This window comes from Hibiscus syriacus, unplaced genomic scaffold (genome assembly GCF_006381635.1).
Source record: "Hibiscus syriacus cultivar Baekdansim isolate YM2019G1 unplaced genomic scaffold, ASM638163v2 tig00112698_pilon, whole genome shotgun sequence".
In the NCBI taxonomy this organism is placed as follows: Eukaryota; Viridiplantae; Streptophyta; class Magnoliopsida; order Malvales; family Malvaceae; genus Hibiscus; species Hibiscus syriacus.
Genome location: NW_024063386.1, coordinates 37321 through 103450, shown reverse-complemented (window position 1 = coordinate 103450; position 66130 = coordinate 37321). Strand labels below are relative to the sequence as shown.

The following is a 66130-nucleotide window of genomic DNA, read 5'->3' as shown; positions in this document are numbered from 1 at the left end:
AATAGGAATTAATACACATGTCATGGGGAAGGATATATATCTCCAGAAACTATTGCGGAGGGTTTAGGTGTACGAATACAGGGGATTCAGATGAAATGGTGTAGATTGGTCTACAATTAAATGGGTTGCTAGAAATCCCAATTCACCTCGATGTAGAGTCGAGAGTGTTTTACAAAATGCTCACCATGGTATATCCGCCTAGGGGGGAAAACATTAAACGCTTCGAGACAGCGATTATTGGTGGATAGCAAAGTATAAATCCAAAACGGCTCCAAACATTGCAAAACTCATATTTAATACAATTGTATATATGGTCACAAAGGGAGCAACAATTTCAACTACACTACCATATGGATGTGTCATCACCCATCTGTTGAAGAAAAGGAAGTTGATTTTTCGCATGACGCCCCTGTTCGATTAACCCGCAAGATTGACATGGTATTTATTAAAAAATGGGATATGATTTTGTTGAAAAACTCGGTTGGAAGCGTGTCAAGGAGGTCGGATTAGATCAAGAGATGGAGGAAATGGACCCGTTGGCATGAAGAAGAGCAACCAAGTGGAGACGCAATGATGGAATAAGCTCCAGTTGCAGAGGATGTTACAATTAAGACCGTGATGGAATACATTGTCAATTTTCGGGAGCATATTGATTCCCTTGTGAGTGGAATGCGATCCGATATTTCATCATTGCAACATGAAGTCTCCATGTTGCGTAACGAATTACGTCAACGACATCAAACGAGTTAGGTAATTTATTATCTATGTTTCTTAACATTTACACGTTCTGAACTTTATTTTATTTTCTTTTAACAGATGTGGACAACCAAGCGGTCAATGAAGATGAAGATGAAGCTGACGATGAAGATGACGATGATGATGACGATGAAGCTGACGATGAAGATGATGACGAGAATGATGATGATGATCCAAACAAGTATATCGTGTCTGCAACGCCGCCTTCAAGAAAACTTTTAATTTTTGATCTCAATGGTGTCATTGCCTACATCCCAAGACTGCCTGCAGGTTTTATTCTATTATTTTGTATCCATTATTTTAACATATAAGCGTAGAACTTTAATCTCATTTTCTTCATGTTGTATGTTGTCCTTAGAAGAGGATTATTTGAATTTATGCAATTTTGTGTCGACAATTTTGTTGTTGCCTTTGGTCTTCAAAGATGAGGTTAGAACATGTTGAAGCAATTGAATTACTGTAGTCAAATCGTTAATATACATTTGAATGTTAACATTCAACTTGATTACAATCTCAGGCATAACGTCGACAGTGTACTTGAGAAACTACCTGTATTTTTTCGAGCATTTTCTATTCGTGTGGGTAAGATGAATGTCATTACAGTTTGCTGACTTTTCGTTGTCTATGATTCCTACATATTTATGTTCGACTGTTTGTGAACAGGATCAAAAAAAATGCAAAACATACGATTCTGTTACCTACTGTAAAGATCTCAATAATGTTTGGAACGCGTGTCCAGATTTTAACGAGCTAAATACACTTTTGGTTGATGATTCAGTGGAAAAAATGATTTATAATCCTGTAAGTTGCATTTATGTAATATGTTTTTCCAGTTGAACAGGTGTTCAGACATTGATTATTTTAACAACTTATGTGTTTATATAGAAATACAATACATATGTCCACATACCTTTGACGCTGCTTCCCATTCGAACGACAATGCTCTAGGTATGCACAAATTTTTCATGCTTATGCGAATTTAGTTTATGTTAGTAAAATTGCACCTCATTAGTTTGATCATTGAAATTATTTATGTATGTCCTCAGAAAAAGGCGGAAATATACGAGAGTATTTGGAAAATTTGTTGAAGGCCTCTAATGTCCGGACTTCGTTAGAAATAACCCTTTTCATCGGATTAATTTTGTTTGTCGGTACATTATTTGAACATTCTTGTGTTTATATTTTGGTGTGATTATATTGTGTGTATATTTCATTATTATTCCATATTTGCTTCTATGTGTACATACATTTGAGGATTGTTGAAATATCAATACTAATGTATTTTACATCTGCTTGCAAAAGTATCGAAACATATGACTATAGCATTGTTTTCGATGATATCCACAACAAAATGTCGATTTAAAAAAGTGTCGATTGAAAAATGTAAGATAAATTTTGTAATATAACCGTATAAATATACCGATTTACTTATAAAAATAGGTAAATATAAGGCTACTATTACATAACTTACATATTATTAAATTAAAAACATAAACATATATATTACATATTTATTATTATCTTTGGTTAATATTGTTAAATTTAAATTCTAAATATTATTATAAAATATCAAAACAATCAAATAATTTTTTGTGTAAATAAATTATTAAAATAATATTGTAGGTGGAAAACATGAAAACACTATTAAAAAAATTGAAAGATAAATTACATAACTTTAAAAGAAGTATCGATCCTTTTTATAAAAAGTATGGACACTTTCAATATAATAGCTAAAAATATGATGTAATAGGTAGCGCTTATATAATGTATATCGTTTATATAATGTAATAGGTAGTGGTTATATTGTAAAGTATCTATCCTTTTATAAAACTGTCTATACTTTTTTCACTGTGGAAAACATTAATTTAAGGTTATCTTTTGAGTGAGTTTTAAGATATTAATTTAGTAATTATAGACGTCTAATGATTTCTTTTTTACATTACATATATATTATTAAATTAAAATTCTAAATATTATTTTATAAAATATCAAAACAATCAAATAATTTTTTTGTGTAAATGAAATTATTAAATTAATATTATAGGTGGAAAACATGAAACACTATTAAAAAAATTGAAACATAAATTACATAACTTTAAACAAAGTATCGATCATTTTTATAAAAAGTATGGACACTTTCAATATAATAGGTAAAAATATGATAATAGGTAGCGCTTATATAATGTAATAGGTATCGTTTATATAATGTAATAGGTAGTGGTTATATGTAAAGTATCTATCCTTTTTATAAAAGTGTTTACTTTTTCACTGTGGAAAATATTAATTTAGGTTATCTTTTGAGTGAGTTTTAAGATATTAATTTAGTAATTATAGGCGTCTAATGATTTCTTTTTTTACGTTACGATATATATATTATTAAATTAAAAATTCTAAATATTATTTAAAATATCAAAACAATCAAATAATTTTTTGTGTAAATGAAATTATTAAATTAATATTGTAGGTGGAAAACATGAAACACTATTAAAAAAATTGAAACATAAATTACATAACTTTAACAAAGTATCGATCATTTTTATAAAAAGTATGGACACTTTCAATATAATAGGTAAAAAATGATGTAATAGGTAGCGTATATATGTAATAGGTATCGTTTATATAATGTAAAGGTAGTGGTTATATTGTAAAGTATCTATCCTTTTTATAAAAGTGTCTATACTTTTTCACTGTGAAAACATTAATTTAAGGTTATCTTTGAGTGAGATTTAAGATATTAATTTAGTATTATAGGCGTCTAATGATTTCTTTTTTACGTTACGATATATATTATTATTAAATTAAAAATTCTAATATTATTTTATAAAATATCAAAACAATAAATAATTTTTGTGTAAATGAAATTATTAAATTAATATTGTAGGTGGAAAACATGAAACACTATTAAAAAAAATTAAAACATAAATTACATAACTTTAAAAGAAGTATCGATCCTTTTTATAAAAGTATGGACACTTTCAATATAATAGGTAAAAATATGATGTAATAGTAGCGCTTATAATAATAGGTATCGTTTATAATGTAATAGGTATGGTTATATTGTAAAGTATCTATCCTTTTTATAAAAGTGTCTATACTTTTTTCACTGTGGAAACATTAATTTAAGGTTATCTTTTGAGTGAGATTTAAGATATTAATTTAGTAATTATAGGCGTCTAATGATTTCTTTTTTACGTTACGATATATTATTATTAAATTAAATTCTAAATATTATTTTATAAAATATCAAAATAATCAATATTTTTTGTGTAATGAAATTATTAAATTAATATTGTAGGTGGAAAACATGAAACACTATTAAAAAAAATTAAAACATAAATTACATAACTTTAAAAGAAGTATCGATCCTTTTTATAAAAGTATGTACACTTTCAATATAATAGGTAAAAATATGATGTAATAGGTAGCACTTATATAATGTAATAGGTATCGTTTATATAATGTAACAAGTAGTGGTTATATTGTAAAGTATCTATCCTTTTTATAAAAGTGTCTATACTTTTTTTACTGTGGAAAACATTAATTTAAGGTTATCTTTTGAGTGAGTTTTAAGATATTAATTTAGTAATTATAGGCGTCTAATGATTTCTTTTTTACGTTACGATATATATTATTATTAAATTAAAAATTCTAAATATTATTTTATAAAATATCAAAACAATCAAATAATTTTTTGTGTAAATGAAATTATTAAATTAATATTGTAGGTGGAAAACATGAAACACCATTTAAAAAAATTAAAACATAAATTACATAACTTTAAAAGAAGTATCGATCATTTTTATAAAAGTATGGACACTTTCAATATAATAGGTAAAATATGATGTAATAGGTAGCGCTTATAATGTAATAGGTATCGTTTATAATGTAATAGGTAGTGGTTATATTGTAAAGTATCTATCCTTTTTATAAAAGTGTCTATACTTTTTTTCACTGTGGAAAACATTAATTTAAGGTTATCTTTTGAGTGAGTTTTAAGATATTAATTTAGTAATTATAGGCGTCTAATGATTTCTTTTTTACGTTACGATATATATTATTAAATTAAAAATTATAAATATTATTTTATAAAATATCAAAACAATCAAATAATTTTTGTGCAAATGAAATTATTAAATTAATATTTTAGGTGGAAAACATGAAACATACTTAAAAAAATTGAAACATAAATTACATAACTTTAAAAGAAGTATCGATCTTTTTTATAAAATGTATGGACACTTTCAATATAATAGGTAAAAATATGATGTAATAGGTAGCGCTTATATAATGTAATATGTATCGTTTATATAATGTAATAGGTAGTGGTTATATTGTAAAGTATCTATCCTTTTTATAAAAGTGTCTATACTTTTTTCACTGTGGAAAACATTAATTTAATGTTATCTTTTGAGTGAGTTTTAAGATATTAATTTAGTAATTATAGGCGTCTATGATTCTTTTTTACGTTACGATATATATTATATTAAATTAAAAACAATAACATATATATTACATATTTATTATTATCTTTGGTTAATTGTTAAATTTAAATTCTAAATAATATTTTATAAAATATCAAAACAATCAAATAATTTTTTGTGCAAATAAAATTATTAAATTAATATTGTAGGTGGAAAACATGAAATACTATTAAAAAAATTAAAACATAAATTACATAACTTTAAAAAAAAGTATCGATCCTTTTTATAAAAAATATGGACACTTTCAACATATTATAATGTAATAGGTAAATTTGCACTGCTATCGGTATAAATATACTGGTTTACTTATAAAATAAGTAAATATAAGCGCTACCTATTACATTATATAAGCGCTACCTAGTATGTTATTGTACTTTATAATATTTCCGATTAAATAATATAACATAACCGGTCTAAATTTTAACCGATCATTTATTTAACCGATCACATCATATATTAACCGTTTTTTAGACACCGCAGAACTACCATAATTCACGGCCTTTAAGTAAAATCAATTTTACCGGATATCGCGCACCCTTCTTTTTTATTTTATTTTATTTTTATTAAAAACAATAAGGCACCGAACTTTCTGGGTAAATTAGACTTTGGATTCTCAAGAAAAGATTTTCACTAGTTTTATTTCAGCGTTGACTTGCAATAGTTTCCAAGCTTGTCCAGATTGCGTGTGTATTGGCCATCAAGAATGAAGTAATATAGGTAGTTTCTGGAGGTTTTATTCGTCTTTCTACCCGTTCACGCTTTTTCAGTATACGAGCTTACAGTCTTTTACGTCATTCCCACGTAGACGAGGGTTTTGCTAAAGCGAAGAAAACCTACATAAAACTTAAAATTATAAATTGAGTAAAGTATATAAATAACCTCCTAATTATATAGTATTACTTTATTAAGTCTCTCTATATCATTAAAAGTTATAAAATGATATTTTGTTGAGTCTTCCAGCTATTAAAAGTTATAAAATGGTCACTTGGATATTCATATGGTCCAAACTCATCATTTTCGTAAAAAAATTAACGATCGTCGGGTAATCATTTTATAACTTTTAATAGTAAGACGACTCAATAAAGCAATACCTTATAGTTGAGGGACCATTTTGTAACTTTATTTAGGTTCATTTAAGTTTAATTTTTTTAATTTAATAATTCAATTTTATACATTGAATTATTCTGATACTCTACCATTTTGTAATTTTATTATTGATCAAAATACGAATGAGACAACCAAGCTTTTATTTACAATTTTAGACGCCAAACATGTTATACCTACAAAACAAACATTACCTGCACTCGCATACATGTATACAGTTTTCGAAGGGACTAATTGCGTACTCAAAACTACTAAATTTAATATAATGTATTAAGAAAATTAAATATATATATATTACTTTTCTTTTGAAAAGATGTTAAAATGTTCAACTTCTACTTTTGAATTTTTAAATCCACCACTTTTCACACATATTTAGAATAACTATTATGTCATAATTCCACCTTTGCTTATAACAACAATGGCAAGCAAAAATCCAACGATGAGAATGACAACATTCCCGAAATTTCAGAAGAAGTCTCTTGTTAGATTCATAAATCATACTCTCTATAAGGATTGAAAATTCGTGTCTCTATTTGAAAATTTCAAAAGTAAAGAGGACTCTCTTAAGACACAAAATAATATATCTTCGTTTGGATTCTATCTAATGATAAACAATAGAGATTGAAGAACAAGAAAATTATAGTGCTCAAGACTACATTAATTTAATTTGGAGTGTTTTCTAATTAAATAGACATCACATTCTTATTTAGAAAATTGAAACAAGTTTGATGAGAAATATTACTATCCATCGATTGTTGTCGACTGTGACCAATAGTGAAACGTGTTGATTATAATATAGGTAGATGGAGAAAAGAGAGAGAGAGAAAAAAGAAGAAAATAAGAAATGAGACAAAAATTATAAGAGATTCAAAACGATGTTGTTTTGGCATAAATTTATCTTTATGAAAATATTTTAATGTCTTCTACTATATTATAATACAATTAATTATTTAACAAGGAAGTGATAAAAAATCTAATTTAAATTTTTTAATTTTAATAACTAAATTAGGAGCGATAGTAGAGTTGAGGATGCATTTTTTGATTTATTTTAATTAGATTTACGTATAATCCCATATAAAATTTTGACATGGATTAAACGGTGAGGATTGGGAGATTAAAAAAGAAGTACCAATGATGTGCTATTGGGCCACACCATAGATAGAAGAGAGGAGGAGCACAGATATATATTATATAGAAAAAATATATTGTATAAATTTTAATTTATAAAAAAATTTATATTTAAAATTAGAAATATTTAAATTTCAAATCTAGAAGTTTAGGATTTTAATTTTTGAAGTTTAAATATTAGAATTTTAAATTTTAAGATTTAAAATTAAAATAAAACTTTATATATATATATATATATATATTTGAAAGAAGCAACTAATTTTATTTAAAATAGGAAATATCCAAAATTACAATAAATATTTATAATTACAATTGTAAATTAAACACATAATTAAAAAAATTTTCTATAATCATTGAAACAAAACTATCAACTTAATATCACATAAGAACTATACAAGGAAATATTAAATTTAATCAATAAACTCAAGCAAAGATAAATAGATAGATCTGATCACATCAGTAAACGAACCACAAAAGGGGATCAAGTTATTGAAAGACCATCGACAAACCGCAAATCAAACTCGAGCAACATGAAAAGCTATCAACGAATGCAAATCGGGTATCTAAATCCAATATGAGGGTCCAAAGCAGGGAATATCACACGATATCAGATAAGCATCATCTTGATCAATCGTTGTGATATCAAATCAACCCTTAGAAAAAATATAAATGAAAATACGATCAAAGAACAGAAAAACAAGCAAAAAAAAACATAAGAAAATGTGTTATAAAGGTAGTTGAAAACATACAACTCATGCAAACTTATTGAAAAAAAATAAAGATACGATATAGAAAAAAAAAGCAATGAAGAATACCAACAGTAGACAACTAATATTAAATTTGATGTCGCCGTCAATAAAAAAAGATGAAAAAAGAAATGAACGACATACCAATAAGAGAAAATTAAGTTTCTTTTAAAAAAATTAAATAAAACCCTATATATTAAATTATTTTTTCAAAGAAAAAATTATTTCATAAACTCTTCTCTCTACGTCATCTATAATCATAGTAAATCACATTTATTAATTTTAAAATAATTGGTCACTTTTTATTTATACATAAAAGTAAATAAAATTTTAAATTAAAAAATAAATAAAAATATTATTAATTGAAAATATAAGAACATATTAAATCAGATCAATCTAATAATTTTTCGTGTCAAAGACTTCCAATAAGTCAAACAAGTTGGTGTAAACACGCAAACTAAAGATAAATGAAAGAAAAAACCCCGCAAAACTAAAGAATAAAGATGGCAAAATTGTTTGATGGAAGTCGGAAGTTTCTCCGTTTATAGAAAGTAAGAACTAAGAACATTCAAAAAAAAAAAAAAAAGCTTTCTGAGTTCAAGGTGAGTTTCTCACCACTTTTCTTATTCTTTTCCCATGCTTTTACTTTTGATTCCACAAGATTTGATTTTCTTTCATTTTGTTCTTGAATATGAAGTCATGGAACATTGATTTGTTCAAATTATTGTATATTTTAGCTTTATATTTAATTAAACATTTCCTTATCTGGGTCTTGTTTCTTTATATTTATTTATTTCATTACAAGTTTGGTTTTGTTTATTCTTCGTTGGTGGGGTTTGTTATCTCATTCGTACCTAACCTCATTATCTAAAGTTTCCCCTTTTATAAATTTTAATATATGATTAAAGAATAAGAATAAATGAGGTATATTTGCTTTTGGACTGGTATTTGATCATTCATTCAATACCAGGTCAAAGCCTTTATTTTTCTTCTTCTCCCTTGAAACACAATTCTGAGGTTCATCTTTATACGGGGTTATCTGCTCAATTGGTGGATTTGATTGTAAAAATATTGATCTTTGCTGCTTGCTTTTGATGTCTTTCTCATGTATCAGGTACAGTGTAAAGCCTCGAAAGCTTTTAATATTCATTGATTTTCTTTTTCACTATTAGATGATTCTTCAAATGATATAAATCAGTAACTTGTCTTAAAATCAATTGTGTTATGTTATTCTTGATGTGCTTGTTTTTCATGATCCTGTTTGATGCCTGCTGTTCCTATATTAACAGTTTTATCTTGAAATTTGGTCCTTGTAAGAAACTAATTTGTATATTTGTTTGATAATTTCATTTTGGGTTCTGTTCCTCTTGGGATTTATGTTTTGTCCCAGCAGAGTGTTCTATTGCTATATCTGCAGCTTCATAGATTATCTACCTTTCTCTGTTATTTATGCATTAATGTTGTTACCAAATCATGGTAAAAAAATGTTCTATTAAATCCATTATCTCGATTCTCGCCATCGTTGTTAAGATGTTTCAAGTCTGGGAATGCAGAAATTTCATTGTCAAATACGATCTTTGTTTAGATCATATTGCTTTACCTTTCACCATCCTCATTTGTGATCTTCCGGGTTGAAATTCAATAAGCGGATGGTCAGAAAGAATTAAACAGTGAAGGAATTCCAATTTCCTAGTTATTTAAAATCTTAGATATAATCTTACAACAAATAACAGATGATGTGGTCCATTTATTACATAGGGGCAACTTGTTTGTTGTTAACCTGTCTTATCTTGATGCCGGTTATTAGTCAGAATCAGATCGCATGGTTTATCTTAGAGAGGCATTCTTTTATTTCACGTCTTGCATCAGTATGAATATAGGGTTCCTCCCACAACTATGAATATGAGATAACTACTGTTTAAATTGTACTTGCATTATTTTCTTCAGGATTCATTTTGTAATACGTCCACCCCAAGAGTTGAAACCATGTCTTTAGTAAGATCAGCAGAACGGGCTATCGCGGCATGTAGAGATACAAAGCACTATTCAGTTCAGTGTAGTGGTGACGGTTCTGGCTTGTCCACTCAAATGTTTGGCACCAATAAGCATAAGCCAATATACGTTACCGATTCTTACAGCAGGAAGAGCTGTGAAAAGTACTTTGATGACTCTCCTTCGGAAGATCTGACGTATCCATCTAGTTCTGAGGTTTCGGGAAGTTCGTTTCTCGTGCAGGATGTCTCTTCTGACCAGCTAAGAGGTACTTAAGTTTTCTCCATAACTGCCTAAAACATTGAACTCTTTTGTTTTCTTATTTCTATTTCTTTTATCAGATTACTTGGAAGCCCAAAGTGCAGATACATTTGATGCTGATACAGACAAGATGAAACTGATGCTTCAAGAACTGGAGAGGGATATGCTTGCTGATAATGATGTTGATGTAGAAGATATGCTTGGCGCTGTTCTGAACATGGAAATAGATGGTGAATGGTCCGGTCCTATCAGGGCAGAATCGATTCATGAACCACCCAAGGAATCATCATCCTTGGATTCTAATCTCAATCGCATCAGCAGCCACATAGAGGCGTCGCATGTTTCTTCTAGAACTCCTAAGCAAATGCTTATCGAGTGTGCTGCTATACTTGCAGAAGGCAACATTGAAGTAGCTTCAGCCGTAATAAATGAACTTCGTCAGCTTGTGTCGATTCAAGGAGATCCTCCTCAGAGAATTGCGGCATACATGGTTGAAGGTCTTGCTGCTCGCGTGGCTGCATCTGGAAACTATCTTTATAAAGCTTTAAAATGTAAAGAGCCCCCTTCTTCTGACAGGCTTGCAGCCATGCAAATCCTCTTTGAGGTATGCCCTTGTTTTAAGTTCGGGTTTATGGCAGCAAATGGTGCAATTATAGAGGCATTTAAAGATGAAAAGAGTACATATAATAGATTTGATTTAAGTCAAGGTAGCCATATATCACACTAATTCAGTCAGTTGCTAAGTTTCCTGGTAACCACCTCACTTGAGGTTAACTGGGGTTGATGATCCCGAGTCAGTTCAACGTCTTAATGGAGGTCTTGAAATTATCGGACTAAGACTTGAGAAATTAGCTGAAGTACTTGGTGTGTCATTCGAGTTTCACGCGGTTGCCTCTAGGACTTCACTTGTTACTCCATCTATGCTGGATTGCCAACCCGGAGAAGCACTTGTAGTGAACTTTGCATTTCAGCTCCACCACATGCCTGATGAGAGTGTTTCAACCATAAATCAGCGAGACCAGCTTCTGCAGATGGTTAAGAGCTTAAATCCGAAACTTGTTACTGTCGTTGAGCAAGATGTGAACACAAACACATCTCCCTTTTTCCCGAGGTTTATTGAGGCCTATAGTTATTACTCCACTGTCTTCGAGTCCCTGGATGCTACACTTCCAAGGGAGAGTCAGGACAGGATGAATGTTGAAAGGCAGTGCTTGGCACGGGATATAGTCAACATTGTTGCGTGTGAGGGAGAGGAAAGAATAGAGCGATACGAGGTTGCAGGAAAGTGGAGAGCAAGGATGACGATGGCCGGCTTCACTTCTTGTCCGATGAGTCCAAATGTGATCGATATGATCCGGAAGCTTATCAGGGAGTACTGTGACAGGTACAAGCTGGAGGAGGATTTGGGTGCACTTCATTTTGGTTGGGAAGGCAAAAGCTTGATTGTTACTTCAGCATGGAGGTAGAATTATCTGGTTAATGTTACCGTTTTCCCGTACCTGGCCTTTTGATTTAGTTCTGTATGGCGTTATAACCATAATTTTGTGTAGGATCCAGATGCACTTATTTTTTGCTGATGTAAAATATTAGGGAGTAGTACGGACTACCACGAACACATGATATTTATTCCCGTTTTAAGGAACTTTTTTGTCAATATAATTCATGGTCGTTCTACGGTTTATGTTACAGCTGATCCATGTCTGTTTTACTGTTTATGTTGCGGTTAAATCTGCCGCTGTCCAGCAAAGGGCTAACAATGCCAACAAATGTACATTACAGGCCTACGTTGAATTCTTAATGGATGAGAAATTTTGGTCTACCAACCATGTAAAAATTCACTAAATATTAAATGTTATCGTTCTACTCTTCCCTGCACCTCACAATCACTAAGCCACAAGTTTTCTAAAATGACCACAAGGGGGAAAAAGTCGCACCCTGTAAGGTTCCGTATCCTCTACACTTATCGTCCTTGCAAGACTAAAGTGAAGAGCTAAAGATGGCCCTGGAAAACTGTTTCCTGTTGAGCTCAGTTTGCAATACCAGAGCTACTGCGATACAAAGCAACCACTGTCATTTTTCATCTGTTGAGAAGACTCATTTGCCGACATTTCGAGGGTTGAACAAACCTAATCTATCATTCTCTTCATCTTTTGCTCATTCATTCAACGGCAGATGCCAAAAATCCAGGCTCATCTGCATAGCTCGTGAAGCTTTTGATCAAGGTATGGGGCTATTTCTCTTAATTAAAGCTATGCATGATCTGGTTTATGTAAAGAAGATTTGTTTTGCCTGCAGTTGAAGTGACAGAAGCAAACTGGAAAGAGCTTGTGTTGGGAGTGAAACTCCAGTTCTGGTGCAGTTTTGGGCACCATGGTGCGGACCCTGCCACATGATCGAGCCGGTGATTGCCGACTTAGCAAAAGACTACGCTGGGAAGATAGCTTGTTACAAGTTTAACACCGATGAAAGCCCCAACATCGCCACACAGTTTGGGATCAGAAGCATCCCCACCATGCTGTTTTTCAAGAATGGGGAAAAGAAAGAGCGCATCATCGGTGCAGTGTCCAAGTCTACCGTGGCTTCTAGCATTGACAATTATATTGATACTTGAAACAGATCAATGGTAAGGGAACTCTGTTCATGCAATGCTAGTTTTTACATATGATTCATTCAAATTGCCTACCTATGAACATTTTCTTTGTTTAGTTATGATGTAAATATTACTGGTGTAACAAATATCCTTTCACTTTATCATCCACAATTTTCGAAGCCAAGCTCAATAACATACATATCTATATTCTGTAATCTATAAAGAATGGTTTTTAGGTGATGCAAAGTATCTTATATTGTCAGGGAACTAGCCTTTCTAAAATGTTTATATAGTGTTTGATTTCGAATAAGCCACTGCTTAAAAGAGAAGGGGAAAACTAAAGCAGTAAAACTAGAATAACGAGATTCTATATCATTTGGAAACATTTTTACTTTAAAAAATTATAGTTTAATGTAGAAAAAACTCAATTAAAGTTAGATCCAAATCTAGGTATTAGCCATAAAAATGATTATGACTTTTAGGTGGCATTTTTCTATGAACTAAAAGTAAGGAGGTTCTGCACAAACAAGAGTGACCTCAGTGATAAAGAAATTGCTATACATTAAATGTATTCTAGAGCTTCATTAACTTGGATACAACCAAGCTCTTAGACATTGCATACCCATATAAATTTAATAAAAACCAGAGACTACAAGATAGAATCCCAAAGACACCATGTCTCTTAATTCCAAGATATCCAAGCTGATTTTATTTATTTCTAAACCAATACTATTTTACAGAAATTAGAGTTTATGAACAAAGAACAAAGACCATCCTTCAATAATCAATGGCTGTGTTAAAAATCAAAGAAGAAGCCGGACCACCGCTATACCACTCATCAGCGATCATCCCTTAAATTTCCCAGGAACCCACGAACCCACAGAGAACGGTCAAGCATCACAAAAATATGAATTTGGCAATGATGCTCAAACCACTGATAATTTGGAAGAGACATGCTCACCTGTCAAAGCAATAGCTTCATATCCTTCTTGTCCATTGGAGTCGCCTAGTAGACCAGCAATTATTGATGTTGAAGCTCGAGATTTTCACGAACCAAATGATTCTAAAAATTTAGGGAAAAAATCTATATTTTGGTGGATTACGGTCTATGTTGCACTGATATGGGCATGGGACGGATACGGGGATAGAAACAAAAAACAATAATTTTTAAAATTACAAAATACGGAAACAACAAGGGTACGACATATGATTTTTTTTTTAATTTTATAGATGTAAAAATCATAAATAAATTCAATACTTTATAAAAAAATAGAAAATAAAATCTATAAGTAAATTACACTATTAAAACATCAAATTTCAAGACTCAAATAATAAATTAAGTCAAACAATATTAAACAACATAAATCAAATATTGTTAGCGTCTTCCAAGATCAACTCACTTTATATAGACATTTTGAATTATTATTCTATTTTATATAGGTACTTTTACATCTATTTATATTTAATTTATTAATTGATTAATAATATTTTTTAGGGTAAAGTATATAAATAATCCCTCAACCAAAGTTTCAGTCTTCTTCCATTTGTCTTTGGGTGTTTCTTACAATGTCTGTCGTTGTCTGAACCAAAGTTCCAGTCTTCCAGGTCTGATAAAAGTTAAGGCCATGGAGAGAAGGACAACTCTATAGGAGAAGTGTCGATCAATGTTTCCAATGAAGAAAATGATGCTGTTTCTGCAAATAAACCACCAAAAGTCGCCAATGCAGGTAATGAGCCTCAGCCTCCACTCACTAGAAGAAGGTCATTAGCAAAACCAAAGTCCATATTTGGTGAACATAAACCTTATCTCATCGAGTGTGATCAAATAGAAGAGACTAATCAAGAACATGGTGGTGGTGGTACTACGTACCCTATATTAGAGCCATTAGGACGGATTCCGTCGTGTCGAAAACGTATTCGATGGATTACTACATAGTATTGAAAGCTTCTCCTTATGTGATCTAATTTCCTTGAAGCTGAAAAAACATAATTCGGAGTAGATTTGGATGGTTAAAAGCAAAATAGAAGAAGGGTTAATTGCCATGTCACAAAAAAAAAAAGATTAACGGAGGTTTAGCTGCCACGTCATCAAAATCTAATGGAAGGTAACTACAGTGAGAGAAATGAAAACGAACTAAAAGTATGATGATTATATTGTAAGTTTTAAAAGTTGGGTGACCAAAATGGAAACGCCCTAAAAGTTTGGGTACTATTTATATACTTTACCCTATTTTTTATTAACTAAATTGGTAATTTCCTATTAATTTGATCAAAAATATGTATTTTATATATACCTTTTGTTAATTTTACATGATCAAGCATTTTTTGTTGGATTTTTATCGAATTTTGATTTAACATTGTTTTTTCCCCCTTAAAGTTTTGATCCATATTTTGGAAGCAGACAATCATAATTTGATCGAAGTTTACGAGCCCGAATCATGGTTTGTTGTTGTCACTTATCAGCCATATAATCTATAGAATTGTGAGGGATGTTTGAGAAGTTACATTAGCATGTTTTTTAAAGTTTGTTTTTATAATACAATCGATATAAATTATTCACATTATATACGTTTATATAAAAGAATAAATGACATTAAATGTTAATTTGAGGTCCTTATAAAAACAAATATTATAATATATATGCAAAATTTCGTAAAAATAATTTTATAATAAAAAATTAACTCTATAGTAAATATGAGATAGAATAATTACAATGTCTGTTTATTTAAGTAAAATAAATTTTAGAAAAGATTTTCAGCAAAAGTTACCAAACAACATAAAATGAATTATATAATATCATCCAAACAGCAAAAAATATTTTCTAGAATTTCTTTTTTCAGAATTCATTTTTTAATTTATTTTTTAAAAAACCAATTATATTGAAACAAACAGATCTTATATGCATGTTATTTTGCGGTTAGTTTGGCGTCGTTTTAACATGAAATTGTGAGACAAATAGCTTAATCAATTTGCTTCAGTAAATTTTCTTAGTTGGGACAAATATATTTTTACAAACTTATTATATATTTTTAAATTATATATTTTTAATATCATTAATCCTTTTATAATTATTTTCTAAACTCATAAAAATTTAATAATGTAAATATTTTTTTTAAAAAAACTCATCCAAACAAAATAATCATAAATATTAATTAACAATAATTTGATTTAATAGTACGAGATATTATATTTTCTAAATAAAATAGGAGTTCAAACTCTAGCATATATTAATTGAACAAATTAAGGTTGAGAGAATCTATCTCTATAAATTCAATATGAATTAACTGATTAACAAATTTAATGTTAATAATTAATTTAAAAAGTAATTATAAATATCAACAATTAATATAACTTTTTAAATAAATATTTTTTGGCTGATGCCAACAAGGAAATCTCATTAAGATGGTAGATTATAAATCGAAGTCAATATTTGATGTACAAAAAAAAACAGACATTAAGTTTGAGTATCAACGGCTGTAGTAGGACGATTGAATATTCATTATTAAATTATTGAGAATATTTAAGAAATATACTATTTTAAAATCACCAGCTTAATAAAAAGGGTAAACTACATAGTTGGTCACTAATGTTTGAGGTAGCTTTTATTTTCCCCACTGATGTTTTAAAAGTTACAAATTGATCACTAACGTTATCAATTGATTACAAACTAGTCACTCAACGTTAACCGATGTTAACTGCCGTGACCAAAAAAAAAAATACCAGCCACGTTAAGCGATTACATGGACTGGGATTAACTAAATTGACCGCACCTTGGAGACCTCCACAGCTAAACCATTTTGGCCAATTTTTCTTCTTCTTCAACTCCACCCCATGTTCTTCCTCAACCTAACTTTCTTCACCCAAGTTTAGGTAGATCGAAAACCATCTGCAGCGAGGTTTCTTGATTCACCGGTACCGTTCCCGATACATTCATGGAAAGAGACCTTTCTTCACCCAAGTTCATTCTTGTTTGAGAGAACTGGAGTGGCTGCAAAACTCCAGGCAAGCACATAGGATGCAAGCTTAATCCATTTCTCATGGATAGCATTTGAGAAATGAAGACAACGTATATAAATCAGAAACCAAACTCGTGGTGAACTAAGCTAGAGCTGCAAATTGGCATATATGCCTGAACTTGAAGATGGAGCTGCTTCAAGTACTCGATAGCTTCATCAAGCATCGAAGCCTTATCCGTCTGCCATGAAAAGAAGATTCAATCTCTCGATACATGATCCAAGAGCAACAATATTTGTAAAAGAAAAATACCTTGTTAGAATTCGGAGTCATGTTTTACAATGCTTTCCTTTTCTCATTAATCATGCTTCTCCTCCTCTGACTCAAATCAAACTACATAAATCAGATATCCATGAAGAAAGAAATCAAACAAATGGTTCCCCATTAATACATAGATTTGAAAAAAATAAACCTTTTCAGACAAATTGTGAACCTCCGCAGCTCTGCTTCTTTTTAAGGAACTACGAGATGGAGCTGTCTTTCGAGGTGCCTCATCCACCAATGTGTCAAGTATCTCCTGCTTTTGCCAAATTTCAAGCTAAATAATAAGAAAAACTGTCTTTGTTTGATTTGAATTGTTGAAAGAAAAAACTATTTTAACATTCACAAATAGAATCTCGGAATAGTCTGTTCTCTTTGCTTCATGTAATCAAATTTAATACATGCAAATCAGCTCACTTTTAACTAGGATCTTTATCTTTCTTAACAAAATGTCCCAAATTTCATCCCTTCACCATTTTCTCAGCAACAAAATATAAAGAAGGAGAAGAAGAACAGTTACAAAACCAGACACTTACCTCACTTTCACAGTCATACTCATCGGTATCAAGGTCACTATGAGCTCCAACCAAAATCCACCCTCCACCACCCGGCGGTTCTGGTGACGGTGAAAACCGCCGTGAATTATCTGTTGGTTGGATATCATCCGAAGAAAAAGAAGATAAGCAGTTAACGTTCCAGCTGTGTTTTCTATCACGATTGTTAACATCTGTTAATGATGAGTGACTGGTTTGTAACTTTTGAAATATCAGCAGAGAAAATAAAAACTATCCCAAATATTACTGACCAACGGTGTAGTGTACCCTAATAAAAAAAACAGACATTTAATATAGCTTTTAAAATATACGATTCGAGTAATTAGATATGGTCATGCACTACTATGTTACGGCGATGGGGACATTGGCTAGTTGGCTAAGGTGATTAAGCAATTGAGTGGGAGCAAGGGTCTGCTCCATCTGCCAACAAGCTGTCGTCATCAAGCTTTTAGTCAACAAACTACCGTTCAATTGCTGGCGTGTCATTCATCACGTCCAATGCTTCGTTAAAAAGAAATCCTTTCTGATTACTCCCAGTTTTCATCTTCATCCTCTCAAACGACCGCTGGTTACAACGCCCACCATCACACCCTCACTTGGATCTTGCAAGTTGCACCTCAGCCGCTACTCCCAAATCCCAATGATCAATAACCCCGTGGATCGTAAACAAAAGGGCTCAAGTTCTTCCTTCGTATAGGAATTAGAAAAATCTTATCGTCATTTCTCCTTGTTAGCTTTATAAAGAAAAGGGGAAATTTTTTTTCCCCCAACCGCCTGGAGCAAACATTCGGTTTTCGTTTTCTTTTAATCCATTTCTCCATTACTAATTCCGTTTCTCAGAATTGAACGTCGCTGATTTTAGTGAGGAAATTTCGACAATAGGTTTTAGCCTTAACATTTTTCTTTAAAACTTCTTTTAAAAGATATAATAACTCCATCGCTTTTTTTTTTTTGCAATGTTTATGTTCTTTTCAATTTATTTTCTTATCAAGTGGTTTTAGTAACTTTAGGGTTTATTTTCCTTCAGTGCCATCGACTTTCTATGGTTTTCTTTCAGCATTGCACCTTGTTTTCCTTCTGTTTTGCTTAATGCAGTCAATTGCTAACCGCTTTATTTTTCGATTGCAGTTTGGGCTGAGTAATTTTCTTGTTTGTTTGCCGGGAAAACTCAAGAAAATGCTCTTCTGACTGATCGTTGTTTCAGCGAAAGGTGAACCAAGTACAGTTCTTTGCTTTGCTATGGTGTCACCGAGATCATTTAATTTGACGAATTAATAAAATTTTTGTAAATTTAATTGAACTTACAATGCTTTTCTTGAATGATGATAAACTGGGGCAAATATAAAACAAATGTTTGTTTCTTAGTGCAGGACCCTTTTTAGCTAACAATGGACCTCTGGATATTCAGTTTCTTTATGTTGGTTTAGGTCCTCTAAATGAATTTGATGTTGGTTTCTCCTTGTTCTTTTTGAATCCATGCTTCTTAAGAGAGGATAAAATCTTCGCATTATTCTTTCTGGTTATGTTTTTATTGCTAGTTAACATATTTTGTACGCTTTAGCATCTAGTTGATAATTTATAACCTTTGGATTGCTAAGAAGATTGGTAGACGAGTGAACAACTCAAAGGTAAATGGATCTGGAAAGAATATTGGTTGTTCGGTTTCTCATGCTGGATATCTGTATTGGAATAACTGCTTTTCAGCATCAACTTATAGTAATTGAAATTTGAAAGTGGGAAGATTATATTATTTTCGAAGTCACTCCTGAGCTAAACTGTTTGTGCTTTTCACCGTTCAGTTGTTTTTTAAAATTAAGATGGGTTGTAATTCATTTTCCATATTTTCATACTGGAATTTTCATCAATCGGTGCTTCTTGTAATTTTACTAAGCTATTTTTTTATGTAGGTATGTAATTTATTGCCTCTTTTATAGGTAGCTTAGTTCAGTATTCAATCTCCAATGCTTATCCTATTATTGGAACTTTGCATTGCATTTATGTGATGCTTCTTTTCAAACTGAATGCCATTTTCTCTTCTTCATTTTTTGGTAGTTATTAGCCATGCAGCGTTGGTTCTTCTGCTATTTCTTGTTGATTTTACAGTATCTATATACTCTACTGGTAATTTTTGTCCTGTTCCTCTAGATTTCTTCCTTTTTCTTTTGGAAGCAAGTGATGTTAAGACCATACAAAGGAAATGAACAGTGAAGGATAATGGAATTGTAGTGTGTGTGGTATGATTTTGGGCATTTTTTTGAAATCAAAGTAAGGGGATTTTCTTTGTAAATTTGGAGTTCTATAGCAGTTGTTTCTCACAGTTAATAGAAGGGAAACACATTACACATATTGTGCGATTGAAAACAAGGAGTGGTCAATATATTTCTTGAGTTGTAGATTCTTCAGCAAGTTAAAATTGTGATCGGGAGGCATTGGCCTCTTGGACTGTTAAATAAAATTATTGCGTGTCCTGGTTCCATGGAATGGAGAGGTGCCTTCTATTCTTCACTTTTTCTTCTCACCCTAGTGGAATCATCAAGTAGGTCAGATAAAATATTGTTGTCAAACTTGGGTGCCGAAGAAGCTGTAGAATTCAGCTGGCCAGTCTTCAGTGCAAGCATATTTGTCTTTGTTGCTCTTGTCCTCTCTATGTACCTCATCTTTGAGCATTTAGCTTCTTATAATCAACCAGAGGTTTGTTACCATTTTCCTTCCCTTTTCTGGATCTTTTCGTTTTCTTTTGGTTTTATGTTACCTTTATCTTTATGTTGTATGGTTTTATTGTGTGACTTGTCTTCAGGAGCAGAAGTTTTTAATAGGACTCATTCTGATGGTTCCTGTTTATGCATTGGAATCGGTACGACCATATTAACTATCGTTTTTCTTCCCTCATCTCTATCCTTTTTGGCTTCACCTTTTTTGTTGTTGGTATTTTTGATGTATTTCTATCATTAATGGAGATATGTATTTTGTTACATTCATAAAAAGCATCCAATGAATTATTCAATGCATCCTGTTTAGCAGACCCTTGTTCATTACCCAAAAAAGAAAAAAATATTTAGAAAAGTTTGCGTCAGCTATTCAATTTAACTGAACTACATAATTCATGTGCAATCACATCACCTTATTGGTCACTGCCCATATCAGACTGGAGCAGAATTTACTTATTACCATATTCGTAATATTTGGTGATGTTGAAGATATCGTGAACTAATAGCAATTTTGGTGGATTTATTTCGTAATTTGAACTTTTATTATCTTTGGAGGGGTAAATTTTATGTATTTGATGTCCAGCATGTTGGTTGTTATTGTTTTATCTGGTAGGTAACTGGGAGAGTGCAGTGAGGCAGGGAAGTGGATATCTTATGTATTAATTTTACTAATGGATAATTTTCCCAGCTTCTAAAAGTGGAGAATAGTCTTTTTCTAAGGCTTTCGACTTTTCAATGTAATTTAACATTATAGCAGGCCAGTACCCCCCCCCCCTCAAAAAAAAGAAAAGAAGAAATAAGTAAATTGCAGTTATTGTTGCAAATATTTGTAAATTTCTATGAACTATGTTCTGGATTTTTTGGGTGCAGTTTTTATCACTGTTGAACTCGGATGCTGCTTTCAATTGTGAAGTCATTCGGGACTGTTATGAAGCTTTTGCATTGTATTGCTTTGAGAGATATTTGATAGCTTGTTTAGGTATGCTAAGACGACCAACTATATCCTCGTGCATTGATCAAGTAACTGTTGTTATCTCTTGAATGTTGTTTACAATAAATTAATAGAGTACATTCTCCTAAAGTACCTTTAGGATCTTCAATTTCTCATTTTCTTTTAATTTTCTTTTTGAGTAGATATGTTTTTTCATTCCTTTTTTTTCTGTTTGCCTTTATTTGTTTCCACTTTTTTCAGCATCAATAAACTGTGCAAAGAAATGTGTAAGGACAGCATATCTGAAGAGTTAATATGTGCCTCGATGTTTGTTCAGTTGGCTAGTCATTAGTGATTTAAATTGGAAATTTCTTAGTTACATCGATATGTTTTCAAGTCCTTTTTTTTTCAATTAAAGGCCTAGGAGTTCCTCTTTTAGTGAAAACATAATAGACTCTCCCCCTACAAACATTGAACTTTGTGGCCACTGCATTTTAGAGGTTTTTATGACAAGTCAGACATGGAAATCTTTGACTTATGCAGGTTGCCACTGGAATGGAGGTTTAATGGAACTTATGATTATTTGTAGTTGTTGCATTTTTATGTAGGCTGTTCGAGGTTTAGTATATATATACTAAACCTCGAACAGCCTACATAAAAATGAAATCTACAGTATTTACTGCTGCAGTTCACCTAGTTAGCCACATTATAAAATGAAATCTACTGCCCAGGAAGTTTCCTATTTGTAATACCAAATGATTGAAACTAGGTAGTTTGCTGATTTCATCTTGCAACTTGCAAGTAATATTATGTGTACAAGTTAGGTGATCTGACTTGAAGAATTCCTTGTGTCTGAATAATTTTTCTCTCATGTATAGAACTTTTCTTAGTAATATACACTTGCCTGGATGTGTGCTTAGAGACATATAGTGACAGGCAAGCAACAGAGTGCTTGGATTCCTACCATGTTTTTTTTTTCTCATGACAGAGCCATAGAAAAGTGTTGTACCCTTGACGTGGACTGTTGGTGATATGATTGGGTTGTCCTGATGGGACAACGTTCTTGCATGTTACATCCATATTTTTCTTCCATTTACTTTCCTTACTAATACCATTTTCAGCCAGCAAAACAATACATTAGTGTTCATTTTTATTTTTCCCTAATTTTGATTTGACCCGAAAAAGCTGGTGTCTGTAGGTGGGGAGGAACGTACAATTCAATTCATGGAAAGTCAGAAAATAGTCACTGCTAGCAGCCCTCTGTTAGAAGATGTGTATTCATATGGAGTTGTGGAACATCCTTTTCCATTAAATTGGTTCCTGAAGGATTGGTTTCTAGGTCCGAAGTTCTATCATGCTGTAAAAATTGGAATTGTTCAGTATGTATGTGTTTAAATTTCTAAGAAGCTTTCATTAAATCATCTAATTCCTTTTGAAATTTTACAGCCTTCCAGTGCTTATCTGTGCATCTGTCTTTCAGATGATACTAAAGATGATCTGTGCATTACTGGCAATGATTTTGCAATCCTTTGGAGTTTACAGAGAAGGAAAGTTTGAATGGAGATATGGGTGAGATATATGCTTCTGCATTTTAAGAAACTGAAAACTTTATTGCACATAAATGATTATCATGGGATATGAATAACTAAGGATTTCAGGTACATGTCATTTTTTTAGTTTTTGGGGTGTCTATCATCACATGCTGATCTTACAACTCCGTTTCTCTGGCAGTTATCCATACTTGGCTGTTGTTCTTAATTTCAGTCAGACATGGGCCCTATATTGTCTTTTACAATTCTATGCTGTGACTAAAGACAAGTTGGAACCAATTAGACCTTTGGCCAAGTTTTTGACATTCAAGTCAATTGTATTCCTTCCTATCAAAAAAAAAAAGTCAATTGTATTCCTGACATGGTGGAAAGGTGTTGCCATTGCATTTCTGTTTTCCATGGGAGCTTTTAAGGGTTCACGGGCTCAGGAACTGAAAACCCGTATACAAGACTACATTATCTGTATTGAGGCATGTTTTAAACAATATATCTTGTTAATAGTAGGCTGCAAGAGTGTAGAATTTCTTTCCTTTCTTTCCTTTGTTGGCAACATATTGGTTGTTCTGAAATGTACTAGTCTAGTATCTGTGTAGCTGTATAAGCAATGATGTCTAGGTATTGACAAGTTTGATGTTGTTGGTCTCCACAAGATTATATGTTGCTTATCATTTCCCCCTTGCCTCTTTCACTTTTGGGTCTTGGTAAGGTGTTATTTTTGTCCAGTCCTACATTAGGCATTTTTACATGAAGTGCCTGTTCTCAAGACAAACCTCTGTTGGAACTTGGAACCATAGTTACATAAATCGCTCATTTGGCCACGATCTACGTACTGAACGTTGCGATCCAAAATGCGGTACGAACGCGTTTGGATCGTTTCAAAATCGCGATTCGGTACATCGTAGTTTTGCAGCAGGGATAAGAGGAGATGCAATCAGAAAAATAAAGGGATTGGGGGTTTGAGAGAAAAAATCAGAGGAGAATAAGAGGGAGAGGGGAAACCATTTCAAAACAGCTCCTCATCGGGGCTGATGATCGATGATCGAAGCCTTTTGGGTTTCCTTCTCAGGTGATGGAAGAGAAGAGGGTTCGAAGTTGCTCGGGTCTGGGGTTGTGAAGACTTTCGGCCATGCGGGTGTGAGGAGTAGAGGATGAAGAAGAGAAGAGGTTCAAAACGGCGTAGGGGGAAGGGATTAGGTTTAGCATAAATTATGATCTATTTTTAGGTTAAATTTTAAAGGCTTTAGATAGTTTGGTTAAACACTGCCGTTTAATTGGGGTCCAGGGTGGTCCATTTTTGTTCGCGTGGGTTTATTCCTAAAGGAGCCATGCTCATTTTTTATTCAATTTATTTTAGTCCTTAAATTGGATTTATGCATATTAGATTTTGAGTTTTGAATTATTTTGTTCCTAAAGGAGCCATGCATAATTGATCTCTATCTAAGAAACTGGTACATCGTACCGGAGCGATCCGAAAGAAGTCTACCCTCCTCGTACCGAATTTTAGGGGCCTAGCGAATTGCGATCCCGTTCCACCTTCCCGTACCGAGCGTACCGCGATCCATGTGACTATGCTTGGAACCATGTTGCTCACATATCTAACACATCCAAGTAGGCACGGTGATAGGGTCTTTTGATGCTCTAAATGTAAGCGAAGGGTAGAGATAGTTGAACACACTCTTTTGGATCCATGACTGGCGGTCCTGATTTTGAGTTGCTTAGGTTGGAATTTCGTGTATTAACATGCTACCTTGCCCAAATTAAAACTTGGCATGTTTAGCATTTGGATACATGTTTGAGGCAGGGTGTTTCAGATGAGCCCATACTATGGATGAGTTATGTCAAGGTTTTCTTGACAACATGTAGTTATATTCTAATTTGCTAAAAATACTGTTGTTTGTTTTGCCAAACCTAATTCCAAATGTAAAGTGATATTCTTGTGGGAGGTTTAAAGTAATGTTTGCAAAATAGATGGGTGTTGCTGCTGTTGTGCATCTTTATGTCATTCCTGCGGTACCTTACAAGCATGGAGAAAGATGTGTCCGTAATGTAGCTGTTATGACCGACTATGCTTCTCTGGGAACTCCACCAGATCCTGAAGAGGTCCAAGATTGTGAAAGAACTACTAGGATGTGCATGGATCGACATTATGAAAGAGAAAAGCGTTTGAACTTTCCCCAAAGTCTTCGTGATGTGGTCTTGGGAAGTGGTGAAATTGTGAGACTTAAAATTCTTTTCTTGATTGATACGTTTTTCCCTTGTTTTATTTTCCTTGAGTTGAAAGTTCCTTTCTATGTTCCGACCATGTGAACCTTCTATCATATTTCTAGATTGTTGATGACATGAAGTATACAGTGTCACACGTCGTTGAACCAGTTGAAAGAGGAATTGCTAAAATAAACAAGACCTTCCATCAGATATCAGAAAATGTGAAATGCCTCAAAGAGGAGCGGTGGAGGAACTCCAAGGATGACAGTTATCTCGCCCCCTTAAATTCATGGAATAGGGAATTTTCTGAAGCTCACGATAATGTTCTAGAAGGCAGCATTAGCGACAGTGGTTTGGTGGCCACCAGCAAGAGACATGACCGTATCCAAGCCCGGAATAAAACTGCTAGATAGTATCTGCAGCTGTTCATTGCAATTGGAGTTATCAAAAGGTACTTTCAACATAGCTTTCAGCCGTACAAGACTATAGATGCTTTGCATGTACATGCAAATTTGAGTCTTCTTAGATTTTCTTTTTTCCACCTGTCCCTCTTTAACTGCTTGGTCTTGATGTCGATATGTTTCCAGGGTGAAGAAGTTGGTTTTAAGGGGGATGACCTCTATACTTCTCTAACTTGAGAATGTGTAGAGCAAGACCCTGACTTGAACTGCAATATTTTGCTGGGTTTGGTAAATGTATAGACAACACTTCTATGAACAGGTGAAAATTATAAGGTTACTATATACACTCCCATTATACATGCAATATTTACTTTCTGAATTTTGTTGCCTTTCTTTGTCAAGTTTATATACGTAATTAGAAGTAAAAGAAGTTACGAAGCTAGATCACTGCCAACAATTAAGGGTATTGTTTTGGTATAAACCAACTTTTAGTCCTTGAATTTAGTAGCTCTTTTCAGCTTGGTACCTGAACTTTTTGTCATGAAGTTGTTCCTCAAAATAGCACGACCCCTTTACATCACTAATCCAATGAAATTGCAATTCACTTATTTCTTTCTTTCTTTTTTTTTTTGGGGGGGGGGGGTGTCTACAGATTATACACTACGAAGTAATATTTATTTTTGGATTCTTCATTTCATTATTTTATATTTGTCATCACTAATTCTTCAATTTACAAGGATACTTTAGAAAACAAAAGTAGCTGTCAAAGCAGATTTTGCCTACAATTTACAAGGCTATGTACAGAATTATATATGTCCAGCAAGAGAGGAACCGAACTCCGTATGCCTGTTCTTGCCTTTCTCTTCAGGGGAAAAGGTTTTTCATCAGCTAGACTTCAACCTATCCAATCGATAAAACCTCTGCATATATTAAGAAAATAAAGCATTAAAACAATGAAGAAGCTGGATGATGAGTCTACGAACATCGACAGATAATACTCACCAGGATAGAATGGATCTGTTCTAGTAAAGGCACAAGTAATGAAATCAATGTCTGCATATCCTCTTTAAGGTTGTTGTAGTTTTGATCTTTTGTCATGAGGAGACTGACGAATGTCTTGTTATCCGGCACCAGTTTTAGAGCCACCTGTAAACTTGAAATCTGTTAGTACATGTTAAATTAAAGAGAATGTTCAAACATTACTTAATGAATCCTAAATACCTTAAAAGCAGCCAACGAAATCCATCCATGCCTAGGCTTCAAAGTAACATTATAGGATTCTTGAACTGCTTGTTCTATGTTCTGCTCGGGTTCCTTCACCAATCTTTGTAACAAAGCTACCATAAAATCCATGGATCTGAAAGGGAAACGAGTTTATATTAGACCCAGAGACAAAAGGCTGGTTTGGTTTTTCATTCTTCTTGAAGTACTTGTGTTCAGAATTCGTGTCCAATGCATGTTTGGGTAAAGAAAAGCTGAATCAATAGTTAATAAGTTAGATTATTAGAGAAAAGCTTTATTCATAGTTCCACTAGATAGTACTCAATTCGTGGTAATGGCTCTCTCTATATAAAGATATAAATTCGAAAATATTCATGTGGGACATTTATCTATATTCTCTGCTTACCTCGTAAGCCAGAGAAAGGCTTTACTGCAACTGCTACCCTTTCTTGCGTTACCTTCACTCTCTTCCTTTTTCAGCATCTCAATCAAATTCGAATACTTCGTAGGATCCGATTCCAAAAGACTCTCCAATCTCTAAAAAATGGAGAGGAGAGAGGCAGTTCAGTCGATCTTCAAATAATGGAGTTTTCACATGGACAAAACTGCCCATGTAAAAACTGGTTAAATGACAAAAATAAAGACAAGAACTTCAAGGTTTTTTCAAACATCACAAGGGTGTTCTTGTCAACTGAGAAGAAATTCAGTTACTTTTAACCTGGATATTTTGGTGAATGTCTTGTCTAAGGACAGCCATAGTCGGGCCTATCTTATCTGGAAGAAAAAGAAAAAGAGAAAAGAACAACTGAAAAAAGGTAGGAAAAAAATTAAAGTTAAGTCGATATCTTGAAATCAACATGTTTGGAGAAAGATAAAGAGTAGATGAAAAAGAAAACTGACCAAGAACTTGAAGAATCAAAGTGCAGACACGAAGAAAAGGCTTGGTTGGTATATGAGCAACGTCCGCGGCTGCTGCATGCTGAGCTTTGGTTAACATGGAGAGTTCTTCAATGGCGGACCTTATCTCTGATTTCGTTTCCATTTCCCTTTTTCTCTTCATTTCAAGATATTGTTGGTCATTGATGGTTGATTCCAGCTAACCTTATATAACCCACAAATCATTTTTTTTTTTCTGGGTAAAAGCCATGCTGGCATGAACAAACATGGAGAAACATTTATCTATAACCTGAAATCCCTTTGTTTATTTTAACTTCTGCTGTTTTTAATGTTTTATTATTACATAAATGTCGTGTGTGTAAGCCATTGACAGTGACTTTGTATTTGACCTTGAAGTTATCTCTTACTGTTTAAGATCTCAAAGTGTTAGCTTATCCTGAGCTTTGATCTCATCCATGACCGCATGAAAACTGTTGTGGGCCCTTGTTTTATATAATTACGACTCGTTGATATGAAGGAATATTTATCATCAACTTGGCCTTACTGAAAAACAGATTACAAATTCTCAAATTGAGATTGAATTTACAACTTTTCGATATGAAAGTTGCTCTCAGAATTGACTTCGCAACTTCCTAATATAGAAATTGTTTCAGTGATCGGACCTTCTCAATATAAAAATTTTGTTTAGTTTAGCTCTATAATTTTCTCACTATGAAAGACGTGAATATTAATTTTAACTTTCTCTATCACTATAAAAATTTAACATTTCATGTTGCATTTGTTATAGTGTATCTCTTAATAAGAAAATATCGATGGTCTTTTATAATTAGATCTATTTTATGATAATTTATCGATGCATTTAGATCTGTACGTAGAAAATATGTAAGATTGATTATCGATCTTATTGTGTCTATTTTTAAATGGAGATAAGAAAATTATTGATAGTTGATTTCTTTTTCTTTTCAGATGAAGCATGTATTTAAGAAAATATTTTCTTTTACATTAATGGATGAAAATGATAAATAAGAGAGTTTGGTTTTATGGATCATTCAAACAGAGGAATTATATTAAACTAAAACTCTCTTTTACATCATCTTATTGACACAGTAAAAGGGTGTTAATCCCAAGTCATTTAAGGCATTGGTAAGGGATAATACAGAGACCGGATATGTTTGAATGTTTTATTTAATTTCGTCTTACATCATGCAGATAGAAGCTTGTAGGTTACAATGCTGAAAACTTTATATTTTAAAACCTGCTAATGCAAATGGAATCTTTTGCAATAATATTTTATTAATTTTCACTTACACAATTTAAAATCATTTTAAATTAATACAATTATGAAAATTTTATAGTGCTCGATGAGTAGCGATGAGCACCACTAATAACGAACAATAATAATTTAATTTTTAAAAATAATTTCTAAAGGAATCAACGTATAATTATAAATTAATTAAAATTTCAAAATAAATTATTTTAAATAAAGAGTAAATTATAGCAGTGACCACCTAACTATTGCCCATTTTCATTTTGACCAATATTTTGAAATTTTGTCATTCAGGCCACTCAACTATTTAAATACATTTAATTAAGCCACTTGTCATGCCACTCAACTATTTAAATACATTTAATTAAGCCACTTGTCATTAATATTTAATGGAGAAGCTGATGTGACAATGAAATATTTGGTATAAGTACACAGTTGGTCACTATTACTTATATATTATATCAAATTTGTCCTAATTTTAATAAATTAAAATAAACTTAACCCTAGTTAATTTTAAAAGATCTTAAAAGTTGCAACATATTCTATATTTATAACAAAACAATTTTTTTACTAGAAATTCAATTTATGATTCTCAGAATCATCCATACAATTAATGGGTTATTATGAGTCAATTGTAAGTTGTGTTTTCAAAACTAAATTCTTTTTTTTTACATTACAACTGAAGTGATGCTTAACTATATTTTTTATAAAAATGTAGATTAGCTCCCCTTTCTTAACAAAAGAGCTCCTTAAAAATACAATGCGTATATGTATATATATATATATATATATATATATATATATATTCTTACTTTCTTTTGAAATTGTAAAATTAATAATAATCATTAACAAAAATAAAAAATTAGTGAAAAAATAAAATAATTAATGTTAGTTTAATGAGTTTGTTGTTTTTCTTAAATAATTTTATTTGAGAAAAATAAAAAAAAACCAGAGAATACAAACAAATTTAAAAACTTAAATTTGAGGGTCAAAAATATTGTTATGTGGTAAATAAATGATATAAATTACACCTGCAATTTGCCAACTTGATAAATCATCATAAAAGTTCGAGGTGTGAATGTAATAAGATCCTTTGAGAGCAGCCCTAATAAGCTAGACAACATCGAGACACGAGTAGTTGTATTAATTACAACTAAAAAAACAATCCACTTGATGATGTATAATAAAAAACAATAATAATCTTCCTAACCAGTGAAGGTATTATAACTATTTAATTATTTTAACGTATTATTTGTAATTATTATTGCATACGACAATTACACGTTTAATATTTAAATTATTAATTTTAGTTTTTTACCTAAATTTTATTAGGACTTTTAGTTTTGGAGCCCATATACGATGTGTTTCATGAGAAGCTAATCCCATTTAATGGGTTTATTATTAGCCAATTGTATTCAAATAAATTTGTGGCCGAGTATTATCTTATTCGTACTATTTCAGTGGCAGTTGATCGGTTTAGCTTAAAATGGCGGTTGCTGCTGGTGGAGCAGTAACAGTAACAACAAAAGGCGTACGTTTACTTTCAGCCTCTCGCACGTTAGCGGTTATCAGGACTTCGCCATTCCTGACAACGTTGTCGCCCTCGAAGTTGGATGTTTTCCCGGTGCGGATAAGGAACAATGAACTCTCAGGAAAGAAACTTTTGGTTATCCGAGCTGCACGAACCGAGTCTCAAGGCGTTTCACTTGGTTCCAGGGCTCCTAATTTCCAGGTTTCTTCACTACGGAAAATATTACCAAAAAAAAAAAACTTTTAAATGTTAAACACATTTATCTCTTTACCCTTATTTATTGCAAATATTTGTTGTTTTCCTTTGGTGAGTGTAGTTGCCAGAGCCTCTAACTGGGAAGACTTGGACTTTGGAAGATTTTGAATCATACCCTGCTTTGCTGGTAATGACCCATTTCTTTTCTTCTATTTTTATTCCGTTTTAATCCATTTTTTCTTTTTTTTGGATTAAACTATGAGTTGTAGTCTTTAATTATCTGTTTTCTGCGGTTACTTGGTATAGATTGGACTTACATTAGAGATAGTTACAGTAGGTTTCTTTTGTGAATTTTGTAAATGAAAGGGCATTTTTAAGCTTTGGGATATTCATGTTAATTTATTGCACATAGTTGAAGGAATGCTGACATATTCAAGGATGAAGAGATGTGAAATCACTGCTTGTTTTCTTTTAAGTTTTAACATTGCTTTATTTGTATACCTTTATTGAATTTCATACGAAGTTTTAAGGTAAGGTAGTATGGGAAAGGTATACGGATTTTGTTAAGTTATTAATTGGGTTCTCATTGGATTTAGATAAGAACTGAAATGATTGAAAAAGGGGATTACTGTCATGTTGGAATTCGTACTTTTGTTGTCATTGTTCTTTATCTATAGTGCAATTCCTTAGTATTTGATATGTTTTGTTTTACTTTGTTTGAAGGAGGATGGTTTTATCATCACGAGATTTCAGTAAGTGAATAATTAGAATTGAGGTTTCTGACAATGGCAAGCAAAGATAGAAAATAACAGTCAAAACTAATACGGTGATCGGAATTTCTTATTAGAAGGGTTAAGTTGTTTGGATTTGAATATGTAAGCAGTTATTAGTATAAATTTAAGACTATAATACCACAGGTTTTGAAAGGGAACTGATTGTGATGGGGACTATGTAGATGAACAAATAACCAGTATTATTGTTCTGATATCAGTGCATCAAATATTAGCATCGGCAAGTTTTTTAGTTGTCAGGATAGTTCTGACTCGGTCAATGATTCCAATGTGTTAAATTTCTGGAATGCAGATGCTTCAAAGTGGTATTACTACCTAGGAGCACCTGCTATTTCAGTTTCAGGTGCTATGGCAGTTTTACAGTGATACCATGGTTAGGTTTGTGTTTGTTCGATTTTATAGTTGAAAGAGTAACTGTGTTTTATCATTTTGGACCAGTCCAGAAGGATTAAAAAGAAAAGTATTTTTGGAGCATTTTTGTTTAATCAATGTGAAATTCCGCCTTTGCTGCTTGGAAATAGCTGGACTTGTTTTAGTTCGCTTAATGGTGCCCATCTGAGAACTACGTAAGTAGGGCATGTGACATGCTCCAAGGTTGAAGCTGAAGTGCTGATTTTGGCCCAATGCTAAAGCTTTAATATCATGGGGCTTGTAAACAGACACAAGTCGTTCATGAATAAGCATCGTACAGTGTAGTTCTACGGCAGTCCTTCAAAATCCATGGTCCAGTATGCATCTTGGTTCTGTTGCTTTAAACTTTTAATGTACAACCGTCACTTTGTCTATTACAGTATTGACAACTTTTATGTAGAAGAATAACTATTCATGTTCTCTGAATCTACTATCTATCAGATGATGTATTCCTAGTACTTGAAAATGGGGCACACTTTTCCCTTGAAAAAAAAAGTCAAATTTATTTAAGTAGGAATGGATAAAAGGCAGATGATTGCCTCAGTTAAAACTTGAAAAGTCCAGATTTAACTAGTATTATACTTGTTTTCAATTGGCCTATTTCTGATATGTGCCCTTTCATGATATGTTATAAAGAATCACAAGAACTTATACTAGCTAAATTAATGTAAATAGATTCTGAAAATATCACAGAAAGCATTATGGTTTTAATGAATAGTAGAGTTGAAAAATTATGTGCGCATGCATTTTTTTCTGGTTCTTAACTATTTATGGCATTTCTTCTCTTAATGAAGTATATTTATCATCAGAGTAGTAACACGTTCATTTGCAGGTTATGTTTATATGCAACCACTGTCCATTTGTTAAGCACCTGAAGAAGGATCTTGCGAAGCTTTCCAATTTCTATATGAAGGTAAGGTAGCCAGGTGCCCTACCACTTTCTGGATTATTCAGCTTGTTTTATTTCCTGTTAAGGAACATGGAATGATAATTAACTGTAAAACAATTCAATTTTTTTTTGCGCTCTGTTGCAGAAAGGGCTTGCTGTAGTTGCAATATCTTCAAATTCTGTAGCCACTCATCCACAGGTTCCACTAATCCCCTAGTTTGAGAATGGAGATACCATGAAGCTTCTTGTATGATTTCTCCAAATGAACTTTTGTTTACAGGATGGACCTCAATTCATGGCAGAAGATGCCAAGCTATATAATTATCCTTTCCCTTACCTATACGATGAGGTATCCCAGTACTATCATTGTTCTTCTCTTCTATTTTTTTTCTTTTCTTTTCTTAAACAATATAAATAAATGAAAACATTATTACGAGTTTGCCTTTCCCTTTACGAAAAAGTTAAAACATGCAACTGAGATAATAGGAATATAAAAACCTTAGGACTGCAAGAATATGACTATGGAAATAAGACCAAAAGCAGACTTCAAAAAAGTACTAGCATCTGTTTTCTGTTTCCACAATTACCTGGATTGTTCTTCTGTGATTAACACACCTGTTCATATAATTCTTTAATAACTTAGTGTCTTTTACTTCCATTTTCGAGATTTAGGCCTCTGGCTCATTTCTTCGGGTGTAGCTTCTCTGTTCGTACATTTCATGCATGCAAATGACATTAGCTTGCTTCATAATTGATTTTTGCATTAAACACTTCTTATTGATCAAGTTAAATATGTTTTCACTTCAGACTCAAGATGTTGCAAAAGATTTTGGGGCAGTTTGTACGCCAGAGTTTTTCCTATTTAAAAAGGTGATCAAAATCTGTGTAACTTATTTTATGTTCTCGCAAACATCAAATCGTTGGTTTTGCTCTTGACTAGCCTTAGCAGGCTAGGCTACCATCTTTGAATCAGGTTGGCAATGATAAGTAGGTAGTGTGCCATGCCATGGAGGTTTGATTGCTAGAAATTTATGATTTATCACTATGTGATTTACGTGGAAGATTGTGGGATCAAGTCCTGGGTCACGTTAAAGAGTTCTTAAAAGAATAGCGATAATAACTTGTTAATCTCTCTCTTTGAAAAAGGATGGAAGGAGGCCATTTGAGCTGGTATATCACGGCCAATTTGATGATTCCCGGCCAAGTAATGGTGTTCGTGTTACTGGAAGGTACGGTTATGTGATTTTATGCTTGACATGATTAATGATTCGACTCCCTATTCCCATTGCATGAGTGAACAATCTGCTTTGTTTAATCATTTCTAGGGACTTAAGATTTGCTATAGACAGTGTTCTTAGTGGCCAACCAATACCATCAGTTCAAAAACCAAGGTGTATTCTTCCTTAAGCACTTCCATTTTGTTCTCTTAACGGTTTGATTAGATGGATTATCTACTAAAATTCCTTATTTCCCTTTTGCTAACAGTGTTGGATGCAGCATAAAGTGGCACCCGCAAAAGAGCTCGTAATCTGCGAAAATAACTTTTTCCAGTTATCTGATGAACATAATCTGTGAATGTACCTTTCTTCAGAGAAGTGGCATTTCAGTTTAGTGCAAATCGATGACATTGGAAGGTACTTATTTTCCTGTCATAAATGTTATCGTAAATGAACTGCGTCCGTGCTTCGGATTCCTGGAAGAACAGCAGACATGGGAAGATTTAACATGTTATTTTTTTATATATAAATTGATTCACATACAGAAGCTTACTCGTTAGTATTTCGGGCTTATAACTGTCGACATGCAATAATCATTGGAAAGATTAGATTCAAGAATATATAACTTTAACCAATAATCTGAATCTGAAACTTGCATTGGATTTTGTTTTCAGAAAATCCCTCTGGCATAGTTGAAACATGATGTATATCCTTAACTCCCCTCTTGCACCAATAGCTATTGTCCTTACCAAGAATATAACTTAAAGTAAGAGTCATAAATTCTTTGCCTGATTAATACTTTTAGAATAAATATATACCAAAACTAGGGTTATATCTTTTCTGCCTCTTTCTTTCATCTGTGGTTGAGGATCTTGCCTGTGCCAAAGCAGGAACAAGAACCCATTGTCTTATGTTCTTTGCCCAAGCACTTCATCAATCATGTCAGAAAAACATACCAAATTAAGTACCTGCATTTTCCCCAATTACCCATTGATGGATTGAAGCAAAGGCCTGCTCTATAATGTTCATGTGGGATTGCTCCCCTATGGTCCATCTATGATGCCAACATTAAAGATGTAATGGAGGCATTGGGACATATCTAATTGTCATTGCACTAAGCACCTTTTATAACTATATCAATAGCAAATCAAAGGATGTTCCATATGAAAATGAAACTGCTAAATATTACGCATGGACGTGGCGGAAGCTTTAAGGTTGATTCTGATAGAATCAAATAATATGAAGTTTTAGATCCCTCTCGATAGCATCATATGATGATTTTTATGATATAGATTGGACAAGCATCATGTGAAGGTCGACATCAGACGGATAGATTAATGGAGCCTACTTCCAGATTAGAGATTCCCCCAACAACGTCACTGAATAATTATTAATCCCCCGACCTGTTTTCTTATGATCAGCGACGTATTTCTATATTAATTCCATACGTTACTTTCATGTCTCGTTCTTCTATGCCACATACTATACAATTATAAATCATTGTATCTATATTAATGATTTAAATTGTTATTAGGAGTAAAATTCTCATTCTCCCTCCCATAGGTAGAAATTATTTTAAAAAATTGTTATTAACAACTCATTAAATTAAATGATCTTGGTGGTAAAAAATGAATGTTATTTTTAGTAGTAGGACTTGAGTTTAAACAATTGCACATAATGTGTTGTTAATTGACTAATTTTTTTAAACAAATACTACTTTGTTATCACTCAAAATGTTTTTTAAGTTAAAACATATAACAATTTAAATTTTTGGTCATACAAAGATGTAATCAAAGTGTTCAATAAGTATGTTTTAATTTTTTTTCATATCATACGTAAAATTAAATGGTAAAAGCTTATTTAAATACAATAAAAATACAAGGATTTTATATTACAAATATTTTAAAGAAAAAATAGTATAAGAATATCTATAAAATTGGAAATTTGACTTTGACTTCAAGGTTTTAAAAGAAGTTCAAATCCAGAAAGATTATAGACGCTGCAATTTTCAGCCATTGAATTTGCAGAAATCGTTAGTTGATCATCAACTGGGAAGCACTCGAATTGTTGAAATTGAACCATCGGTTGAAATTCAAAGCTTGGCGTGTTTGGTGCAGGATTAGACCAGAAAACGTCTTGTACCATTTCTTCAGCTAACAAATTCTGCAACCCAAACGCATTCATCTGACCAGTTTCCATAAATCCCTCGACACTATTATCATACACTTCTAGGTGTTGCTAAACTTGAGGCATTTCTTGAAGCAGATAAGATTCCATACTAGGATGAACTACTGGTAACTCCGGGAACTCCAACGATGAATCATTTTGGCTGTAGGTATATTGTTCTAAAACACCCCACGGACTGATCCCTTCGTTAGGCCATGCCTGAGTAAGAATTTCAGGCTTATCTAGGCTTGTGCTCTTGTTCAAGAACTGTGAAAAAATAACAGCCAGGTCAATCTCCGAGCCACTAGCGGGAGCTGGTTGGTTCGCTGAGTCTCCACCGGAGGAACTACTGGTCCCAATAATCTGCTCCTCTTGATTCCTCAAACTGCTTGTTGAACTCTTACTATAATTCATTGAAACCTGAACCTGACCACTATTTTTGTCGATCCTGCTAGACCTGCCTCGTAGATTCTTACCACAGCCACCATCAACATGCACATTCCTAAGGGAACCACCTTTGGTCCAATACCTTCTGCAGCAATTGCAAAAGTACCTCTGCTGCGACAAAGTGTAGTAATAACAAAATTTGGTGTGGACAGAGGCACAACGTGGACAATTTGGAGCACCTTCAACGTTGGACTTGCACTTTCTATCAGTAGGCCTAGGAGCTGCACACTGCAACATCTGGTCAGTACTAACAGCGAACAAGGTTGTGATAAGATTGCAAATGATGTAGTTTAGTGGGGAAAGAAAGGACATGTATGTTTTTATGTATGGCGTTTGATGGTGCAACTACAAAGGGAAAACGTGGGCGGTTGGCGTCAGGGACGGAGCCAAGATTTTAATTCAAGGGAGGTAATTGTCCCATTATCCTTTACTGATAAAAAAATTTTGGGGAGGGGGTGGGGTGGGTTTGTTTTGTAGTGACAGATTGTGATGTGACGGAGTGAAGTTTGGTTTGTGGTAGACTCAACTGGATGGTGTGTGACTCTCTATCAGTGGTGGATATAGAAAATTGTTTGAGGATGGACAAACATATTAATAATACAAATTTTTTGATACGATCAAATTGTAGGATGAACATCATAAAATGTTAAAGTAAACACACATGTATTAATAAATAAAATTTTAAATTTTAAAAAATAAAATTTGAATTGTCCACCTTAACTCCAACGTACGTCCGCCACTGCTCTCTATATTCATTATTTTTCGGTCATGTGCAATTCCTCATTGCGCTCTCATCTGGATCGTGATTATCGAACAAGTTAAAGCAACCCTACTTGAGCTTGCATTATTATTATATGTTAAACTTTGTTTAATAATATTATACATTTAAATGTTTGTGTTGTGCATGTATACATGGGTGGGATCACGTTGTGATTAGAGATGTTAACACGGAATTGAAAAATTCTACAATGTTCAACGGGTATCGATAAATATTATTAATGATGCTTATCATTAATTTATTTTATAAAAATTAAAATTATAAAGAACTCGACGTATAATTATAAATTAGTTAAAAGTTTAAACATAAATTATTTAAAATAAAATATTAATTAAATTGTTTTTTATAATCTTATTTTTAATAATAATTTTTAATAATAATTAGATCAAGTACTAACCCCTAAAGTAAATCACTCTAAATATAAAATCCGACCCGAAAATATATACCCTCCACTTGAAACTCGATCTAACTCGAGTTTAGAGGTGACTTCACCCAACTCGATCCCAATCCGACTTTTGATATAAAATTATATATTATTTTTATTCAATAAAAATTGGGATCTAATTGAAAAAAATAATATATAGAGGGTTATTATTACAATTATCCCTAATATATAAGGTAAATTTAAATTATATTTAGAGTTAGGTCGAGTCGGATATTTTTTACCTTAAACTGAATCTAACCTAATCTTCTAAAAAAATACCCGACCTGAACCTTAATTTTTAAAAAAAATTCGGGTCGTTCCCATCCCTACTTGAGGGTTGAAAAAGGTTTGAGAATTTATTTTCAGTATCTTTTTCTTTTTTCGTTAATTTTTAGTGTAAACTACTTATTTAGTATTTTATTTATTCTCATATTTTTTTAGTCATTAACTTATTATTTTTAAAATTATATTTAATATCATATTTTTTCTAATTTAATCATGATTAAAATAAAATTATGATGTAGCATGATATAATAATAATTTTAAACATTATAAATAAATGAAAACATTATTATGAGTTTGCCTTTCCCTTTACGAAAAAGTAAAAAATGCTACTGAGATAGAATATGAAAACCTTAGGACTGCTAGGATATGACTATGGAAATAAGACCAAAAGCAGACTTCAAAAAAGTACTAGCATCTGTTTTCTGTTTCCGCAGTTATATGGATTGTTCTTCTGTGATTAGCACACCTGTTTATGTACTTCTTTAGTAACTTGGTGTCTTTTACTTCCATTTTCGAGATTTAGACCTCTGGCTCATTTTTCGGGTGTAGCTTCTCTCTTCGTACATTTCATGCATGCAAATGAGGTTAGCTTGCTTCGTAATTGATTTTTGCATTAAACACTTCTTATTGATCAAGTTAAATATGTTTTCACCTCAGACTCAAGATGTTGCAAAAGATTTTGGGGCAGTTTGTACGGCAGAGTTTTTCCTATTTAAAAAGGTGATCACAATATGTGCAACTTTAAAAAAATACATCAAATTGTTGGTTTTGCTCTTGACTCACCTTACCATCTTTGAATCATGTTGGCAATGATAAGTAGGTACTGTGCGATGCCATGAAGGTTTGTTTATTAGAAATTTATGATTTATCACTTTGTGATCTACTTGGAAGATTGTGGGATTAAGTCCCGGGGTCATGTTAAAGAGTTCTTAAAATATTAGTGATAATAATTAATAACTTGTTAAGCTCTCTCTTTGAAAAAGGATGGAAGGAGACCATTTGAGCTGGTATATCACGGCCAATTTGATGAATCCCGGCCAAGTAATGGTGTTCGTGTTACTGGAAGGTACGGTTATGCGATTTTATGTTTGATATGATTAATGATGTGACTTCCCATTCCTGTTGCATTAGCGAACAATCTGCTTTTTTTTTTTAATCATTTCTAGGGACTTAAGCCTTGCCATAGACAGTGTTCTTAATGGCCAACCAGTACCCTCAGATAAAAAAAAAGGTGTATTCTTCCTTGAGCACTTCCATTTTGTTCTCTTAACGGTTTGATTAGATGGATTATCTACTAGAATTCCTTATTTTCCTTTTGCTAACAGTGTTGGATACAGAATAAAGTGGCACCCGCAAAAGAGCTTGCAATCTGCAAAAAAAAAAAAATTCCAGTTATCTGATGTGGTTGAGGATCTTGCCTGTGCCAAAACAGGAACATGAACCCATTGTCTTATGGTCTTCGACCAAGCACTCCATCAATTTTGTCAGAAAAACATACCAACTTAAGCACCTGCATTTTTTATTACCCATTGATGGATTGAAGCACTCGCTTTTGTTTTATATGACACTAAGAGCAAGCAAAGAAGATAGAAGCAAAGGCCTGCTGCTATAATGATCATGTGGGATTGCTCTATGGTCCATTAATGATGTCAATATTAAAGATGTAACGGAGGCATTGGGACATATCTAATTGTCATTGCACTAAGTACCTTTTATAATATCATATCTAATTGTAGCTAATATTACGCACGGACATGGCGGAAGCTTTAAGGTTGATTCTCCGAGAATCCATAATATGAGTTCTAGATTCCACTCAATAGCATGATATGATTTATTTTTCTATGATATAGATTGGATAAAACTCATGCGAAGGTCGACATCAGACAGATAGATTAATGGTGACGTTAACGTCACTGATTAAGTCCCCCAACCTGTTTTCCTATGATCATCGAGGCATCTCATATTAAGTCCATACGTTACTCTCTTGTCTTATTCTTCTATGCCACATACCATACCATTATTATTCATTGCATCTGGAGCATACTTCTTCCTCCTATAGGTAGAAATTATTTAAAAAATGTTATTAATAACTCATTAAATAGTCTCTGTGATAAAAAATTGAATGTTATTTTTTATAGGAGACTCGAGTTTAAACAATTGCATAAAAATGTTTTTATTAATTGAGTAAGAAATTTTTTAAACAAGTATTAATTTGTTATCACCCAAACTATTTTTTCTATATATATATATATATATATAACAGTTTAACATTTGGTCATACAAAAACGTAATGAGAGTGTTCAACAAATATGATTTTATTTTATTTTATTCATATCATACGTAAAAGCTTATTTAAATACAATAAAATTACAAGGCTTTTATACTTCAAATAGTTTAATGAAAAAAAATAGTATAAGAATATCAATAGAATTGGAAATTTGACTTTGACTTCAAGGTTTTGAAAAAAGTTCAAATCCAGAAAGATCAAAGACACTGCAATTTTCGGCCATTAAATTTGCAGAAATCGTTAGCTGATCATTAACTGGGAAGCACTCGAATTGTTGAAGTCGAACCATCGGTTGAAAATCAAAGCTTGGTGCATGATTAGACCAGAAAACATCTTGTACCATTTCTTCAGCTAAAAAATTCTGCAACCCAAACGCATTAATCTGATGAGTTTCCAGAAATCCCTCGACGCTATTATCATCCACTTTTAGATGTTGCTTAACTCGAGGCATTTCTTGAAGCAGATAAGATTCCAGACTCTGATGAACTACCGGTAACTCCTGGCACTCCATCGATGAATCAGTGGTATCTTGTTCTAAAACACCCAATGGATCGACCCCTTCATTAGGCCATGCTTGAGTAAAAGGCTGGTCTAAGCTTGCGCTCTGGTTCACGAACTGTGAAAAGATAACAGCCAGATCAATCTCCGAGCCACTAACGGGAGCTGGTTGGTTCGCTGAGTCTCCATCGGAGGAACCACTGCTTCCAATCATCTGCTCCTCGTGATTTCTCAAACTACTTGAACTCTTACTATAATTCATCGAAACCTGAACCTGACCACCATTTCTGTTGATCCTGATAGACTTGCCTTGTCGAGTCTTACGACAGCCACCACCAACAGGTACATTCCGGAGGGAACCACCTTCAGTCCAATACCTTCTGCAGCCTTTGCAAAAGTACCTCGGCTGCGACAAGCTGTAGTTGTTGTAATAACAAAATTTGGTGTTGGCAGAGGCACAACGTGGACAATGTGGAGCACCTTCAACATTGGACATGCACTTTCTGTCAATAGGCCTAGGAGCTGCACACTGCAACATCTGGTCAGTACTAACAGCGAACAAGGTTGTGATAAGATTGCAAATGATGTAGTTTAGTGGGGAAAGAAGGGGCATGTGTGTTTAGATGTATGGCGTTTGATGGTGCAACTACAAAGGGAAAACGTGGGCGGTTGGCGAGCCGTCAGGACCAAGAAATGGAGAGGGGGAGGGGGTGTTGTTTTGTAGTGATGGATGATGATGTGAAGGGGTGAAGTTTGGTTTGTAGTATACTCAAACTAGATGGATCGTGTGTGACTATCTATATTCATTATATTTCAGTCATGTGCACTTCCTCATTGCCTCTGGATCGTGATTGATGTACAAGTAAAAAAAATCCTAGTTGTGGTTGCATTATTATTATACGTTAACCTTTGTTTAATTAATATTATACATTTAAATGTTTATGTGTTTTGCATGTATACATGGGCGGGATCACGTTGTGATTAGAGATGTTAGCATGAAATTATATTCTTGAAAAATGCAAATTTTGAAGTCTAGCCGTTCACATGGGTAGCATAGACGGGGTGAAAATAAGCGACAATGCGGGCATGATTAACGAAATTCTCTAGTATGAATACAGTAAGACGTTGTACGTTACTCGTGGTCGTGTGTAATCATTAGCTACGTGTCGTCCTTTCCTTCCTTTAAAAAGTAAAACTTAAAAGAGGGAATATTATTCATCTTATCACGTGATTAGCACATTGCAAGCTTATTTAGACGAGTAATGTTAAATAAATGATAGAATAATTATATAGGGAAATAGAATAAAACTACAATAAAAGCGAAGTATCTTCACTTATTGAGGTTATGGTTTAGTTATTAGTGATTTGGTACTCTTACAAAAAAATTATTTAAAATTATATAAACATTTAAAAAAAACACACACACACAAGCTTTTCAGGTTTATTAACATACATGTATGATTTTTATCTTAATCAATCCATGAGAAAAAACATGAAGATTATATTAATTATAAAATTCATATTTAATTAATATAAGACTTTATGAGCGATGATTGTATTAGTAATAGAATACTAAATTATATATTAATTGGATATTGAATTTTATTGAATGTTTAAATATAATTTTCATATTTAGTGGTGACTAAAACTTATACTAATGTTATTATTGTTCGTATGTTAACTTGTAAACTGTTAGTTTTTTTAATAAAATTGTATAATTTTTATTAAATATTTTAAATATTTTTTTGTTAAAATATAAAATCGTCAACAATTACGCATGAAACTGATAAAATTATTGATAATTGTTGACAACTTTGAAATACAAAACACGATCTCTTAGTTTCTTTCATCACATGTAGAGATAGACATTTAATCTAAATTCAATGAGTTCTGACTTGTCATCTGATAAGGTCTTGAATCTAAATTCTGACTTAATCTGATAAGGTCATTTTTTTAAAGAATAAATTGTATTGAGTCAATTTTTTGTAGGTTGTGATTAAGTTTGATTGGATTTGAATCTAAGATGAAAAAAATCGATCCAAAAAAATAATATAACTACCTCTTATATATTTATTGATAACTACAATAATATCACACTCTATATTTTTAATTAGATCTTAATTTATCTAATAAAAATAATTTTTTTAAAGAATATATATGTCAAGTTGAATTAAATACGGATTTTTAAATAGTCAAGTATGATTTTCAAAAATTAAAACATAAAAAATAAAATAATTTTTGCAATTTTTTAAACATAAAAAGTAACAAACTCCGTTAGTTTATGAGGTTAACCATGCCACCATTATAACTTATTCTTTCCATGTAGCATGTTATTAAACATCATAATATGCTCTAGTCGCCCCTACTGTTCCATACATCTATCCAATAAGAAAAGCCATTCCGTCCCATTTCACATTCACTTTTTTTTTTTAAAGAAATACAAATACAAATGGATTGATTCAAAATACATTAAAACAATTCAAATTTGATCACCAAATACAATTATAACACGTTGCACTAAACATAACTTGGATCAAGTCCTCGGATAAGATTTTCCAAGCCCAAGTTTCATTCTTTTAACATAGCCCACGTTTTAATTTTATTAGTAACAGTAGTTGGCGTCAACTTAGATGCTCGTGAAGTATATTTTGGTAAGTAACTTGTTTGGGCAAGGCCCATGGCTACGGATGATACGAAATTTTGGCAAGTGAAAATGATTTGACATTAATCTCCACGATATCAATGCTACGAAACCCTATTTTCTTATCAAAAAATTATATGTACCGAATTACAAATTTAAGTAATTATTCAAGCATGTTTTATCAAGTTTCAAACCCCTAAACTATATTTAAATGAGCAAAAGTAATAATTTGACACTGAGAAATGAAACTCTAACAGGACAATAACTTTACAACCGTCGTATTACAACTGTGATATGATTAGCGTGGAACTTGAAACTTGAAGACGCTCTTTAAAAACATTAAAAGAACACGATTTCATTAATTGATCCTTATTAGTCATGGGGATGTCCACGTGAAGACTGAGGCCTCAGCAGCATTTACGTGTATCGTGTTTATGTATTCACAACTTGAAATCATATTCTTGTTACACAAGGCAGCCCCAAACAGTGGCCTCCATACCAAACCCCTATCATTTATATAATATCATTAGTAATTACATTGGGGGGGGGTGTCATCTTTTGTAGTTTGTCCCACGCAATGAATAGTGGAGTCCCTCGTTCACCGTAACAACCACTCCTCTCTTTCTGGGATTTCATCCTTTCTTGCATTCTTAAACCCACTCAATGGCCATCAGAAAGCTTCTGCTTCTGCTTCTGTGGTTGTTCATCTTTTTGCTTGGAGCAGCAGCAGCAGTCCATGGTTCATCATCAAGATATTCTCATATGTTCAAGATGAACCCAAAGTCAGCTCATCGGATTAATTCACCACGAAGCTTCTACGGTACGCTGCCTAAAACAATCCCCATCCCACCTTCTGCTCCCTCAAGGAACCACAATGACGTTGGGTTACAAAGTTCATCAGCAACATTCCCATGAACATCATCCAACAAAGACAGATACATAGGAATGAATATCGATGCCCATGGCATGGAAATGAAGACGAAGATGGGGTTAAATTAATAGATGAATTGGTGGGTACTCTTTTCTTCTTTTTGTGGATTATTTTTAAGATATCCTCGGTTTTTTTCTTGGTATGAACACCTTTTTGTTTGTTTGTTAATGCAAATTGCAAATTTACTAGTAGTTCTTCATCCTCTGAAATTCAAACAAGTTTCAGAGTGAAATCAAAATGATTTGTTAAAAATGTGTTAAAATCTATGATCCAATAAATCTTTTATTCAAACTAAGCTTTCTTTACACCGAAAAGATAGAAAAGAAAGAAAACAAGGTCAGAGGGAGGTTGAGGCAGCTGAGTTCAACCAAACCATAGATACGTGCAAATGCTCATTTGTTACGCGGCCATCACGTCATAATGATATCCATACTTAAGTCAAATCACATGCTATCATTTTATATTATTTTTTAAAAAACATTATCAAAGTAATTTTATCCTTAATGAACGTCATAATGATATCCTTTAATTATTTTTTTTAAAATAACCTTTAATTATTTGTTTGTTTCTCAAGATCTTCGTTATTTTCTTACTTTGGTGAGGTAATCACCCTCCCACAAGTCTTCTCTTGCTTTCAAGTTTAATAAATAAAGTAAAAAGTGTTTATTGGATATTTGTTTCATTTGAAATGTAGATATTATTAAGAAAGTGTGAGTGATTTGTTAGTAAGTATTTTCTAAAAAAATAAAAGAATTATTTTTTTTATAGAGGTCAGGGTTTAAATACCAGCAGATTTAGCAGGGTGATTGAGCGTTCATTGCCAAATGATTGGAAATATTTAGAGCAAATATTACTTTATAATCAAATTATCTTAATAAAAAATATTTTCTAAAAAATATTAACATTAAATAATTATATAAATTTTAATTATATTTAAAGATTTGTTTGTTATATAAAATTTGATTATATTTAAAGTCAAAGTTTAAGTTTGAAAAACAACACTTATAATTTTTTTCTAATTTTAAATTACACTCTCTTTTATTAAAAAAAAATATTGAATTGCTCGAAATCAAGGTACATCGGCAAATGTACCATGTGATATGTCATAAGGTACTAAAATTTGGTGTTTAACAAACAAACATTTTTATTTATTTATGTCCATCCTAATTTCAACCTTCTTAAATTTTTGATATTTTTCAACCTCGCTTTATTATAATATATTTTAGGGACCTCATTCTAATAAAGTAATATAGGGCCTATATATTTCTTGAGACGAGTCTGTTTGAAATATATCTTGGACTTGTTGATTTTTGTATGAGAGTAAGATGAGAAAAATTATTTTGTAAAATTTCGAAGGAAGGGGCACTGAGTCTGAAATTAAACAAAGTATAGCATGAGACTAAGTAAAATAAGGTGGTAGCCACCACCATGGGACATGGGAAGGTCAAAGGTTGTTAATGGAGTATACTTTGGGTGTAAGAGGGAAAATTCAAGAGGGTTAGTTAGACCCCAAAAGAATGCTATGTCAATAATACAAAGTTCTCTAATCATTTCACAAACTGCCCACCAAAATTTCAGCAACATTTTTAAGCTACCATCTCAGTGTCGGTCACTTGGTTGACTTGAACCAACACTTCCTGAATTTTCTCAAAATAAATAGATTATTGAATTTATTAGTTCGAAAATGTAATTTTTTTAATAATATGGATCAAAATTATTATTCATATGATTATTTAAAATAATAAGAAAATGCTGTATTTCATAAATATAAAAGGTTATCCTAAAATAGTAGTTTGGCAAATGTTTTATAAGCACTAGATAATCAAATCTTATAAATTTATGTTTGTTGACAAAATATGATACTTAGTCATGCTCTGACAATTGTGGCCCATGGATCGTGTTTGTTTTCTAGTTTTATGTTGATATCATTCGACTCTTTTCAGACAATTTCTTCGCATTTTTCTCTTCCATTTCAGAATTACAAACCTAACTAAATGTGGATGATGGATTGATGACATCATTAATTGGATATTTTTCTCTGTAATCTCGTAATTTTTTCGGGGATAAAACCAACTAATTTTATTCAAAAAAATCAGAATCGCAAATTAAGAACATAATTAAGAAAATTTCTTTTAAACATTGAAATAAAACTAACAACTTATGATCACATAAGGATCATATAAGGAAAGATTAAATCTAACAAGAAACTCGAATAAAGATAGATACAAACCAATCTGATCACATCGGCAAATGAACCGCAAAAGGGGATCAAACTATTGAAAGACCACTGACAAACCGCAAATCAAATTCGAGCGACGTGAAAAACTATTACAAACGCAAATCAGATTCAATAGAACCTTTAAAAATTATCATTTTCTTATCTTCATGGTATTTCTCGAAAATGGCCAGCATTTTCACCTCATTTCCCCCTTAGACTTAATTGGGTGATAAAATTAGATCAGCTCTTCACCCATAAGGATAATTATCTGCATATGTTTTAATATTACGTAATGCTAAATTCGGTTTAGTTGGCAGAAATAATAAACTGTAAAATAATTCACAATGATAATGGACGCTTAAAATTGATATGCAACTATCAAAATGTTATTTGTTATTAATCCACTAATAAATAGCAAGATTTAGCATAGTATAATTGAAACAGAATTCTGATGTGGTAACTGTAAATGGAAGATCATATGCCTAAAGTTTGAATCAATTCCTCATGTTAATTCAACTTTGGTACTGTTAAAAAATTTCATGCAAGGAGTATCTACGATCTAACAATTGATGATTTTATATACCTTACAATACAAGCTAAATGCCCACAAATCAAATGGAAGAAACTAAATTACAGATGGGCGACCCTAAAAAGAAAACAAGAGGGGGAATCAAAAACAAAATGAAAAAGAGAAAACAAAACGAGGAAGAAAAATGGTTATCGATCAAGAGTCTGAAATCTCGTTGATGTGTTGGTAAGTGAGTGTCAGAGGTTTCATCAGTCCACCTATCATTTAATACAGTAAAATTGTATTATTTGTTAATAATGTTATAAAAAATAGATAAAAATTATTTTTTACTTCTTAAGTTTTAAGGATCGGGCATAAAAATGACATTCACATCCAGGCCCTCGACTACAACAACAATAAACACCATCCAATGACATTTTTCGTCGGATCTAAGGCTCTACAAAGCTGTCGGAACAAAAATGCCAAAACTGCCGACCCCCAACTTATATTTTTTGAATCACTCAAATTTTGCAAATGATTCAAACACATCAGATGCACCTTATTTCGGAATTTGTCTGCATTAAAATCCTCCTAATAACTCGTAGTATATGCGCACGAGCAAATCGCTTCAAAAAATTAATAAAATAATATAACTACCTAGTTTCCAAAAAATTAAATAAATAAATTGAAATATTAATAAATATTCATAGATAAAAACATTTATATTTACCTTCTTCACTTCATGCTCCAAATTATGGGGTAGGTTCGTAAAATTTTCATCCAAAAATTTAATTTATATTTTTTTACCATCGCATGCATCATCAGGTGGATTAATTCTGAGTAATACATCACATACGTTTCTAGGGGCGCCGACAACACCAGTAATTGTTACTCCATCAATAGTCATTCCCAGATGAAATGCAACATCTTGCAGGGTAATAGTTGCCTCAGTTAGTGTTATGATCACATGCATATGAGTGCATGGATGAAATTTTCTGTTATTGTTTAGTTACAATCTGTTAGGTTTGTTATGAGTTAGTTATGCATATTCCTCATGTATAAATAGATACTCTCTAGCTCAAGAGAGATCAAGCCTTTGTTAATGAAATTGGAGAGAGTTCTAACTCTCATTTGTTCATTTCTCTGTTTCTCGAGATAGCTCAAATGCTATTTTATCATGGTATCATTCGCCAATCCTGGTGGTGATTTAATTTGCAAGCTGCATAAAGCAATTTATGGCTTGAAACAAGCTTCTCGGGCCTGGTTTGAGAGCCTTCGAGAGTACCTGAAAGGTTCGTTTTGTCTAAATCTGATTCTTCTTTGTTTGTTAGAAAATCAGAAAATAGTGTTGTCTACATATATGTAGATGATATTATCTTGACAGAGAGTGATGCTAGTGAGGTTCAGTGTGTTATTGAAAAACTGAATACTCGTTTTTCGTTGAAGGATCTTGGTTCGCTTAGTTCTTTCTTGGTATAGAGGTGTGTCATGATGCTGATGGTGTTGTCTTGACCCAACAAAAATACATTCATGAGTTATTACATAAGCACGGTTTTGTTGAGGCAAAGAGCCTCCCAACTCTGATGGTTTCTAATTGTAAGTTGTCAGCTGGTGCTGGGGAACTTGTTGAAGATACGGCTCAATATAGAAGTATTGTTGGGCCCTTCAGTATATTATGGTTACTAGGCCAGACATTGCGTTTGCTGTAAATAAGGTATGCCAGTTCATACAATTACCTCTCAATAGTCATTTTCAGGCTGTTAAGAGGATTCTACGTTATCTTCAAGGAACATATGATTTTGGTTTACGATTTACTGCATTTTCGCGAATGTCTCTGACTGGTTTTACAGATGCAGATTGGGGATCTGACCCCTGATGATAGGCGTTCCACATCTGGCTATTGTGTCTACTTTGGTGGAAATCTTGTTTCGTGGAGTTCACGCAAGCAGCAGGTGGTTGCTCGATCCACGGCTGAAGCTGAATACAGGAGTGTGGCTTCTGCAGCTACGGATATCATTTGGATTGAATCATTACTGCAGGAGTTGTTTGTTGTTCCACATGGCGAGGCTACCTTGTGGTGTGACAATTCTAGCACGGTTGCGGTTTGTGCCAATCCCGTTCTGCATTCAAAATTCAAGCATGTTGAGCTTGATTTATTTTTTGTATGAGAAATGGTTGTTGTTGGTCAACTGCAAGTCAATGAGGTTCCTGCTTATGAGCAGGTTGCAGATGTCTTCACAAAACCACTCTCATCACCTTCTTTCCTTAAGCATAGACACAAACTCTTGGTCACTCAGCTCTCTAGAGGCTTACAAGGTTGAGGCTACAGAGGGAATATTGAAGTAAAGACTGAAGCAAAGGCTGAAGATTGAGAGTGTAGGATGAATGTTAGTGTTATGATCACATGCATATGAGTGCATGGATGAAATTTTCTGTTATTGTTTAGTTACAATCTGTTAGGTTTGTTATGAGTTAGTTATGCATATTCCTCATGTATAAATAGATACTCTCTAGCTCAAGAGAGATCAAGCCTTTGTTAATGAAATTGGAGAGAGTTCTAACTCTCATTTGTTCATTTCTCTGTTTCTCGAGATAGCTCAAATGCTATCTTATCAGCCTCCCCACGCGGTAAATAAAACATGTGCGACTCCGGTCTCCATCTTTCCACCAACTCATTTATAAGTGGAGGATGCAACTTCACACCGTCAGCAGTTATACTACTGCTATATCTGAAAACCGCTAAATATAAATAGTCAATAATATCCGCATCGGGCGGTGTCACACGATTTATATGTCACTCTAATACACGTTCATATCTCTACGAAATATAAATATTAAAAAAATATTTAAATACCAAAACAAATAAACTAAATAAATAAATAGTAAAAATACAAAATAATATTAATTAATTTATCTCATCATTTCGCCTCCAATAATTGAATATGTTTAATAGACACGCCGCCATGATATGAAATCTTTGAATATTTGAAATTGATGAGTGTGGAGATGAATAGAAGTGAATGGCCCTATATATAGCCCTTCTCTCACTCGGGAAGCGCGATTTTAAATGCAACTCAATATCTGCAAGAAGCGAGATACGTTGAAAACACGCGAAATTTATTCCATTCCCAGTGCCACGCGATTTGCAAGACACGAGATTGTTACAAGATTTTATCTTTTAATTTCACAATATATTATAATTATAATATTATTAATTATTTATTATATTTAATATTTTACACATATAATTTTCATTATTTCAAAATTTACAAAATATATTATAATTTTTTTTATAAAATACCTATTTAAATTACTATATTTATATTATTTTATTTTAATTATTTATTATATTTAATAATTAATTATTATTATTATTATTATTATATTTATTTGTTATATTCATTTAACTTTTACGTTTTAAATTAGGTTGTTGTACGGAATTCGAAAGAACCTCGCGCTCTGCAGGCCACGAGGTTCCTCATAAATCTCGCGATATTTTGGATCATAAAGGCTATCTCGCGCTTCGCAATGCGTGAGGTCATTTTATCTAATTATTTTATTGGCTTACTTGAAAAATGTGCCCACGTCGGATGTATCTCACGTGTTAGAGGGCGCGGGGATTTAACACGCGATTTACAGGCCACGAGGTAGTTCGGTATGGATGATTTGGGGTTATTCTTCCAAATAATTTTTGGATGATCATATTTTTTTAAATAATTATTTATTTGAAATTTTTAATATAAAATTACCCATTAGTACCTACTGATGCAGAATTTCTATATTTCATACCATTTTGGCTCTCTTGGAAAATCCAGATTCTCTTTCATCAACAGCATCTGACACACTAATGTTTCCTGCCTGCAAATCTGCAGTACCCTTCAGCAATCTGGTATCTGAATGACCATTGATTGAGGCAGAAGCCAGGAAAGAGCCACCAATTGAATCAGATCTCAAATGTTCTATTCCATTTGCATCTGCATAGTGAACTCCATTTTTCTCCAAGCCATTCGGAACGTAGGCTGGTTTAATGTTCTCAGTGTCACAAACTCCAGGAGGCAACCTCTCAGCCATATCCTTGAGCTGGGAAGTAAATATAAATAAATCCTTTAGAGACTTAGAAGGAGAAAACTGAAAATGGCAAAGAAAAAGCCAGTGTTGTTAAAGTATTTTTTAACATATAAGACAATGATAGGAGTCATTCAATCATCTTCAATAGCTCAGAATGTTAACTAAACCGCTATGGTATATCATGAGTATTTGTTAGGATTGCTTCGCAAGTTAAAGGAAACAGATTTCAAAAGAAGAGAACAAAATAAAGCAGAAAATAACTTGTGCTGTTATCGACCGTGTAACTTCCTTAGCAGCTTCAGATTTAACAGACTCCTCTGCAGCCAGTGCCACAGCTTCCTCGGCTCTCTTTGTTGATTTTTGAAGCTCTGATTCTTGGAGGTCTCGACCTATAACATATCCATAATCATCAGAATTTCATCAACTCAATCGCCAGAAGGCCCATCCCCTTAATAGAGATACATACTGAGCACCAGCAACAACACACGTGGGCTTAAACCGGGGTTCCTTGTCTCCATGTCCAAGACGATTTTTGTCCCCATCCCATGTGTGAATAATTTTCCTGATGAAACACTAATAGTAGATTGAGTGACAATAACCTCAACAACGGCAGCAGTATGCCACACTCCACATGCCACAGCAATTGTTCTCAATCCTGAAGAGACTCTACTTCTCTGGGATATGAAACATTTTCTCTGTCATCGTGCCCAAGACACCAAATGTTCCGTCCCCAAAAGTAAGCAGCTGTCATGTTGATGTTATCAAGGCTGTATCCCAAGGACCACATGTTACTGAAGCAACTTGAAGTCCCTCAAGAGAACCTGAACTCTTCTTTGGTATCCAATGGCTGACATCAGAACCATGACCAAGAAGTCCAGCATTGTGAGTTCTATCTCCCCATGTATAAAGTTCCCCAGCCATTGTAATGGTACAAGTATGAAATTGTCCACATGCAACAAGACCGACACTAGTAATAGCCAGTGATTCTACAAGATGAGGTTGAATGACCTCCTTCCCAACACCATGACTAAGTCGTCCACCAGATTCTTCACCCCCTGTGAAAACTTCACCTTGCATTGTAACTAGAGCAGCATGCTTGACCCCACAAGTTACATCATGTATATCTAAAACTATATTAGACTCTAAAGGCCTTGGAAGAAGCCTATCTGCTCTTGTGCTCAAATAATTGGTGTTCTTATCAGCCAAAACCATCGCAACACTATCACAGATAACCTCACCCCATATATAGACATCCACTAAAGCATCATAGTCATCTGGTGTAGAACCGTGACTTGAAGTACTTGGAGCATTAGAAACACTTACACAAAGAACATCTGAACCAGGTCCTTTTACTTGCATATTTGTGCCGTCAGAGGCTGCATGTGACCTTTTGGCCCCCTAGGGTGCCAAGTGCATCCGCCCCTGCTACTAGGTCTTTCCGATGTCGTCCTTGATGGAACAAGCTGGAGGTCAGGCATTCACCGGAAAGCGACGGGTATTTACATCAAACCATTTTGTTATCAAGCTGATCTAATGACTGATAAAGCTATCATATTAGCCGTGTTAAAGAAATGGTTCTGGTTTTACTGAAAGTTTCACAGTTATAATGAACATCAGCCGGAAACACATTACAGTCTTAATGAAGTCAGCAGCTTAATGCTGCTGCTGTAAAATGGCTAATATTTTGCTCATGTTTTGTCTTTGCAGGCACTTGATTTCGAAAAAGATACACGAGAGGTCTCCTGTATTTCTCCGCAGCTATGATGATGTTGAAGAAATTAAAGCACTGTATGCTGCTCGAGTGAAGCTAGAATAAAAAGGCAGTGTGGGTTTCGAACAGTATTGAGAAAGCTTCCGAACAGTATAATCTGAAAAACTCATATAGTTAGAGAAGCAATTAAAATCTCAGCTCAAAGAAGTTCCAGATAAAAACAAAGTTCGTGGCATCAAAAGGTAGACAGTAAATCGATGCATAAGGGTGACAGAAATACTGGGTTCTATCATTTTAGCACAATTAGTAGACGAATGAGAAAAACTCGGTTCTCTTTGATGTTTCGTTTTTTCTCCTATTTTTGGGTAAGGAAGTGATTGAATTTCAAAGAACCTCAACTCCAAGGTCGAGCACTTGAGTCGGAGGGATTGATAGTGCAACGATGGAGCAATAGGCCATTAACAACCATACATAATTACATTTGTTTTTCGTTTTGGGGAAGGAAAGTAGTTCGGCCTAACTTTATCTCTCCATAGCCAAAACCCAGGCGGGAATTGAATTGATTAACACTTCATCCCAAAAGGAGAGAGGACGAAGAGTAAAAGTATGAGTTGATCACTTCTCGTGTTTGCTCGCTGACAAAGTGGCCACCATCCATATCTATCGTTTTTTTGATGAGCGAGGAAGGGGAAAGAAAGGTCTCCTAAGCTTTACATGGATTCGGGGAAATAGTTTGACATCAGTCACACAACCACCCACCATTAACAAAACAAGAGTATTTATTAATGGCTTTAAAAGTATTTTTACAACATTGTAAATTGCAGTCTCAGTAAATCAATAATCTTTGAGGTTCCATTTTAGTCTCCAACCTAGGCTACATAAAGTGTATTTCAGCCTTAGGGTTTTCGTTCCAAAGATGGATTAATAAATTCGATGTGCAATTATTATTGAAGGCTGTACCATATATAAATTATAAATTGTTTTTACACGTTTTAGATTTAGACTCAATGTAGGTTTAAATTCATTTAAATATTTTTAAATTTAAAGTCAATATCCAAATTAAAGCACCTAAATTAATAATGTTTAAGTCGGTGATTTTATTTTCTAGTGATTAAGCAGTATTATGGATGGACGTACGTCGAGTTTAGGTAAATCCTACTCTGAAAATTTTATATTTTCCACTTAAAACTTGATTCAATTCAGATTTAGGGTGACTTCATTTGACTTATTTTTTTTACATAAAACTCGACCCTGACCTGACCCGACCCAACTCTAAATAAATATACTTGTAAAAAAATATTAATTTTTTAATAAAAATATGGATGCAATTAAAAAATAATAATATATAGACAAGTATTATTGTAATTATCCCTAATATATAATGTATAATTATATTATTTTTAAGTTAGGTCGGGTCGAATTGGGTAGTTTTTACCCTAAATCCAAACCTGAAATTAGAAAAAGACTCAACACAATAAAATCTGATTAAGTCAAAATCCGTCGAATTCAAGTCTTATCCTATTTTAAGTGTACAAACCATCTCTAAAATATTTTATTAATAATAATAATAATTGAAATATATGTAAGGTTAAGTATTCTTTAATGTTAAATGCACAAAATTGTACCCAACAAATGTTGTACAAAATCTTTCTATTGAAAATACATCTTTACGCTAAAAGATATCTTATTAAAATTAAGGGTAAAGTACGTATTTAATACATAAACTATTAGTTTTGATTAGTTTAAATATCCTTAAACTTTAAAAATAATTCAAAAAGCATACCTAACATTTGGTTTTTGTTTCATTTTAGTACCCCATCATTAAAAACTTAACACGTTTAGTACATAAACTATCACTTTTGGTTCGTTTCAGTATCTAAACTTTCAATTGTTTTCAAAATTTAATGTTAAATTCTGAACACGGGTACTAGAACGAAACAAAAACTAAACTTTAGGTACGATTTTGAAAAATTGAAAGTTTAGGTATTAAAATGGACCAAAAATGATAGTTTAGGTATTAAATGCATAGTTTACCCTAAAATTAATAAAGCAAAAGCATAAATCAAACTACTCTAGTGATTAAAGGGATTGTTGTTATTTTCAAATATCTTGAGCTCAAACACAACGTATATCAGAAGTGTTTAAGCATTCATTATCAAATAAATCGATTGTATTTTAAGCATATACTATCTTATAATCACTCTTAAATTAATAAAGAATAATATAACAAAAGGAACAAAATTCAAACATTTATTGTTTGATCCAATAAAAAAAACATTTATTGTTTGAATGAAGTGTGAAAATGAAAAAGAAAGGATTTGTTTTAAGATTATAATTATTAATCTATGTATTTATTTTCTTTTAAATGAATGCATCTTATGTTGATAAAAAATCCTAGCTTACTTTTATGCGTTTCCTATGTTTTTATTCCAATGGTTTATTTTCACAATTTTACTTTTACCGACTCTATAATTACTACTTCCTTTGTCTTATTAAACGTGTCTATTTTAATTTTTAAAATTATTTATTCAAAATGTCCTACAAGAAAAGTCGACATATAATGAAGTAACATTTATATTTTCTTTTACCCTTACATGTCCTACTATTTTACACCTATCAAAACAAATATATCAAATTTATCAATCACTTTTTAGGGAAAAAATGACATTTCTCTTTATAATGTCTCGAAACCTGGGTTAGTAGTTCGGGTCAACCCGAGACTCGTTTTAGAGCCCAAAAGATTTAATGAATGGGTTGGACCAAGTTTATTGGGAATTGCACTGAGTTGGACCCAAAAGAATTAGGAAAGACGATGATTTTCTTGTGGGCATGAAAGTGTAGGGACCTAAAGAGTAGTTTACCCATTTTAAGTGAAGATTAAAACTTTCCCCCATTTTATATCAGATTCCCGTGAACCAAACCCCAAAATTAACTTACCAAATACTCTTCTCATTCTTCCTTCTAGAATTTTCCATTTCCCTTCTTTTCAAGAACCAATCTTCAAGCAATCCAATCTTAGTTAGCTTGAGCCAAGGTAAGATTATGAATCACAATTCTTCAAACTTTAATTTAAACCCCATTTTACAAGTTTTTCTCTATGGTTTTCAAAATAGGGTTTTGGGAGGTTTAATAAATCTAAAGATTCTAGGACTAAAAAAAGCCTCTATAAGACTAAAAAAATGTCGCTAAAACAATGTTTTGCTATAGTGGTCATTTTTGTTAGATTTAGGTTATTGAAAGTATTCTAAATCCATATTTTCATTACATAGTTAATTTAGAAACTTCTTTTCCTTATTTTGATTAGTGAAAGAAGTGGGTGAAGCCTTATGTTGAGTTAATCGATCGATGGAGTTGGCCAAGAGGGGGGTGAATTGGCAAATAAAAATTTCGGTGGAAGCTTTGCAGAAAATTAAAAAGATTTGCACAAACGATTTAGAGTGGTTCAACTTTCTCAACCAAAGTCTACGTCCATTGCCTTAGCTATCCACACTAAGGATTTTCCACAAATTCACTAATTTGTCTTTCTTTTGAGGATAAAGAATAACCTTACAAATCCCTCAAGAATTATACCCCAAATTCTTGAGAACACTCTCTCCCAAAGAGAATAATACAAATTTTGCAAACTTACAAGAAAATCCTCACAATACAAGATGTTTGCACAATTCTAGAACAAAGAAAGAACACTCAAGAATAATACAATTGAGCACAATAAGTGTTCTTGAAAGCAAAAATGAATATTGAATGAAATAGGCTTGAAAATGCTCAAACTTGAGGTTTGATGCTTTCTCTTTGATTCTCTCTTGATTCTTGTTGATTGTTGTTTCTTGTTATTGATCAATGGCTTCTAAGCTTGTTTAAATATACCTTCAAATGATTCTAAACGTTGGGGATGATTAGTGGAGTCAATAGAGTCGTTTTAGTGTGAAATCAATTAATAAAACAGCTTGGAGCGTGGGGGGAATCGGTACCCCTCATGGGGAATCAGTTCCCTAAGTGTAAAATTCAAATATTTCGACCGTTAAATAGGGGGAATCAGTACCCCCTTGGGGGGAATCGGTTCCCTATGAGCATTCTGTTTTTCTCGGAACCAAACCATTCAGGGGGGAATCAGTACCCCCTTGGGGGGAATCGGTTCCCTATGAGCAATCTGAAATTTTTGGCTTTGAAATGGTTCAAAATATTTTGTAAAATTGTTTTGAAATTATTTTAAGATTAAAACTTAATTTTACACTTGAGTAAGGATTAAAAATGACATTTGAAATATTTGGAGTAATATTTTGATATTTGAATAATTATATCGAATATACTTTAGAAAATCTTTTGGAAAATCTTAAATTCATTTAACTTAATTTTTTTATATCGAAATATCAAAATATTTTCAACAATCTCCCCCTTTTTGATATAACAAAACATTTTAGTAATTTTAAGATTTTGAAATCAAGTTTTGAAATTACTCCCCCTTACTTTAACACTTCTCCCCTTTAAAACACTTTAACATTTCTCCCCCTTTTTGTTAAATCAAAAAGACTTTTAAAAGATTTTAAATATAGCTTAAGCTGTTAAGATCACAATTAAGAGAAACGTTAGCCATTAGTTTCATAATCAATATTCATAAACAATGTGATATGGTGAAATTGGTCATATATCTAACATGATGTAAATGATGCAATAATAAATAATTTAACCAAACCAAATATATAGAAATATAAGTTCAAACATCCATAAAACATCAACTAAATTCAACATCCAACAATCAAAATTAAAAACAATCCAAAGTCATTCAAAATGTTGAAACAATAATCTCTAAGTCCTATTTCAAAGTACTAAAGCATGACAAATAGTCAAGCATCCGTAGGAGGATCGAGAGGAGGAAAATGAGCTCGCATAGTGGCCATCTCATGCGAGAGTGCATTAATGTGTTCATTCATAGAAGCGTTGTTCGCATGCATCTCCCAGAGAATCTCCAATTATTGAGCTCCCATTGTGGATAAATGAGACTCTATGGAAGTGAAGCGAGAATCCATGGATGCATACCGGAAATCAAATGTCTCTATAAAGGATTGAAAGTATGGAGGCATTTGATCCTCTGGTCATGCTTGTTCCTCTGGTGGAGCTTTTTCCTCGTGCTGTTCTTGCTCATCGTCAGAGTTATCGGCTTCCGAAGGTTGTTCATGAATACAAACCCAAAGACCAGTCTCTTCATTAAACTTCCATCTCGATTTGGTTAAAGAGAAGAGGTTGATTTGGTTTTTGAGGGGAAAGGAAGCATTAAGACCAACCTTAAGCCCAGCCTTTTTAAACAGATTACTAAGAATACAACCGTAAACTAAAGAAGAACATAATTTCTTATTGGGAACAAGATTTACGGTTTCGACAAGTTCAGAAAAGATAATCTGTGGAAGGTTGATTTTAAGATTATTTTGGACACAATGTAGCCAAAATAAATCCATGGCTCAGAGAGTAGAGCAACGGCCTCCGAATGGTCGAAACCACCAAGAGATCATGAGATGAAGAAAACGGTCGTGAATATCTAACACACTTGTATTATCCCTTTATTTATACTGAGATCCTACCATCAGTTTTTCATTGTCTAACCCGTCATTATCTAATCCTAATGCTTTGGGTATATATTCCGGGTCAAGATGAAAAAATCGTCCTAGAAGATAGGATCGAATTCCTGTGGTAAAGGTTTTCTCCCAGTTTTGAATGCAAACGACATTAGAGTAGAAGATACGAACAAGTTGATGGTAGATTATTGGTTCAAGCTCAAAAGTTTATCAAAATTCCACTCTTGAAGAGTAGGAAGATGTCGAAAATTGATGTCTAACATGGCTTGAAGAGATGGGATGTGTTCTTCCCGGATTTTGTAGGACTCAAAGTATTGACAAAGCCTAAAGTAGAGATTTTGTCTACGACTGGGTTCATTGAAGCAAGAATTGAGAATGGTCATGTTTGGATCATCGGGATTGGGATTAGGAATTTGTTGGATAGGTGGAGGATTTGGAGGTGAGTTTGGAGGTTGGCTAGAACGACTAGAGGAAGATCTAGAATGTTTGTGAGACATGATTTAAGGTAATCGGAATAGAAAGAATAACCTGCAATTTTAAAACACATGTATGCAATATAATCAATCCCAAAACTCAATTAAGTCCTCAATATCTCAAGGTTCTCTAAACCAATCCTAATGGGCAAAGTTTTTGAAAACTATTGAAAAATAAAGTTTTGAAAATTAATAAACGTATAGTTTTCATACTAACAACATAATTAAATCAAAACACAACAGTTTGAAATTAATTAAAAAATTTTGTTTTTTTATTTCAAAAATTCAAGAATTAATTGAAAAATTATGAGATTTTGATGAAATTAGTTGTAAAATCTAGTTTCTAAACACTAAACAATCAATGCCCGATCACTATTTCAATCTAGAACTAATTAAAATTAGTTCTAAAATTAAAAATTGATAAAAAGAAGTTTTTAGAAAAATACCTTGAAGAATTTCGGATTAGAGTGAGATTGGATGAAGTTTGCACGATTTTGATGATTCTAACAGGTTTAGGAGTTGATATTTGAAGTAATTCCAATTAAAAACGGTGTTTTTGATGAAATATGGAGATAAGGAGAGAGTAGAGAGGAGAACGACGTGAGGAAGAGAGAAAGAGTTTGAGGCAGAATGAGGTATTCTGGGCGCGATATAACCAAAACCCTCAGGGGGTATCGATTCCCCTGTGGGGGGGAATCGGTTCCCCTTCAAGGGGGATATCGATTCCCTCTGCACTAAAATTGCTAAAATTTGATTTTAAACACTCAAAATGCTAAATTAATTTTCTCTAGTGGTATTGGCAACTCATATTATAAAAAAATAACTATGTTCAATCAATCAAATCTATCATTTAAAAATTATTTGAACATATAATCAATTTTTCACAAAGAATCATAAACTCCCCCTAACTAATAGCAAAGAATGCAATCAAAATTAATTATAAGCATTTTTCTTTTATTCTTAAAAGTGCTAAAATTATTTTAAACACTAAGTGAAGATAGGTTAGTTAAACCTAATTCTCTCCTATGTTTCCAAAATTTTTCCTTGTCTAAAGGCTTTGTAAAGATATCCGCTAATTGATCAACAAATTCTAGAACTATATCTTCCTTAGCGACATGGTCTCTAATGAAGTGATGTCTTATTTTAATGTGGTTAGTTCTAGAGTGTTGAATGAGATTTTTAGTTAGACAAATAGCACTAGTATTGTCACACGTGATAGGAATGGTACCTACTTCAATTGCATAATCAAAAAGTTGTTGTTTCATCCATAAAACTTGTGCACAACAACTACCGGTTGAAATTTATTTCGCTTCAGTGGTAGATAATGCAACACAATTTTGTTTCTTTGAAAACCAAGAAATCAACATATTTTCAAGGAATTGGCAAGTACCGGAGGTGCTTTTCCTATCTAATTTGCATCCTCCATAAAACGCATCAGAAAAGGCATGCAAGCTAAAGCTAGAGTCTCTAGGATACCAAAGTCCTAAACTAGGAGTGTCCTTAAGGTATCTAAAGATTCTCTTAACAACTAGTAAATGTGATTCCTTAGGACATGATTGAAATCTAGCACATAAGTAAACACTAAACATAATGTCAAGTCTACTTACAGTTACATAAAGCAAAGAGCCAATCATTTACCTATATAATTTAACATCCACACATTTACCTCCTTCATTTATGTCAAGCTTTGTTGATGAGCTCATTGGAGTGTCATAAGGTTTCCCATTTTCCAGTCCAAACTTCCTGAGCATATCTTTGACATATTTAGCCTGATTGATGAAGATGATATCTTTTCTTTGCTTGATTTGGAGTCTCAAGAAAAATGAGAGCTCCCCCATCATGCTCATTTCGAATTCACTTTGCATTAGTTTAGAAAATTCTTGGCAAAGAACATCATTAGTATAACCAAATATTATATCATCAACATAAATTTGAACTACTAATAAATCTTTACCTTTATGCTTTAAAAACAATGTAGTGTCAACCTTCTCTTTTGAAAAACCTTTTTCAATTAAAAAGTTTAACAATCTTTCATATCAAGCTCTAGGAGCTTGTTTTAAACCATAAAGAGCTTTTGTCAATTTAAGAACATGATTTGGAAATTTTAAATCTTTAAAACCTAGAGGTTGTTCCACATACACTTCTTCTTTTATAAAACCATTTAAAAATGCACTTTTAACATTCATTTGATATAATTTAAATTCATGAAAACATGTAAATGCTAATAACATTCTAATTGCTTCCATCCTAGATACGGGAGCGTATATTTCATCATAGTCTATGCCTTCTTCTTGAGTATAGCCTTGAGCACAATTCTAGCCTTGTTTCTCACTATATTATCACTCTCATCAAGCTTATTCCTAAATACACATCTAGTACCTACAGTAGATTTATTACTAGGCCTTTCAACTAATGTCCATATTTTACTTCTCTCAAATCGATTTAACTCTTCTTGCATAGCCATAATCCAATATTCATCATTTAATGCTTCTTTAATATTCTTAGGCTCTATGCATGAGATAAATGCAACATAATTACAAATATTTCTAAGAGAAGATCGAGTTGTTGCCCCTTGGGATGGATCACCTATGATTTCACCATCCTTGACATAGTTGTACTCTCTTGGGTAAGATACTTTCATTTCTTCAATGGTTGGATTCTCGAGAGGATCGTGAGTTTCCTCATCTTTCGTTTCTTTCTTTGATGATGGTTCTCCAATGTCATGTCTAACGTCATTTGTATTTATAATACCTACATCATCATTCAAACAAGAATCCTTCCTCCAAAGGAGATTATCATCGAAAACAACATGTATAGACTCTTCTACAACTAAAGTTTTTTTTATTAAATACTCGATAAGCTTTAGAACTTAAGGAATAACCCATAAAAATTTCTTCATCACTTTTAGCATCAAATTTGCCAAGATTGTCTTTATCGTTGTTTAAAACAAAACATTTACATCCAAAAGGATGAATATAGCTAATGTTAGGCTTTTTATTTTTAAAAAGTTCATATGGAGTTTTTTTCAAAATAGGCCTAATCATTACTCGATTAAAAACATAACAAGCGGTATTTGTGGGTTCTGTCCAAAAATATTTTGGCAATTTGTTTTCACAAAGCATGGTTATAGCCATTTCTTCTAAAGTTTGATTTTTCTTTTCAACAACTCTATTTTGTTGAGGGGTTCTAGGTGCTGAAAAATTATGACTAATACCATTAGAATTACAAAATTTAGTAAATCCAAGATTTTCAAATTCAATTCCATGATCACTCCTAACACTAGTTATAGAGTAACATTTTCGTTTTGGATTACTTTTGAAAACGTGATGAATTTTTCTAATGCTTCATCTTTAGTACTTAATAATAGAACCCCAAGTATATCTAGAATAATCATCTACCAAGACAAATGCATATTATTTTCCACCCAAGCTAGTAGTTTTAGATGGCCCAAAAAGATCTAAAGTGATTAATTGCAATACTCTACTGTTGATACATCATTAATGAATTTAAAAGAAACTCGATTTTGTTTTCCTTTAACACAAGAATCACAGATTTTATCATTATCAAATTTTAGTTTAGGCAACCCTCGAACCAAATCTCCTTGAATTAACCGTTGCAAAACACTCATACTAGCATGTCCTAGTCTCCTATGCCATAACCAACTATCATGCTCATCCTTAGGAAATAGGCATAAATTAGTCATATCTATAGAATCTAAATGCACCATGTAAATGTTTTTTATTCTATGACCAACAAACATAATCTGATTAGATGCAATGTTAATAACTTTACAACCATTAGTTTCAAATATTACATTGAATCCTTTATTACATAATTGACTAATACTCAAAAGATTATGCTTTAATCCATTCACATATAAAACATTTTTAATTTGTATGGAAGAGGAATTACCTATTGTACCTATACCTTCAATGTGTCTTTTTGAATTATCACCAAAAGTCACTTCTCCTCTATTTTTGGCTTTAAGCTCTATGAACCGGCTTTTGTCTCCGGTCATGTGTCTTGAGCATCCACTATCAAGGTACCATGAGTTTGAATTTGTTTCTCGTGCCTTGTTGCAATGCTCCATTTCCTACAAACATAGATTAATTTCTAATTTTTGGTACCCAAATTCTTTTGGGGTCCATATTCATTAGTTTCCAAAATCCTAGTCCCCTTAGGTATCCATTTGTGTAGGATATCCTTATCTTTAGTAGTAACGAGTCCTTTAGGAATCCATATACTTCTAACGATTTTTTTATTAGAGGTTCTTCGGGGACCTCCATGATTGTAGTTTTTAAAACTTTTTCTAACAAAGTTGGATTTTGAATTTTCTCCATTTTCAAAACGTTTTGTTCCAACTTTATCAAAAGAAGCTTTAAGATAATCAATTTTCTTTTGATGATCATCATTGACCTTTGAAAGTAAATTTTACAAATCTAAATTTTTCTTTTCAAACTCTTCTAGTTTGATTTGCAAATCACTAATTTTACTTTCAAAATCATTGTTAGTCTTGGATATGAGCTTATTTTCATTTTTTAATTTTGAAACATCATTTTTATATTTTAAAAACAATTTCTCATAATCCGAAGCCAACCCATTATATTCCTCTAATAACTCATCATAAGATAAATCATCTAATTCAAATGAGTTAGAGGTTACCTTAGAATCTTCCCCGAATGCCATCAAGCACAAGTTTGCTACTTCTTGTTCCTCTTCATCAGAACCTTCTTCATCGCTCCATGTAACCACATGAGCCTTGTGCTTATTCTTTGATTGACCCTTTCTTTTTAATTATGGTCAATCATATTTGACATGCCCCTACTTTTTGCATTCATAGCAAATGATAGGGTCATTCTCTTTTGGTTCATTTTTGAGGCCTTCATTTCGTTTGAATTTTCTTCCTCGGTAAGGTCTCATCATTTTTCTAAACCGTTTAGCAAACAATGTCATTTCCTCATCATCGTCATCGTCATCTTCATCCGAATCACTCTCATCTTTTGTGGATTTGAGAGCAACTCCGATGTTTTTCTTCTTCTCCTTCTCCTTTGGTGTCTCGTCAATCTTATCGAGATCCACCTCATCTTCAAGCATCATTTCATGAGTGAGGAGGGAACCGATTAGCTCTTCAAGAGTTAAGGACTTTAGGTTCTTATCCTCGATGATTGTAGTCTTCTTAGATTGCCACGATTTTGGAAGTGAGTAAACTAACTTCCTTACAAGCTTTTCATTTGGAATGATCTCTCCATATGATTTGAGACCATTGATAATCGTTGAGAATCTATCCGTCATAGCTTTGATATCTTCATTTGGTTTCATCCTGAAATTTTCATAGCTATGTGTTAGAAGACTAATTTTAGATTATTTTACCTCGTCGGTGCCTTTATGAGTGACTTGTAGTTTATCCCATATTTCTTTGACGGTTGTACAAGATGAAACTCTTCCATATTCATCTGGTCCAAGAGCACAAAATATGATATGGATGGCTTTGGAGTTGAGCTGGAACATTCTTGTCTCTCCTTCACTCCACAATCTTGGATGAGTAAGAGGCTTGATATATTCGTCTTCTACAACATTCCATGCTCTCATGTCACTTGTTTGAATGAAATACATCATCATATTCTTCAAATAGGCATAGTTAGCTCCATTGAAGAAATGAGGCTTGTTGACGGGCATCGAATCGAGACCCAAGTTGGAGTTTGAAGCGTCGACCATTGATGACTTAAAAATCGATGTAACTCTTCCTGAATCGACTCAAGAGGCGATTAAACCTTCAAATGAGTGAGGCTTTGGTACCAATTGTTGAGTTAATCGATCGATGGAGTTAGCCAAGAGGGAGGTGAATTGGTAAATAAAAATTTCAATGGAAGCTTTGCAGAAATTTGAAAAGATTTAGAGTGGTTCAACTTTCTCAACCAAAGTCTACGTCCACTACCTTAGCTATCCACACTAAGGATTTTTCACAAATTCACTAATTTGTCTTTCTTTTGAGGACAAAGAGTAACCTTACAAATCCCTAAAGAAATATACCCCAAATTCTCGAGAACACTCTCTCCCAAAGAGAATAAAACAAATTTTGCAAACTTACAAGGAAAGATGTTTGCACAATTCTAGAACAAAGAAAGAACACTCAAGAATAATACAATTGAGCATAATAAGTGTTCTTGAAAGCAAAAATGAATATTGAATGAAATAGGCTTGAAAATGCTCAAACTTGAGGTTTGATGCTTTCTCTTTGATTCTCTCTTGATTCTTATTGATTGTTGTTTCTTGTTATTGATCAATGGCTTCTAAGCTTGTTTAAATACACCTTCAAATGATTCTGAACGTTGGGGGATGATTAGTGGAGTCAATAGAGCTGTTTTAGTGTGAAATCAATTAATAAAACAACTTGGAGCGTGTGGGGAATCGGTACCCCCTCATGGGGAATCGATTCCCTAAGTGTAAAATTTAAATATTTTGACTGTTAAACAGGGGGAATCGGTACCCCCTTGGGGGGGAATCGATACCTCCTTGGGGGGGATCGGTTCCCTCCGAGTATTCTGTTTTTCTCGGAGCTAAACCATTCAGGGGGAATCGATACCCCCTTGAGGGGGAATCAATTCCCTCTGAGCAATCTAGAATTTTTGGCTTTGAAATGGTTTGAAATATTTTTTAAAATTTTTTTGAAATTATTTTAAGATTAAAACTTAATTTTACACTTGAGTAAGGATTAAAAATGACATTTGAAAGATTTGCAGTAATATTTTGATATTCGAATAATTATATCGAATATACTTTAGAATATCTTTTGGAAAATCTTAAAATTCATTTAACTTAATTTGTTATATCGAAATATCAAAATGTTTTCAACACCTCCAAGACAAAAGGGAAGGAAAAATCTTTCATTGAGTGAGTTAGAGCTTTGTTTTAGCCTAGAAATCAATGTATCCACACTTACAATTTCTCTATATTCCTTGTGGGTCATATTAAATGTAATGAATAGCATGAAGATAAGAAATAAGCTTATTGAGCATATCAATGGTAG

General features: G+C 32.7%; 4 protein-coding genes, 1 long non-coding RNA gene and 5 pseudogenes across 8 annotated transcripts; 5 read left to right on the top strand and 5 right to left on the bottom strand.

The window, feature by feature from the left end:
- The first annotated feature begins 8706 nt into the window (after positions 1 to 8706).
- LOC120182611 lies at positions 8707 to 12122 on the top strand (annotated as a pseudogene).
- Positions 12123 to 12326: 204 nt separating this feature from the next.
- LOC120182615 lies at positions 12327 to 13179 on the top strand (annotated as a pseudogene).
- Positions 13180 to 16843: 3664 nt separating this feature from the next.
- LOC120182610 lies at positions 16844 to 18328 on the bottom strand (annotated as a pseudogene).
- Positions 18329 to 18386: 58 nt separating this feature from the next.
- LOC120182616 lies at positions 18387 to 19999 on the top strand. Its single transcript, XR_005521846.1, has 3 exons — positions 18387 to 18769; positions 19016 to 19097; positions 19795 to 19999. It is a non-coding gene; the product is annotated as an uncharacterized LOC120182616 (long non-coding RNA).
- Positions 20000 to 20017: 18 nt separating this feature from the next.
- On the top strand, positions 20018 to 25951 carry LOC120182612 (protein LAZ1 homolog 1-like). 2 transcript variants are annotated; one of them, XM_039187539.1, is made up of 10 exons: positions 20019 to 20118; positions 20213 to 20578; positions 20685 to 20741; positions 21466 to 21574; positions 22725 to 22909; positions 23007 to 23095; positions 23258 to 23386; positions 23420 to 23546; positions 25045 to 25290; positions 25404 to 25949. In XM_039187539.1, the coding sequence occupies exons 2-10, from the start codon at positions 20363 to 20365 to the stop codon at positions 25692 to 25694; spliced, it is 1449 nt and encodes a 482-aa protein (XP_039043470.1). In that variant the 5' UTR covers positions 20019 to 20118; positions 20213 to 20362; the 3' UTR covers positions 25695 to 25949. The 2 variants fall into 2 exon arrangements, with proteins under 2 accessions (XP_039043469.1, XP_039043470.1); XM_039187538.1 differs by having other exon boundaries at positions 20018 to 20118; positions 23258 to 23546; positions 25404 to 25951.
- A 508-nt stretch (positions 25952 to 26459) lies between these two features.
- On the bottom strand, positions 26460 to 28075 carry LOC120182614 (glycolipid transfer protein 3-like). Of its 3 annotated transcripts, none has more exons than XM_039187542.1 (6): positions 27804 to 28075; positions 27622 to 27677; positions 27310 to 27440; positions 26904 to 27039; positions 26685 to 26828; positions 26460 to 26582 (listed from the first exon to the last, which is right to left on the bottom strand). In XM_039187542.1, exons 1-6 carry the CDS (start codon positions 27961 to 27963, stop codon positions 26571 to 26573), a joined length of 639 nt encoding a protein of 212 aa, XP_039043473.1. In that variant the 5' UTR covers positions 27964 to 28075; the 3' UTR covers positions 26460 to 26570. The 3 variants fall into 3 exon arrangements, with proteins under 3 accessions (XP_039043473.1, XP_039043472.1, XP_039043474.1); XM_039187541.1 differs by having other exon boundaries at positions 26464 to 26602; positions 27804 to 28073; XM_039187543.1 differs by having other exon boundaries at positions 26464 to 26602; positions 27622 to 27708; positions 27804 to 27850.
- A 2459-nt stretch (positions 28076 to 30534) lies between these two features.
- On the top strand, positions 30535 to 34628 carry LOC120182613. The gene is made up of 9 exons (XM_039187540.1): positions 30535 to 30799; positions 30915 to 30980; positions 32828 to 32908; positions 33030 to 33083; positions 33165 to 33233; positions 33692 to 33754; positions 34031 to 34113; positions 34210 to 34275; positions 34370 to 34628. Exons 1-9 carry the CDS (start codon positions 30554 to 30556, stop codon positions 34410 to 34412), a joined length of 771 nt encoding a protein of 256 aa, XP_039043471.1. The 5' UTR covers positions 30535 to 30553; the 3' UTR covers positions 34413 to 34628.
- Positions 34629 to 36057: 1429 nt separating this feature from the next.
- On the bottom strand, positions 36058 to 37026 carry LOC120182609 (annotated as a pseudogene).
- A 3607-nt stretch (positions 37027 to 40633) lies between these two features.
- Positions 40634 to 41599, bottom strand: LOC120182608 (dof zinc finger protein DOF1.2-like). The gene has a single exon (XM_039187537.1). It carries the CDS (start codon positions 41597 to 41599, stop codon positions 40652 to 40654), a length of 948 nt encoding a protein of 315 aa, XP_039043468.1. The 3' UTR covers positions 40634 to 40651.
- An 8257-nt stretch (positions 41600 to 49856) lies between these two features.
- On the bottom strand, positions 49857 to 53522 carry LOC120182606 (annotated as a pseudogene).
- Between the last annotated feature and the right edge of the window lie 12608 nt (positions 53523 to 66130).

What these genes read in the sequence shown, in the direction of transcription:
- LOC120182614 (XM_039187541.1), bottom strand. Translation starts at nt 27,963, where the DNA reads ATGAAGAGAAAAAGGGAAATGGAAACGAAATCAGAGATAAGGTCCGCC. An exon ending in ACATTCACCAAAATATCCAG is followed by an intron (nt 27,441 to 27,621) that starts GTTAAAAGTAAC and finishes TCCATTTTTTAG; the next exon opens with AGATTGGAGAGTCTTTTGGA. An exon ending in TTTCGTTGGCTGCTTTTAAG is followed by an intron (nt 26,829 to 26,903) that starts GTATTTAGGATT and finishes TCAAGTTTACAG; the next exon opens with GTGGCTCTAAAACTGGTGCC.
- LOC120182608 (XM_039187537.1), bottom strand. Translation starts at nt 41,599, where the DNA reads ATGCCCCTTCTTTCCCCACTAAACTACATCATTTGCAATCTTATCACA.
- LOC120182613 (XM_039187540.1), top strand. Translation starts at nt 30,554, where the DNA reads ATGGCGGTTGCTGCTGGTGGAGCAGTAACAGTAACAACAAAAGGCGTA. An exon ending in AATCATACCCTGCTTTGCTG is followed by an intron (nt 30,981 to 32,827) that starts GTAATGACCCAT and finishes GTTCATTTGCAG; the next exon opens with GTTATGTTTATATGCAACCA. An exon ending in CTGTAGCCACTCATCCACAG is followed by an intron (nt 33,084 to 33,164) that starts GTTCCACTAATC and finishes TTTTGTTTACAG; the next exon opens with GATGGACCTCAATTCATGGC.
- LOC120182612 (XM_039187538.1), top strand. Translation starts at nt 20,363, where the DNA reads ATGGAATGGAGAGGTGCCTTCTATTCTTCACTTTTTCTTCTCACCCTA. An exon ending in ATATTTGATAGCTTGTTTAG is followed by an intron (nt 21,575 to 22,724) that starts GTATGCTAAGAC and finishes TGGTGTCTGTAG; the next exon opens with GTGGGGAGGAACGTACAATT. An exon ending in AAATTGGAATTGTTCAGTAT is followed by an intron (nt 22,910 to 23,006) that starts GTATGTGTTTAA and finishes TCTGTCTTTCAG; the next exon opens with ATGATACTAAAGATGATCTG.